Source organism: Heterodontus francisci, chromosome 25 (assembly GCF_036365525.1).
Source record: "Heterodontus francisci isolate sHetFra1 chromosome 25, sHetFra1.hap1, whole genome shotgun sequence".
Taxonomy (NCBI): domain Eukaryota; kingdom Metazoa; phylum Chordata; class Chondrichthyes; order Heterodontiformes; family Heterodontidae; genus Heterodontus; species Heterodontus francisci.
In genome coordinates this window covers 29,403,616-29,475,704 of record NC_090395.1, presented here as the reverse complement: position 1 = coordinate 29,475,704, position 72,089 = coordinate 29,403,616, and the positions used below count along the sequence as shown (strand labels likewise).

General features: G+C 43.5%; 1 protein-coding gene across 1 annotated transcript; it reads right to left on the bottom strand.

Annotated features, from left to right (window-relative positions):
- Nucleotides 1-28,758: 28,758 nt before the first annotated feature.
- Nucleotides 28,759-70,396, bottom strand: bcas2 (BCAS2 pre-mRNA processing factor). Its single transcript, XM_068057644.1, has 7 exons — nt 70,279-70,396; nt 61,794-61,886; nt 51,786-51,856; nt 50,101-50,262; nt 40,060-40,110; nt 37,343-37,423; nt 28,759-29,300 (listed from the first exon to the last, which is right to left on the bottom strand). The coding sequence occupies exons 1-7, from the start codon at nt 70,369-70,371 to the stop codon at nt 29,174-29,176; spliced, it is 678 nt and encodes a 225-aa protein (XP_067913745.1). The 5' UTR covers nt 70,372-70,396; the 3' UTR covers nt 28,759-29,173.
- Between the last annotated feature and the right edge of the window lie 1,693 nt (nt 70,397-72,089).

The following is a 72,089-nucleotide window of genomic DNA, read 5'->3' as shown; positions in this document are numbered from 1 at the left end:
TATAGTTACAGATTCCCAATTCCCTCACTATGATGACCACGAATACCCAACCCTAAGTCTCGACCATCCCCCCCCAACTATATACAGTGACTGTGACTGCACCTTCTGCCAGCCAGTACCCTGATGTGGACACACAGGACTCTGATGTAGACAGCAATCCTCCATCCCTTTAGGCCCTTCATGACTATCAGTTTACTGACAGGAACACATCAACCCACCACCCCTTGCAACCATACACAGCCAGCTTCATCATCAAAAACAGTCTGGACTCTGCCTTCTTTCCTCCCCTGCTCTTCCATGCATCCGATCACCCCACTCTGTCCTGCACCAGAACCCTCCCCTGCTCCTCCATGCACCCCCACCTCTCAAATCTTCCCCTCCATCCCCTGAGAAGAATCACCCTTGCCAGTGCCGAGCCTGGAGCCAAACATCCATTCCAATGTTGGCATTCCGGTGCTGATGAGTTCTAGAACATAAACCACTGACCTCAGACACAACTGCACAAAACCAACATGGTGTACGCCATGTTTGAACAAAAGTGAACTGGGTGGCACAGGAATATTGTTCGCTGCTAACTTAATCTGGCAGCTAGGACTTAATTCGAACTAAGTGTAGGGTAACGAGTATTCATGGTATGGAAATGAATGCAATCTGCTACCGTGCGGGGGGAATCCCGTACCACTGCAAACATGCCGCTGACTTAATTGCGATAAAAAAGCCCGCCGTTGAAAATACGAAAAACAACTCAAGCCTAATTAAATCACACCGCACGCCACCAAAGCTGCTCTTGCAGGGTGAGGGTCCGGATTGGTTTCCTCCACAGTGTCCTACATGGTTGAATAGTCTTCCAGGACTCACCATCCAGACTGACAACTTAATCACTGAGGTGAGGTAATGATGGGCCACTGGTGGCCTTGAAAACTGTCCACCAGCAAAAGCGAACTGCTTTCTGGTACAGATGAAGTGATAATGTGAAGTACTTTACAATTAATGTACTAAGCAAGAAGGCAAATTGTAGTTATATTCTCTATCTGCATTCAGACAATTGAAAAAAATCAAGGCACTTAAAAAATAAATCTTAATTCTACTGTTGAGAGAATATGAACATCCTATTTCCTTCTGCCTGGCTAAATTCGAGCACTGAAATTGGGATCCTGGCATCACTATCTATGGAGAAGACATTGGGAGTGGTCACTATTATACCAATCATGCAAGGATCCTGGAAGCTTGGCCTGGTATTATTTAAAGCATGTTCTTACAAATCTCAGGTTTGCTGTAGAGATTCCTTGGGGTTCAGCCACACTGGTCTCTTGCACTAGTGGATCCCAGACATAAACAGACCAGAACCATGTATTGCCCTGTTCTTCGACTCCCTACTTGCAGAGGAAGCCAGCAATTTGACCTCTGACTCTATCCTTGTCCAGGGGTTGGCCAATAAGGTAGCCTTCCCTGCTCCCCCCCATGCCACCCTCATTCCATCCCATCCCCCGACCTCGCCTGGTGAGACCCTAGAAACTGTCTCCTGCTGTTTGTAAATCGAGAATGTTCCAGTCCCTGATGTACTATTAACAATCCTCTTTTCCTCAAGCAATCTGGATAGATATCTCATTTGAATTCCAGCCAGCTTTGCCAGCACATGGCTGTCCTGTGAATTTAACCTTGAGCACAAACTTAAACTTAAAAGTAGCATTTTAATATGGTTCATACCAATAACTCACTAAAAATCCCCAAACAAGAAGGAATGGTTACAAAGGAAAGCATACCAATAATTTCACTTTACAAGCCAAATCAAAGATTATGTTCTTGTGCTGCCAAGTCTTAAAAGGTTTCTTCCACTTTATTATAGATTCTTGTGATTAAAAGGCAAATCAGACAGAACTAAATTTCCATGGACAATGTTACGAAGTGTAGATTCCCACATTGTCAGCATTGTTAATTTGCATCAATTTAGCCAGATTACAGTCATTGAGATATCAATGAAATATGTTTGTTCCACCAAATGCACAAAATTCATTTGGTAGGTGGCCACAAATGTTTGCACATACTTTCAGTTTAGACCTTATTTCTCATGGAGATTAAAACATTCTCCAGTGGCAGTGGAGTAGGAAAGCACTGGTCAGGCAAATCCCTGATGTGGAATCACAGAATCGGATGGGTTGGTAATGAGCCTTCATTGCTTTCCATTTCCCTCCTAGTGTTTGATAAGGTGTCTACCAAAACTCGTTTTCACAGCCACATCTCCTTCCTCAGTGACTGTCTTGGGCTCCAACTTATTCCACGTGGAATCCAATTGAAGTTCCATCCTTCATGTTCCAAATCCATCCAGGATTGTAGGTATCTCCGAGACATACAATATTTCGTGGACTGCTGTTCTTGCCGCACCCTGAGATCCACACTCAGTGCTATCCACCGGCACATGTACACATTCGACCTCTCTCTCCAGCAGCACCATATCACACTAGCTCAATGCTGTCCTGCTCTGCAGTTTCACTTCATCCTACATCTTATCTATTTCTTTAACAAAAACTTTTTCTCTTCCTTTCAAGTTTTAAAGAACACAAGCTCCAGCAGCTGATGGGGACTAACGCCCCTCCAGATCTTTCTTCTCTTTCACTTCCTTCTGACTCCATCCCTTCTCATCTCACCCCTTGCCGTGTATTCACAATACTCTCTGATCTTCCTATCTCTGACGCTGAATTATATGTACTTAGTGAAGGACTCAGTTTTATCCCCTTATGCCCCCAACTCAATGAATTTCACACTCGACATGACGTTAAGCTCTTTTCTGTCGCCTTTGCCTCCAGCTTCACTTCTTTGACCAGGAGTTCTCCCCACCCCCCCAACACCCCGACTGGCAGAGCCATTCACCCACCTCCAGTACTCTCCCGCCACCTGGACCCCTCCCTCTGGCCTCTTATCTGCTCTTGATCTTTTCATTGAGAACTGTCAGCATGACATTGGCCGTCTTAATTTCTCTGCCCCCACCTCACTCACTCCAACCTGTCTCCCTTGCTGCACTTGGTTCTCTCAGATCTAACCCTGACATTGTGAGCAAACCCACTGACAAGGGTGGTGCTGTTGTATTTGGGCATACCGACCTCTGCAGAGGCAAGCGCCAACTCTCAGACATTTCTTTCTACCTCCCCCTGGACCATGGCCCCACCACTGAACATTAAGCCACTGTCTCCAGGACTGTCACTGACTTCATGTCCTCTGGAGAGCTTCCCTCTCTACAGCTTCCCACCTCATAGTCCCACAATCCTGAACAGCGGCTTCTACCTCCTTCCCAAAATCCACAAGCAGGACTGTCCATGTAGACCCATCGGGCTGGACCTTGTGAAGGTAGCAGCCTCCCGGCGCTACGCTGAAAAGTCAGGGGGATCCACCTTGGCATTTTTGTGCCCCAACTCCCACCCCCCGCCCCCCACCCAACATGATGCTCTGTTCTTCTGGAGGCGAAGTTTCTAGTGCTGGGATCCCCGTTCCTTTAAAGACAGGGATCCTGCCTCCAAGAGCTGCTGGCCAATCACTGGGCCGGCAGGTCAGCCGTATCGGCAGTGTCACCAGGAGCCACTGCTGGTATTGCAGAAACCTTGGACCCAGGCCCAGAGCTGGAACCCTGGACCTCAGGTAAGTGAGGTTGGAGGTGAGTGGGGGTTGGGGCAGGTGGTCATAAAGCCCAAGGGTGGGGGGGGGGGGGGGGGGTTCTTGGGAGATGCATTGTTTCCTGGCTGGGGTCTTCCGTGGGCCACAGATTGCCCATGGAGGGCAGACCCTCCCACCACCAAGCTTGCCTGGAAGGCACCTCGTTTTACAAGGCGTTCTCCCCGCATAAAGGAGGCATCTCTCCCACCGCCCCCACTGCTGGTTCGATCCCAGTGGCTGTGGGAAGGGGCCCTTAAGTGGCTGTTAATAGGCCACTTAAGAGCCTCAATTGGCCTCTGGGCAGGAAGGCTATTGTTGGTCTATCCCACGCTGGCAAGATCGCTTGGCAACGGGGCAGCGATGGGCCCTCTGCCCCCCGCCACACATCTCAATTCTATGGGTCCCCTCACCTCCGACCTCGCCTCAGGCAGGTCCATAATATCCAGCCCATCATTTCAGCCTGTTCCTGCCCCACTGAACTTATTGCTTCCTATCTTGACTCTATTTATTTTCCCCTGGTCCAGTCTCTTCCCACCTACATTCATGACTCTTCTGACGCCCTATGTCATTTCAACAATTTCCAGTTTCCTGGCCCTAACCACCTCCTCTTCACTATGGATATCCAATCTCTCTACACCTCCATCCCCCAGCAGAACGCTTCTTCCTTGAACAGAGGCCCATCCAGTCCCCATCTACCACCATCCTCCTCTGCCCGGCTGGACTTGTTCTCACATTGATCAACTTCTCCTTTAATTCCACTCACTTCCTCCAAATAAAAGGTGTTGCTATGGGTACCCACATGGGTCCTAGTTATACCTGTCTTTTTGTGGGGTATGTCGAACATTCCTTGTTCCAGTCCTACTCAAGCCCACTCCCCCAACCCTTTTTCCAGTATATTGATGACTATATCAGTGTCGTTTCCTGCTCTTGCCTGGAACTGGAAAACTTCATCAACTTCGCTTCCAATTTCCACCCTTCTCTTACCTTCATACGGTCCATCTACAACTCTTCCTTCCCTTCCTCGACGTCTCTGTCTCTATCTCTGGGGATAGGCTGTCCATGAATATTCATTATAAGCCCACTGACTCCCAGTTACCTTAACTACACTTCCTCACACCTTGCCTCCCAGTTTCTTCGTTCTCCATCGCGTCTGTTCTGAGGATGCAACTTTCCACAACAGCACTTCTGATATGTCTTCCTTTTTCCTCAGTCGAGGATTCCCCGCCTATGGTTGGTAGGGCCGTCGACCATGTCCAACCCATTTCCCGCGCTTCTGCTCTCACCCCTTCCCTCCCTTCTAGAACCATGATAGAGTTCCTCTCGTCCTCACTTTCCACCCCACCAGCCTCCACATCCAAAGGATCATCCTCTGCCATTTCCGCCACCTCCAGCATGATGCCACCACCAAACACATCTTCCCTCCCCTCCTCTATCAGCACTACGAAAGGACCATTCCCTCTCCGATACCCTGGTCCACTCTTCCATCACTTCTGACACCTCGTCCCCTTCCCATGACATCTTCCAATGCAATTGCAGGAGGTGTAATACCTGCTCTATTACCTTCTCTCTCCTCACCATCCAAGGCCCCAAACACTCTTTCCAGGTGAAGCAATAATTTATTTGTACTTCTTTCAATTTAGTACACTGTATTTGCCGCTCATAATGTGGTCTCCTCTACACTGGGGAGACAAAACGCAGATTGGGTGACTGCTTTGCAGAACACCTCCGCTCAGTCCGCAGGCCTGACTCCGAGCTGCCGGTAGCTTGCCATTTTAATTGAGCACCTTGCTCTCACGCCCACATTTCTGTCTTCGGTCTGCTGCAGTGTTCCAGTGAACATCAACGCAAGCTCGAGGAGCAGCACCTCATCTTCTGATTAGGTAGTTTACAGCCCTCTGGACCCAACATTGAGTTAACAATTTCAGATTGCTTTTTTTTTTACCTTGTGCCGATCTGAAACTTGTTTTTCACGTTTTTGCTTTCGGACAGAGCTGTTCATTATTCTGCCATTAATACTTTCTCTGGACAAAGGCTTTGTCTTTCACTACAACTATTACCACTCCTTTTGCTTTTTATTCCATGAATCTTTGTCATTTAATCTCTCCCACCCTTCACCCTATCACAGATCTTCCCTTTAGTTCTTTCTCCCCCTCCCCCATTTCAACAGCATAAAACACATCACATTTCTACCTTCCTTCAGTTCTGAAGAAGTCATATCTGACTCGAAACCTCAACTCTGTTCTCTCTCCACAGATGCTGCCAGACCTGCTGAGTATTTTCAGCACTTTCTATTTTTATTTCAGATTTCCAGCATTCTCAGTATTTTGCTTTTATTATTATGGTAATGAGCCATTTGGACCAGCTCCCAAAGACTCAGTACATCATGTTCTTCCTTGCAGATATCAAAACGCTATCTCAAATAGCATTCCAGCACCCTAAAGTATGTTTATCCTTCAAGCCATTCCCTGCCTTTAATACAACATCATGTATTTATATTGCACTTTTAACTTAATAAATGCCCAAGGGGATGCGCAAGAGGCCAGAATTGAAGGAACACACAGATCTCTGAGGGTTGTGGGGCTGGAGAAGATTACTGATAAAGGGAGGGGTGAGGCCATGGAGGGATTTGAAAATGAGGATGAGAATTTTAAAATTGAGGCATTCCCAGACTGCTGGTCAATGTTGGTCAGCGGGCGGTGAGGAGGGCAGCAGTCTTGGCGATGGTTTGATATATGTTTGGAACTTCATTTCGGGGTTAAACAGGACACCAAGTTGCGGATGGTTTGGTTCAACCTCAGACAATTGCCAAGGAAAGCGATGGAGTCAGTAGCTAGGGAACGGAGTTTGTGGTGGAGACCAAAGCCAGTGGCTTCAGTCTTCCCAATATTTAGTTGAAGGAAATTTTTGCTCATCCAATACTGGATTTTGGACAAGCAGTGTGACAAATTAGAGACACTGATTAAGAGAGGGAATGGTCAGGGAGAGCTGATGTTGTCAGCGTACGTGTGGAACCTGGTGTGTTTTTGGATGGTGTCACTGAGAAGCAGCATGTAGATAAAATCTAGGACGGGGCCAAGGATAGATCCTTGGGGGACACCAGATGTAATGGTGCTGGAGCAGGAAGAGAAGCCATCGCAAGAGATTCTCTAGCTATGACTGGATATATAAGAATGGAACCAGGCAAATACAGTCCTACCCAACTGGACAATGGAGGATGGTGTGGTCAACCATGTCAATAAATGCACAGCAGAAGGCTTAAAATATTTATCAAACCTAAGATCAGTTGAGGGAACAAAATTTGTTTTGATTCTGCCTGGGTATTAATGGAGGATACAGCAACAAAGGGAACTTGAACCTTTCCAAGAAAATGTTCCATGCAGGGTACTCAATAGAAATTAATAAGCATCAGGAGATTGTTCCAGGACTTAACATCACCAAAATATTACATGGAAATAAGTTATTGGCTTATCCTTCTGCTGGTGGCAATCAGGTACCAGCCGCCCTCTTAAACAAATGGTCACTCTTTGTGTAGGAGCTGAGACGTGTTGGCAGGGCACTCATGCATGGAGAGCCCAATCTCACCACAAGTTGCTTGTCCTTTACAGTGTGGCGAGATAGTGAACTAAAAAAATGGAAAATAGGACTACTTTTTTACTCCACTTGGCCCAGGACACTGAGGATTAAAGAGCAATTACTTCCCACGACCTATAATCAACAGGCTTTAAAAGCACAAGTTTCATGTCATCTAACCACTACTTCCTGATTTTATTTCACCTGTTCTTTTCAACCAGGTAAGATACGTGGAAAAACGTTGACGTAAAAGATCCTACAGTGCTATTCGAAGAAGAGGAGAAAATTCTCCAAGTATCCTTTTTTGATTTGTTCATGGGACGTGAACATTTGTTGCCCATCCCTAGTTGCCCTTGAGAAAGTGGTGGTGAGCTGCCTTCTTGAACTGCTGCAGTCAATCTGGTGCGGCTACACCCACAGCGCTGTTAGGAAGGGAGTTCCAGGATTTTGACCAACAACAGTGAAGGAACGGCAATATATTTCCAAGTCAGGATGGTGTGTGACTTGGAGGGGAACTTGCAGGTGGTGGTGTTCCCATGCATCTGCTGGCCTTGTCCTTCTAGGTGGTAGAGGACATGGGTTTGGAAGGTACTGTCGAAGGAGGCTTGGCGAGTTGCTGCAGTGCATCTTGTAGATAGGACACACTGCTGCCACTGTGTGCCGTAGTGGAGGGAGTGAATGTTTAAGGTGATGAATGGGGTGCTATGTCCTGGATGGTGTTGAGCTTCTTGAGTGTTGTTGAAATTGCACTGATCCAGGCAAGTGGCGAGGGTTCCACCACACACCTAACTTATGCCTTACAGATGATGGACAGAATTTGATGAGCCAGGAGGTCAGTTACTCACTGAAGAATTCCTAGCCTCTGACCTGCTCTTGTTGCCACAATATTTTTATGGCTGGTCCAGTTCAGTTTCTGGTCAATGGTAACCCCCAGGATGTAGATGGTGGCAGATTCAGTGATGGTAAAGCCGTTGAATGTCAAGGCGAGATGGTTTGATTGTCTCTTGTTGGAGATGGTCATTGACTGGCACTTGAGTGGCATAAATGTTACTTGCCACTTATTAGCCTAATCCTGCATGTTGTCCAGGTCTTGCTGGACTGCTTAATTATCTGAGGCATTGCGAATGGTACAGAACACTGCAATCATCAGTGAACGTCCCCGTTTCAGACCTTATGTTTGAGGAAATGTCATTGATGAAGCAGCTGAAGATGGTTGGGCCTAGGGCACTGCCCTGAACCTGGTGCTATCCTGGCCAATAATGATCCCTCAACCAACACCTAAAATAAATGATCTGATCATTTAATTCATTGCTGTTTGTGACAGCTTGCTGTGCACAGATTGGTTGATGTGCTTCGTACATTACCAGAAAAATTGTACAGACAAACAGAAATAGAGCAGGAGTGGAGAACATTTAAAATGTGAGCAGTTAGATCCAGGAGAAACATATCCAATAAAAAGCAAGAACAATCTAGCCAATAATGAAACACCATGATGGATAAAGAAGTAAGGGCAAAATTAAAACTAAAGAAAACTAAGCGCATATACAACAAAGGAGAAGATGACAAAAGAAATATTAGGAAATAAGTTTTTAAAAAGTAAGACGAAGAGAAACGACAACATTAAATTCTCCAGGTATATTACAAAGAAATAATTAAAGTATTCTACAGACATATAAATAACAAAAGAAAAATTTATAGGGTTAGGGCCACTAAGGAATACAAATGATAAGCTCAGAAATATAAAATAGACATTTCCCCTGATATTTACCAGGGAGACTAATATGGTGGGCATGATATTAGCAGGAATCGAAACAGAAATAAAGACATTTAATAAAGAAAGGGGAGCGATAATTGATAAACTCATAAAGTCATGTGTCCGGATGCACTGCATCCTCACATATTAAAATAAATTAGGGAAGAGATAGCAGAGGCACTATTACATAGATATAAAAATTCATTAGAAAGGGGAATAGTGCCAGAGGACTGGAGGACAGCTAATGTGATTCCTATAGTTAAAAAGGGAGATAGAACAACTCCAGGGAACATCAGACCAATTAGCTTAACATCGGTAGTAGGAAAGATAATGGAATCCTTACTCAAAGATGAAATAGAAAAACATCTAGAAACTGAAAATATAATAAGGAATAGTCAACATGGATTCCAAAAGGGAAGGACATAGTTGATCAACCTTACTGAGTTCTTTGCAGAAGTGACAGAAAGGGTAGACAGGGGTCATGCAATAGATTGAAAATTTTAAAATTTATTTTATTCATTCATTTACAGGATGTGGGTATCGCTGGAAAGGCCAGCACTTATTGCCCATCCCTTATTGTTCTTGAGAAGGTGATGATGAGCCACCTTCTTGAATCGCTGCAGTCAGTGCTATTAGGTAGGGCGTTCCAGGATTTTGATCCAGCAACAATGAAGGCATGGTGATATGTTTCCAAGTCAGGAAAGCATTGACTTGGAGGGGAGCTTGCAGGTGGTGATGTTCCCATGTGCTTGCTGCCCTTTTCCTTTAGGTGTAGAGGTCACAGGTTTGGGACATGCTATCGTAGTAGCCTTGGCGAATTGCTGCAGTGAATCTTGTAGATGGTGCATACTGCAGTTACGGTGCACCTGTAGTGGAGGGAGTGAATGTTTAAAGTGGTGAATGGACTGCCAATCAAGCAGGCTGCTTTGTCCTGATGGCGTTGAGCTTCTTGAGTGTTGTTGAAAATGCACTCATTAGGTAAGTTGAGAGTATTCCATCACATTCCTGACTTGTGCCTTTTAAATGGTTGAAAGGCTTTGAGAAGTCAGGAGGTGACTCACTTGCCATAGAACACCCAGCCTCTGACCGGCTCTTGTAGCCACAGTATTTATGTGGCTGGTCCAGTTAAGTTTCTGGTCAATGGTTCCCCCAAGATGTTGATGGTGGGGCAATCTGATGATGGTAATGCCATAGAATGTCAATGGGAAGTAGTTAGACTTCCTGTTGTTTGAGATTGTCATTGCCTGGCACTTATGTGCTGAAAATGTTACTTACCACTTATCAGTCCAAACCTAAATCTTGTCCAGGTTTTGCTGCACACAGGCATAAACTTCTTCATTATCTGTGGAATTTCGAATGGTACTAAACACTGTGCAATCATCAGCGAACATCCCCACTTCTGACCTTATGTGGAAGGGTAAGTCATTGATGAAGCAGCTGAAGATGGTTGGGCCCAGGGCACTGCCCTGAGGAACTCCTGGAGTGTGTCCAATATCCTTGAGTTCCAAAAAGTAGAGTCATGACTAAGATCAGAATATGTGGAGTCAGAGGACAAGTAGCAGTATGTATAGCAAGCTGGCTGCAAAATAGAGTAGGGATTTTAAGGTTGTTAATTAGACTGTCAAAAAGTATGAAGTGTTGTTCCACATGGATTAGTGCTGGGACCACTGTTGTTCACCATTTACATAAACATTTCAATTCAGGAATCGGAAGCACAATTACAAAATTGCAGATGACTCCAAATTGGGGGATATAGTTAAACAGAGGAATACTGTAACAAAATACAGGAACACAATAATAATCTTGGAGAATGGGCATGTAATTGGTAAATGAACTTCTGTATAAATAAGTGTGACACCGGTGGTACATTTTAATGGGAAGGAAAGGACCACATACCCATTGGAAAATAGATATCTTTATTGGGTAGAGGAGCAAACGGATCTGAAAATAAAGATACACCAATCTCTAAAAGTAGTGATACAGGTTAATAAGGCTATTAAAAAAGCAAACTGGGGTTCATTTCTAGACAGACAGAACTGAAAAGAAGTTATGTGAAACTTGTACAGAACCTTGGTTGGACTATACTTGGAGTACTATGAACAGTTCTTGCCTCCATTTTATGAAAAGGATATAGATGCTCTGGAGAAGGTGAAAAAAACTTGATACCAGAACTGAGAGATTTTACCTGTCAGGTAAAATGAACATGCTTCGAGTCTTATCTTCAGAAAAGAAGAGACTGAGGGATGACCTGATGGAGTTTTGTAAGCTTTTGAAACAGTTTGATAGGGAACACCTGGAGAAAATGGTTCCACTTGCAGGGGAGACCAGAATTAGAGGTCATAATAGGAATAGAGAAATATAGGAACTGGAGTTGGTCATTCCGCCCCTTGAGCCTGTTTGGTCATTCAATGCGATAATGGCTGATCTGCAACCTAACTCCATATACCCACCTTTGCCCCATTTCTATAGCTTTTGGGTCTAAAGGGATCAAAGGGTATGGGGCGAAAGCAGGAACAGGTCACTGAGTTGGATGATCAGCCATGATCATAATGAATGGCGGAGCAGGCTCGAAGGGCCGAATGGCCTACTCCTGCTCCTATTTTCTATGTTTCTATCCTTTAACTTTGGTTAATAAAAATCTATCAATCTCAGAATTAAAATTAACAATTGAACCAGCATCCCAAATTTCAATCACCCTTTGTGTGTGTTGTATATTGTTGCAGCATTTCAGATGCTGGGTTGACCTTGATTTACAGAGATCTGAGTTGTTGCAAATCTAAACAGTAACTCATTTATTATATTTACATGGGCTATGTACACTTTCCATAAGCCTGTCTAGCTTCTGCTACTCATGATGCTTCTTGCTTCTCCCAAGCCTATTACATATGTGATCTCTTAATCATCATCACACGTGGGAGATGTTACTCTCACTGTCCCAACCATTAACCCTTTCAGACCCTTATACTACATCTCCCCTCAAGTCTTTGTCCATATATATTTATATATATGTATATACATTCATTTTTCTTCAAGTACTACCCCATCTCCCCCCAAGCCTCTGACATCACAGATTCAATTTGTCAGGAGGCTTCACGAATCTCCCTGATCGCGTCGGACTTAGAAGATCAGTAGTCTTTTTCTGAACTCTTGGTCATTGACTTGGATGGCCTTCATTGAGGTTTGTAGTATCCAGTTTTCTCTGAACTTCATGATCAACATCTGGTTCATCCACATATATGACTGATTGACATCTTTGGGGAGTAGGAATAAGGTTTTCCCTATTTCATCTTATAGTACCTTCTAGAGTAGGTACTAGATAAGATCTCTGATGATTTTCATCTCTCTGGATAATTACTACTTCTCTGCCTTGGTCTTGAATCCATACCTTTTGTCCTTCCATCAACTTGGACAGGTCTCTGGTATGATATCTCCAATTGTAATTCTGAGCTTGTTGTTTCCTGTAAGACTTCTCTCTGTCGTGAACTCTCTGATAATCTTGGACGTCTAGCCCTGGAAGTAGTTTTTTGGGTGATAGGAAGCTGAGTTTTGAGCTTCCTCCCCATCAACTCTGCTGATCCACATAGCACTGGAGTAGATCTGTAGGTTAGGAGGGCTGTTTGAAAATCTTTGTTCTTCTTCAACAACGCTTTAATTGTTCCAACTCCTCTTTCAGCTTCACCATTAGATTGAGGATATCTCGGGGAACTTGTGAGATGTACAAATCCACGTTTTCCCACAAATTGCATGAAGTATTCATTTGCAAATTGGCGTATTCAGATGCATTCCTTGTCTCGCTTCTGAGCATGACGAATTTCTTGCAACTTTTGTGAAGTTGCGATGCAGTGTACTCTGAGTACGACTTAATCTTGTAAACAAAGTTAACATGCTGTTGTGTAGGCCGGTCAACAGTAGCTCTGGATAAAGCATCTGCGGAAGTTTGCCTCTTGCCTTGTACATACACCATCTTGTGTGTGAATCTCATTAGCCTCCACCGGAATCTCTGAATACTCAGAAGCATTCTAGCCAGTTCTTTTTCATCCAGTAAGGAAACTAAGGGTTTGTGGTCTGTCTGTATGACAACTTTTAAGCCAATAATATAACCAGAGCTTTTTGCACGTGACTGCGAGAGCTTCTTTCTCTATGATGGCAGACCTCGTCTCAGTCTCAGACAATGCTCATGACGCATAATAAACTGGTCTGTGATATCCATCTGGCTGTTCTTGAAAAAGGACTGCCCCTATCCCTGTGGATGAGGTGTGTGCTGCAATTGTGGTTGGTAGTGAAGGGTTATAGTGCACTAAGATGTCTGGCGAAATCAGCATTTCCTTGATCCTTCGAAATGCCTGCTCTTGATGTGCATTCCAACACCATGCTTGATCTTTCTTTAACAGTTGTCTTAAGGGCTCAATAACTTGCGCTAGACTGGGAAAAAATTTTGCTAACTGATTAACAATTCCAAGAATCGTTGAAGATCTTGGACAGAAAGAAGAATTGGGAATTCACTAATGGCTCTCATCTTTTGCGGGTCTGCCATAATGCTCTGCTAGTAATAATGTGTCCTAAGAAACAAATAGACATTTTTGAGAATTTACACTTTTCATTAAGTGTCAGGCCTTCTTCTTGTAAATGATTCAAAACTGCTGTAACCCTCAGATCATGTTCTTCAATGGATTCCCCATGGACTAAGATATCCTCCTTAAGGCGTATTACTCCTTTAAGGCCCTGTAAAATGTTTGGCATAGTTCTTTGAAATATTTCTGGTGCTGACGTTATTCTGAATGATAAAGAATTAAAACAAAATCTTCCAAACGGAGTGATGAGGGTTATCAGTAATCTTGACATCCCATCCAATGGAACTTACCAAAAGCCATTATTCGCATTGAGTTTTGTGAACATAACTTGGCCAAACTTTCGTTTACTGAGTGCATTGGATGAACTTCCCTTGCAACAGCCTTATTAAGCTGAATTAGGTCAACACAAATGCGAAGAGTACCGTTTGGGTTAGGAACTGGAACCATTCCCGAACACCACTCTGTTGGTTTCGTGACAGGGGAAATGACTCTCATTCTGGTCATCTCTTCTAGCTGTATTTGGACTTGCTTCATTAATGGGTGTAGTATCTTCCTAGGCATAAAGATAAATACTGGTTTAGCATCTTCTCTCAATGTAATGCTATATTTGGTCTTCAGTCTTCCTAGACCTGAAAATTGTTTGGAAAGTCTGCTTGAAAGTGGTTCTTGGATTCTTGTTGCTTGATTTCATCCACTTTTTGATAAGATGAAGATCTAAACATGCTCCATTGCTCAAAAGAGAAAAGTCTTGATTCTGTATAACATACAGTGTTTCCAATATCTGCTTTCCCTTGTACTGGAGTGTTGCCTGTAGCTTTCCCTTGACTTTCATGTGTTGATAACCATGGTTCATTCTCTAACAAAACTGTCTCACTTGCTCCATTGTCCAATTTAAAATTGGTAATATGTTGACATCCTCTCTGGCTGCAGGAGAAGTGCCAGAGGACTGGAGGACAGCGAATGTGGTACCATTATTCAAGAAGGGTAGCAGGGATAAACCAGGTAATTCCAGGCCAGTGAATCTAACATCAGTGGTAGGAAACTATTGGAAAAAATTCTGAGGGACAGGATTACTCTCCACTTGGAGAGGCAGGGATGAATCAAGGATAGTCAGTCTGGCTTTGTCAGGGGGAGATCATGTCGAACAAATTTGATTTAATTTTGAGGTGACTAGGTGTGTAGATGAGGGTAAAGCAGTTGATGTAGTCTACATGGACTTCAGTAAGGCTTTTGATGAGATCCCGCATGGGAGATTGGTTAAGAAGGTAAGAGCCCATGGGATCCAGGGCAATTTGGCAAATTGGATCCAAAATTGGCTTAGTGTCAGGAGACAGAGGGTGATGGTCGAGCGTTGTTTTTGCGATTGGAAGGCTGTGACCAGTGGTGTACTGCAGGGATCGGTGCTGGGACTCTTGCTGTTTTTAGTGTACATTAATGATTTAGATGTGAATATAGGAGGTATGATCTGTAAGCTTGCAGATGACACAAAAATTAGTGGTGTCGTAAATAGTGAGGAGGAAAGCCTTAGATTACAGGATGACATAAATGGGCTGGTAAGATGGGCAGAGCAGTGGCAAATGGAATTTAATCCTGAGAAATATGAGGTAATGCATTTTGGGAGGGCTAATAAGGCAAGGGAATATACAATGGATGGTAGGACCATAGGAAGTACAGAGGGTCAGAGGGACCTTGGTGTACTTGTCCATAGATCACTAAAGGCAGCAGCACAGGTAGATAAGGTGGTTAGGAAGGCATATGGGATACTTGCAAACCTTAGCTGAGGCATAGAATGTAAGAGTCGGGAGGTTATGATGGAGATGTATAAAACACTAGTTAGGCCACAGCTGAAGATTCACCAGGAGGTTGCCTGGGCTGGAGCATTTCAGCTATGAAGAGAGATTGGATAAGCTCCGGTTTTTTTCCTTAGAGCAGAGAAGGCTGAGGGCGGACCTGATTGAGGTATACAAAATTATGAGGGGCATAGATAGGGTAGATAGGAGGAAACGTTTTCCCTTAGCTGATGTGTCAATAGCCAGGGGGCATTGATTTAAGGTAAGGGGCTGGAGGTTTAGAGGGGATTTGAGGAAATATTTTTTCACCAAGAGGGTGGTTGGAATCTGGAACGCACTGCCTGAAGGGGTGGTAGAGGCAGGAACCCTCACAATATTTAAGAAGTAAGAGCACTTGAAACGCCATAGCATACAAGGCTATGGGCCAAGTGCTGGAAAATGGGATTAGAATAGGCTTGATGGCCAGCGCAGACACGGTGAGCCGAAGGGCCCATTTCTGTACTCTATGACTCTATGACATAAATATCCACTGTCCTGAATGCATAATTAGGGTCATTGATCTCTCCAAGGAAATTTCCCGATTTATCCTTCAATGGAGTTTGTTCCAAATCATTGACAGCTCTCTATTTGAAGATTTTTTGTTTTGAATTTTTGAATGTAGAGGTCTTGCTTTGACACATTTTCCCAAAATGATCCACCTTCTTTATTTGCAGGACACTGTTCGCGCCTCTGGGTCTTTTTGGCACCACAGCACTAGCAGAGTTTCATGGCGTCTTGCAGCTTCTCCCCTCTTGTCAGGAGACTGTTTTTCTATCCTGGGCTTCAGGAACTGCATGGTCATTGGAGTTTTCCTGACCCAAGGTTTCTCTTCCCCTCTCAGGATTGTTCTGTTCTGCTTACCGACCTCAGTCTGTCTGACCATCAGTATTGCCTTCTCCATGGTGAGTTTTTCTTTAGATTGTAATAAAACTGATAAAGATTCATCACAATAGTCACAATGATGCGGTCTCTTATCAATTCTGTCTTCAGGTCTCCATACTCACATTCCTCAGCCAGTCTGTACAAGTCATTAATGAAAGCAACCACCGATACTCCCAGTTTCTGGACCCTTCCATGAAACTTGGCCCTAAGATCTTATTGCTTCTTAAGTTAAAATATTTATTGAAGGCTTGTAAAACGGCATCAAACTTATCAGAAGCCTCATTGATACCCTGCCTTGCGATCACATCATCAGCTATTGCACCTATTGAGTACAGCAAAGTGTTTACTTGTTCAGCTTCAGACTTGCTGTGCAACTGAGAAGCTATTCTGTATCTTAAAAATCTTCTCCTCCACAGAGACCAATTCTGAATCTGGTCAGGTCCTTCTAAATTCTCAAACCTTTCTGGTATCGTATATTTTGGATCCATATCCTTCCTAAACTCTGTAGGTTGTTTTCTTTCTTTTATAAATTTTCATTCTTGCAATGGAAGTGTTCTCACATTTTTCGGAGGTTTCCTGCTCTTCTCGGAGGTTTCCTGTGCTTCACCCTCGCAGACTCCTCGAGTCATGGTCGCCAACTTCGGATCCGCCCTTTGTGAGGATTCATTTTTTCATGGTGTTTCCTGCCCAGTGCGCCATTAGACAATGTTTCTACTCTTTTATAAAGTTGCTCACCCAATCCCCAGCCGTTGCTCAGTTCTGTGACTCAGTGTCTGCGATTGCTGAACCCAGATTTTTCTCACAGACCACCGTGCTTCTCTGGTGCAGCCTGAATGTCTGTGCAGCCAACTCACTGACTCTCCATACCTTTTCATCATCTATGGAGCAGCTCTGGAGATTTTCGCAGCCTCTGCACAAGATTTACAGTCTTTTGGCGTTACTGTACCAGGTTAGGCTTCTCAAAATCTTCTGGGTGTGTTCACTGCTGCCACCATATTGTATATTGTTGCTAGCATTTCTGATGCTAGGTTCATCTTGATTAACAGAGGTCTCAGAGTCATTGGAAACCTAAACAGTAATTCATTTATTGTATTTACATGGACTATGTACACTTTCCATAAGCCTGTCTAGCTTCTGCTACTCATGATGCTTCTTGCTTCTCCTAAGCCTATTACACATGTGATCTCTTATGGCATCATCACAATGGGAGGTGTTACTCTCACTGTCCCAACCATTAACCCTTTCAGACCCTTATGCTACAGTGTGTAGAAGTGTTTCCAATTTCACTCCTGAAAGGTCTGGCTCTAATTTTTAAACTATGCCCCTTGGTCCTAGATGTCCCAATCAGCTGAAATAGCTCCTCTCTGTTCCCCCAATATCTTGAAAACTCAAATCAAATTACTCCTTAAATTTCTAAATTCAGGGAGTACAATCTTAGTTTGTTTAATCTCTCCTCACAGTTTAACCCTTGGAGTTCAGGTATCATTCTGGTAAATCTATGCTGCACTTCCTCCAAAGCCAATATATCCTTCCTGTGGTTTGGTGCCCAGACTGATCACAGTTCTTTTTCTTCTTAGGCAGTCCCTTGTGACCAAGGATGACTAGTTTCCATGATAGCAATGCTGTGTCCGTGTGTTTATTTGACGTTGCTAGCCTATTCACCAATGTACCACTTAATGAAGCACAACATCTTTGTTGGGTTCCATGAGAAATGTGTCTTCAAAGGAATGACACCAAAATCCTACCTCTTGCATATTTCCGATATATCGATGACACGTTTGCTATATTTGAATCCGCAGCTGCAGATAATCATTTCCTTGCACGTCTTAAAGGGCACCATCCTGTGCTCAAATTCACCTTTGAAATGGAGCAGTCAAATGAGCTCCCTTTCCTTGACGTACTAGTTGAGAAATCTGCTAAGGGGTTCTCTATTACAGTCTATCGCAAGCCTACCTTCACTGGTCAAAACACGTAGTGGGATTCTTACAGTTTCACATGCTATAAGATTGGCCTTATCGGCAACCTCATAAATAGGGCCCAAGCCATTTGCTCACCCTGCAAGCTTGATACTGAAATAGGCCAAATCAAAGACATCCTGCATGACAATGGCTACCCTGGTCAGATCATTTCTCGCTGCATATCACGCAAACTTATGAACAGGCCTAAGACCGTCATTTTCAGCACTGAAAAGTGCCCAGTCTACCTCAGATTACCTGAAGGGTAATGTATCCCAAAAATTTGAGCAACAGGTGAAGCTAGCTGTTTCACGCTGCTTCTATGCAGTAGCAACACAGGTGGTATTCGCCACTAACAGGATGCTGCTGTCAAGCCAAAATAACGTTCTGCCTCTCACACAAATGAGTAATGTGATATATGAATTTCAATGCCAGTTTGATGCTAGCTATATTGACCGTACTTCCCAAAGACTGGCGGATCGTATCAAACAACATGTCCCTTCCGCTGTTTGCAACGGGCAAGGTACAGACCCTACCCAACCAGCCCGTGCTTGTTGAACTCAAAACACAGTGTCTAACGTTAGATGTGATTCCGCATTTGGATAACATTTGCTAAATAATCCACAGTGTGCTAAGTGTTATGATCCTGTAGTTTTTTTCCCCCTACGAATATGTGGTGTGCCTTTGAGGCTGGCAAAGAATCAGTACTGCTTTAAGAACCAGCAAGCCTCAGGAGTTGGAGAAAGTGCATTTTTGGTTGCCATTGGATACAGCCATTCGGAGACTGCGATTCAAAGAGTGCATTCTCATTACCTTGGATACAGCCACTTGGACTGAGCATCAAGTGATACATTTGTTACAATTCAATTTTGAACTGACTTTTTAGTTGAAGACAGTCTGTTCTAACAGAACACAGAGAGACAGCTGGTGTTAGCACCTGAAAGAAGAGCTCTCAGCCATTTAAACTGAAGGAAGAGAATTTAGTCTGTTTAATTATTATTATCTCAAAATTCTAAAAAAATAGCTGAAACAGAGATCTGTGATAATTTAAACTGAAGGAGGGGAAGTTAGACTGTGACAATCTTTTATCCCTCAAAAATTCTAAAGCCAAATTGATTAATTTAAAAAGAGTTTGCAAGTCGTTAATTGTTGAAATTTGCTGGAGAAGGAAAGCATCACTTACTGCTAGAATTAGTACTATGGACTATTCTACTGTTGAAGAACTTTTTTTCCCCATTGGACGACTGTGAGGACTTCAATCAACCTTGGACTTTTTTTTATCTATGGCAGGGGCGTAAATTTGCAAGGACTCTATTTTTTTTCTATTTGAAATGTTGTATATATCTTCATGGTGTTTAAGAATTTAGTTTTTTTCTGATTAAACAGTTAATTTGTTGATTTAAAGACACCTGGTTTGGTTAGCCTCATTCGGGGGTTAATATGTGGTACAATTTGGCTGAGTCTTTCTTTAATTTGGAAAGTTTAAAATGATATGTTAGGTGATCTGTGGAGGGATGGGATTGAATTAACAGTGCGTTTCTTCCACCACAATCAGAATCGTATATTTTGACTGGGGGCTTTGACTGGAGAAGTTGGACGTAACATAAGAACTACGCTGACAACCAATTTAAGGTTGTCAGTCGGGCTCGCAGTGTGGCACATTTTCGCATACTGAAAGCTACATATATTCATACATAGGGCCCTGTTCTTTGCAGACAGAAAGAACATGTACACACATTGTTCCTGTTTCAGCTAAACAAAATAAGCGACAGACATTCGCTGGCTCATTCCTCAGGGCAATGCCTTTACCAATCAGAGTCAGGCTGCCTGGTGTAAATTTCAAACAAAGCTTGGCAGTTAACTGTCAGTCACCATAAACTGATGCATACTCCATGACAATGCCTCCACCAATCAGAGTCCACTTGCCAACCATTCAGCACTCTCTTCTCAGACAATATAAATTTGTTGCTTCCCTTACATTGGTAGTCTTGCAAATTGTTCGGATGAGTGCAAGATGAAAGGCTTCGACAAAATGTTCCATTTTCAGCAAAAGTCAAGTTCTGTACTACCAAACGACTATTTGTGTTTCTTTTTTCTTCACTTTTCTATTCCCCATAAAGTCTCCACTGCCTGCTTACCTCCCATTATTTCCTGACTTATCATGGAACTGATCATTTAATCACTAAGGCTACCTCTCCCCCTTTACCATTTTCCTATCTTTCCTTTAGACCTTATAACCTGGGATATTTAGTTCCCAGTCTTAACTGCCTTGCAGCCATGTCTCTGTAATGGCTACCATGTCATACCCTCCAAGTTGAATTTGTGCTAGCAATTGATTCAATTTGTTTCTTATTCTTTCCCCCCGATCTGAACTCCCATTCTCACCAAATTCCAAACTTTTACATTCTGTTTATGATGCACTCCATTTATATAAAGATAAGAAAGTCACTAATAAATCCAACAGGGAATTCAGGACCAGCATTTTTAACCAGAGAGTGGTTAGAATATGGAACTCGCTTCCACAATGGGTACTTGAGGTGACTAGCATAGATGCATTTAAGGGCAATTTAGATAAACACACAAGGAAGAAAGGAATACAAGGATATGCTGATGGGTTGGATGAAGTATGGTGGAAGGAGGTTTGTGTGGAGTATAAACACTGGCCTGTTTCTGTGCTGTAAGTACACTTTGTATTTAGTGCTTTGCAATTAAAAGTCATTCCATGTTTGAATCCCTCCAATCAGGTTTCCACACCTGCCACAGTACAAAAGCAGCTTTTATCAGAATCACAAATGGCATTCTAAGTGACTGTAACTGTGGTAAGCTATCCCTCTTCATCCTTCCTGAACCATCTGCAGCATTTGACAGTTCCATTCCAATTTTATCGCACCACCACTCTTGACCACTCCACTGCATGTCAAACTCCATTCACTGACCACCATTTCTCTTCGTCTCTCTGGAACTGTCTTGAAGCTGAACCAGACTGGTCACAACCTTGGTGTTGTTTGACCCCAATATGATTCTTACAAGTAAGGCAGATGAATTGAGGGTGTTGGATTAACACATGGGAAATATGATATCATTGATATCACAGAGACATGGTTGAGGGAAGGGCAGGACCGGCAGCTCAATATTCCAGGGTATAGAATCTTCAGGCGTGACAGGGGAGGGGTAAAAGAGGAGGTGGCATTGCACTGTTGATCAAGGAGTCAATTACTGCAGTAAGGAGGGATGACATCTTAGAAGGTTCCTCAAATAAGGCCATTTGGGTTGAACTTAAAAACAAAAAGGGGGCAATCACTTGGCTGGGATGTACTACAGGCCTCCAAACAGTCAGGGAGAGATAGAGGAGCAGATATGTAGGCAAATCTCAGAGAGGTGTAATAATAATAGGGTAATAATAGTAGGGGATTTCAACGTCCCCAAAATCATCTGGGATAGTCTTTGTGCAAAAGGCTTAAAAGGGGCGGATTCTTGAAGTGCATCCAGGAGAGCTTTTTGAGCCAGCACGTAGAAAGTCCTGCAAGAGAAGGGGCGGTACTGGACCTAATCCTAGGGAATGAAGCCGGACAAGTGGTAGAAGTGCCAGTGGGGGAGCATTTCAGGGATGGTGACCATAACTCTGTAAGATTTAAGGTGGTTATGGCAAAGGACAAAGATGGGCCAGAAATAAAGGTACTGAATTGGGGGAAGGCTGATTTTAAGATGATAAAACAGGAGCAGCTACTTGTAGGAAAGTCTACATCAGACCAGTGGGAGTCATTCAAAAAGGAAATAGTGAGAGTTCGGGGCCAACATGTTCCTGTGAAGCTGAAGGGTAGGACTAACAAGTCCAGGGAACCCTGGATGTCAAGGGATATAGAGGATTGGATAAAGAAAAAAAAAGGAGGCTTATGGCAGATTCGGAGTGCTGAAAACAGCCGAGGCCCTAGAGGAATATAGAAAGTGTAAGGGGGTACTTAAAAAAGTAATTAGGAGAGCGAAGAGGGGACATGAACAAACACTGGTGGGCAAGATAAAGGAAAATCCCAAGGCGTTTTATAAGTATATTAAGGGCAGGAGGATAACCAGGGAAAGAGTAGGGCCCATTAGGGACCAGAGTGGCAATGTGTGTGTGGAGCCAGAGAAAATAGATGAGGTTTTAAATGATTACTTTTCAGCTGTGTTCACTAAGGAGAAGGACGATGTAGGTGTAGAGATCAGGGAGGGGGATTGTGATATACTTGAACAAATTAGCATTGAAAGGGAGGAAGTATTAGCTGTTTTAGTAGGCTTAAAAGTGGATAAAACCCCAAGCCCAGATGGGATGTATCCCAGGTTGTTATGTGAGGCAAGGCAAGAGATAGCAGGGGCTCCGACAAAAAATTTTCAAATCCTTTCTGGCCACAGGAGAGTTACCAGAGGACTGGAGGACAGCGAATGTGGTACCATTATTCAAGAAGGGTAGCAGGGATAAGCCAGATACTTACAGGCCAGTGAGTCTAACACCAGTGGTAGGAAAACTATTGGAAAAAATTCTGAGGGACTGGATTAACCTCCGCTTGGAGAAGCAGGGATTAATCAGGGATAGTCAGCATGGCTTTGTCAGGGGGAGATTGTGTCTCACAAACGTGTTTGAATTTTTTTCGAGGAGGTGACTAGATGTGTAGATGAGGGTAAAGCAGTTGATGTAGTCTACATGGACTTCAGTAAGGCTTTTGATAAGGTCTCGCATGGGAGATTGGTTAAGAAGGTAAGAGCCCATTGGATCCAGGGCAATTTGGCAAATTGGATCCAAAATTGGCTTAGTGGCTGGAGGCAGAGGGTGATGGTCAAGGGTTGTTTTTGCGATTGGAAGGCTGTGACCAGTGGTGTACCGCAGGGATCGGTGCTGGGACTCTTGCTATTTGTAGTGTACATTAATGGTTTAGATGTGAATATAGGAGGTATGATCTGTAAGTTCGCAGATGACACGAAAATTGGTGGTGTCGTAAATAGTGAGGAGGAAAGCCTTAGATTACAGGACGATATAGATGGGCTGGTAAGATGGGTGGAGCAGTGGCAAATGGAATTTAATCCTGAGAAGTGTGAGGTGATGCATGTTGGGAGAACTAATAAGGTAAGGGAATATACAATGGATGGTAGGACTCCAGGAAGTACAGAGCGTCAGAGGAACCTTGATGTACTTGTCCATAGATCACTGAAGGCAGCAGCACAGGTAGATAAGGTGGCTGGGAAGGCATACTTGCCTTAATTAGTCGAGACATAGAATATAAGAGCAGGGAGGTTATGATGGAGCTGTATAAAATGCCAGTTAGGCCACAGCTGGAGTACTGTGTACAGTTCTGTTCACCACATTATAGGAAGGATGTGATTGCACTGGAGAGGTGCAGAGGAGATTCACCAGGATGTTGCCTGGGCTGGAGCATTTCAGCTATGAAGAGAGACTGGATAGGCTGGTGTTGTTTTCCTTAGAGCAGAGAAGGCTGAGGGGCATTGATAGGTTAGATAAGAAGAAACATTTTCCCTTAGTGGAGAGATCAATAACCAGGGGGTGTAGATTTAAGGTAAGGGGCAGGAGGTTTAGAGGGGATTTTTTCACCCAGAAGGTGGTTGGAATCTGGAACACACTACCTGAAGGGGTGGTAGAGGCAGGAACCCTGACAACATTTAAAAAGTATTTAGATGTGCACTTGAAACGCCATAGCATACAAGGCTATGTGCCAAGTGTTGGAAAATGGAATTAGGATAGGTGCTTGATGGCCGGCACAGACACGATGGGCCAAAGGGCCTGTTTCTGTGCTGTATAGCTCTATGAGCTTCCAATCATATATCCATGTAGGTAGGTGAACCCGCACCTCCACTCTTATACCCTTAACTATAAAATCTGACCTGACCCCATCTGGTTGGGGAAAAGCGGTCAAGGCTCACAACTCAGTACACTCGGTATTCTTTTAGGTTTACTGAACCACCAATAACTTACAAGCATCAGTACCCTGCTCCCTTCAAGTTCAATCAATACAAACATCAGTACCCTGCTCCCTTCAAGTTCAATCAATACAAACATCAGTACCCTGCTCTCTTCAAGTTAAATCAATACTCACAAACACTGTCCCTTTATTTCCAAACTCCTCTTCTTCTTAGGCAGTCCCTCGGGAACGAGGATGACTTTCTTTCACTCAAGGTTTGTGGATCCTTAGGTGACTGAATAGTCCAATTGTGGATCTGCACACTCAGCCACAGGCAGGGCAGGTGGTGTTTGGGGAGGCAAGTGAATGGGATGCTCGAAATTCCGATGCTCCTTCCGTTGTTTGCACTTGGTCACTGCCTGGGCATGTCGACATTGTTCAAACTGGCTGGCACCTTCACGGATGCTTCTTCTCCATTTTGGGCAGTCTGGGGCAAGAGATTCCCATGAATCAGTGGAGATGTCACATTTTTTCAGGAAGACTTTAAGGACAGCCTTGTGGCGTTTCCTCTGCTCTCCTGGTAGCCGCTTGCGTGACGGAGCTCGGAGTAGAAAGCTTGTTTTGGGAGTTTTGTGCCAGGCATGCAGACGATGTGGCCCACCCAGCTTAACTGACTAGCCATGACCAGTGTCTTGATACAGGGGATGTTGGCCTAAGAGAGGAGACTGATATTGGAGCACCTGTCCTGCCAGTGAATTTGCAGGATCTTGTGGAGGCACCAGTGGTGATATCTCTCCAGGACTTTGAGATGCCTGCTGTACAGCTCCGCATACAGGAGGGCAGGTAACACTATGGCCCTGTAGACCATGAGTTTAGTGCCTGGTTTGAGGTCTTTATCATCAAACACTCTTTTCCTCAGATGACCGAAGGCTGTGCTGGCACACTGGGGGCAATGTTGAGTTTCACCGTCGATGTCTGCCCTTGCTGCGAGGAGACTGCCAAGGTATGGGAAGTGATCGACATTGTTCAGCGGTTCATCGTGGATCTGGATAGTTTGAGGCGGGGAGTGGCAGCGTTGCAGGAACAGGCTGGCAGAAAGCCTTTGTCTTCCGGATGTTTATCTTAAGGCCCATTCTGTCATACGCTTCCATGAATGCATCGCTGACGGTTCCAAACTACACTCTCACCGTCAATCACTGAGGAGTATGTTCCCATCTGTGCAGATGATCAAGCCTGCCTGTGGTTATCCCTGCAAGTTCCTGCTCTTGTCCCTAACCACATTTCTTAAAATGGCACTCATAACAATGGTTGACGCAAATCCCTCCTGCTTTGCATTATAACTTCTTAAACATTACAATTCCACATCCTGGGTTCATGAATAGCACATTAATTAATATATGAAGGCGTTTTGATGGGGAAGATTCTGGCTTATCGGCATCATCAGACTGGTGAATGCCTTTCGCCTTAATGAAACAGGTTTTTATGATTAGCATTTCCAAGGAATGTGGGCATCCACCCAGACATACTGGAACTCTCAGCCCATTAGCTTGCAAGTGGTATTTAGCTTGGCTAAAGGAATTCAATGGCTGAGATAAGTCACTTAAATCTGGATAGGCGCATACTATTGTGTGGTCTGATTGCATCAGCTATCTCTTGAATAGTATATTTATGAAGTCACTCCATTGTGTCTGTGCCTCTGTACAATTTCATTTCAGCTCCCAGTTTGCTTTAAGAGTTCAGTTAAAAGTCCCGTTGGTGCTCAGGATACAAAACTTGGCCCATTTCTGGCAATTATCAATTTACAAACTGCCTTCGCAACTGCCTGATCTTCAAATGTTGGCTCCCTTTAAGTAGAATGTGTTCTTGCTGGAGAACTGCCCTGTTTAACCTCTGTTACATCACCCAACTCCAACCCTGTCTCAGCTCATCTGCTACTGAAACCTTCATCCATGCCTTTGTTACTCTAGCCTCAACTATTCCAATACTGTCCTGGCTGGCCTTTCATCTTCCACCCGACATAAGCTTGCACTCATCCAAATCTGCTACCCCAATCATACTGAATCTCGTTCACCCACCACCCCTGTGCTTACTTGTGATGGAATATAAGTATAAAAGGCTTAAGTAGAATTTAGAAATAGTCAAAATATTATACCTTTTAGAATTAAAGATTGAATAAATGGTCAGGTTTTAAAAACTCATTGACATTCCCCTTTAAGAGGTAGAGTTAAAAAATTTCAAGGTGCCTGTTACGAACCAGAAACAAGTTGGGAAATCCATTTGTGTCTCTGTTGTCAGGGGCTTGGAAGATAAACACACACATTGAAATATCCTGTCAGTAAGAGATAGCAATAAACTTAATTGGTCTGTGCAGACAGGTCGGCTCCGGAGGTTGCTTTGGGGTGCCATGGAAAGGGCAATTATAGATAATTAAACAATAAATGGAAAGGACTCATAGGAACAAGAGGTTAAGAAAACACAATTATAAACATTTTGACCAAATAAATGCTCACAACTTCAAAAGCAAAGGAATTCCAGTAAAACATTAAGTGGAGACAGTAATTAAAGATATGGATTTTAAAAGGAAGATAAACACACAGGAAGGTCACATCTAAATGCTAAATGTCAGATGACACTTCAGAAACAGTATAAACATGAGAGATTTTGAAGCAATGATTAGAAGTGTTGAATCCTCAAACAATGCTTCTCAACTAAGGGGAATTTAAGATAAAAAGTTTACTTTAAATTTTGATGGCTAGTCTAAGATATTTTTGCTGTAACATTAGCAAGGTTAGACTTTTGGATTCTGTTAGAAGAAAGTTTGTGTTTTAGATCTCAATATTTAATACTGTGATATACTTATCCACTTGGAAATGTATTGTATGTTAAATTCTTTAATAAATCGTCTCATGTAGCATTCTGTATACCAACTACAAAGAACCTCCCCTCAGTGTCTATAAATGGAGAGATAATATTGAAGAGAGTTCCCAGACCCTTATAATATCTGGGATATTTATGATTTTGCCATAATTAAAAATAGGCTATTCGAAAAATGGTAATATTCCGTTGGTTTCTTCGAGGGAAAACTAGTATAATGCTTTGCACCCAACTAAGTGTCTAAGAATTTGTCTCGTTTGAACATGATTAATGGAGATTCAAAAGGGATGTACTCCTGATTTGGTTTAGTCCCTATAAGGGGTTCAAGTCATAAATCACTTCATACTGGATCCCGGACCGATAACACCTCAATTTTAAAATCCTCATCCTCAAATCCGTCTAAGCTCCTCCAGCACTACAACTCAGATCTCTGCACTCCTCCAATCTTGAATTTTGTGCATCCCTAATTTTAATTGCTCCGCCATTGGCAGCTATGCATTCAGCTGCCTTGGCCCCAAGCTCTGGAGTTCCCTCCCTAAAAGTTCTACCTCACTCCACCTTTAAGATGCTTTTTGAAGCGTTCCTTTTTGACCCTTTTAGTCTTGGCTCGGCATCTCCTTCTATGGCTCCTTGTCAATTTTTTAATTGACTCCTCTAATGAAGTGTCTTAGGATGTTTTGCTACTTCATAGATGCTACATAAATGCAAGTTGCTGTCCGGAAGTACTTCATTGGTTGTAAAAGCTCTTTGGGGCAAGCCTTTACTCTTTTCAACTTTGGTGCTGCTTTACATTCTATGGGCCTGTTTTCCTTGATTTTTCAATTCAGAAGTTGTTGACGGATTGATCCTTTCACACATTTTAAGTAATGAGCTGCAGAGTTCTCCAACTTTGCCATCACAGTAAAAGTGCTAGTAAGTAGAAATAGGAAACATTCTACAAAGAATGCAGATAACTGACAACCACATTACTTAAATGCAAACAATTTGTTTAGACACAATCTATAATCTACAAGCAGCTGCTGCAAGTATTTTAAAGGGTTTACAAAGAAGTGGCCTTGACTGAAGACAGAGCACAGATAGGGCTGGAACAAACAGTTGTTTTAGCTTGGGCAATAAACAATTTACTCCATAGGGAAAAACTATTCCTAACATAAATAGTCTGGTAAAGAGCCTCCTACGCAGATCACCCTGACTCTAGTAGTTTTACTTCAAGGAGAGAATGCTCAGATGGTCCCAAGGGATCCAACTTGTCAAGAGTCTGTATTCACTGCAGAAAGCTTATCGCGGCTCACCACAGGGACAGGATGTTACAGAAGAGACCATGGTGCAGTTCCAATTTGGTCAAAGACATTGATAAGTGACGAGCTGCATTTCAAAGCACTAACAATTACTAGAAATTTACTCAGCTGGTCCAGCTGTATTCATTATGGGCTCATCAATATGGAATAGACCCCCACAAACATATAGAGCAAACTTCTGGTCTGTCAGAATGATTGGTTAATTGGACCTTATCTAGTCCCATTTGCACAGTGATCCTTGGAGATCAAGGGTTTCTTAAGTTCAATTCCAGTAAATGATGGGTGCTTGATGTGCTTGTGGGAAAAAGACAATCCTTTCTGAGATTGCTGATGATGCTTCCTAAAGGCATGTGTGCAGCGCAAGGTGAAAGGATCACACAGGCTCTCTGAAAAATTGATCAAAGGACATCCACGACTTTTCCCAGATGAATAGGCAACCTAACTAGTACAAAGAATGCTAATGAACGTCCAGACAGGAAAACAAATACCCAGCAAAAGTAACTCTTTAGCATTTAATTTGTAAATATGCAACTATAAAAGTGTAATATAAACCCTGTTAAGACTTTGCTACAGATAATTAATTAATCCTGAGAAATAGATTGGTTTGAAAACCTCAATTGATATCTTGGCTAAAAAAGGAAGAATTCTAGTTGCCAAATGTACATAATATTGGATAGTTAACTAATGTGTGGGGGAAAGGGACCAGTCCAAATAAAATTGGTCTGAACCACTTGGGACCATACAGTACTGTTCTACTCAATACAAAGAATACATTAAATACAACATCGACATTTTCTTAAACAGAAATCTGCCTGCATCTTTACTGCAACTAGTGTACAAACAGGAGTGCAAGTCCACTTTGAAGACAGCGTGCTCTGAACAAAAAGAGGGTAGTTTCTTCTCCACACTCAGAAGTCCTGTCGAATGTTTTCTTTGTTCTCATCCCCTTGCGCTTGTTTCATCTTGTTTATTTCACTCTCGAGCTGGACAATTGCTCTCTCGATCTCATAGTTCTTGCTAACTAATGCGACCCAGCTGAAACAGAACAAAGTGAAAGGAGCTGTTAATTGCCCATCAAGTGGCTGAAATTAGAGCATTTATTGTTATCGCTGGATTTATGACTGGCTGCCTATTTGCTTATAGACAACTCAAATTATGCTGCTTAGAAAAGTTATCAGCAGCATACTGCACTAGCTGGGTACTTGTCTCCTGATAACAATGCCCAACATCTGAATCCAGTCTCCCAGCATGTGCAAAACAAAATGACCAAGTTCAAGTAATTTTCAAAAAATATATATTCTTAAGTGTCAACAACTCTCACGTATAATAACTAGGAGCAGGGGTAGGTCATACAGCCCCTTGAGCCTGCTCCGCCATTTAATATCGCAGCTGATCTACCTTAACTCCATCTATCCGCCTGATCCATATATCCCTAGGTGTCCTAAAAGTCCAAAAATCTATTGCTCAGCCTTGAATATACTCAGACTGAACATCCACAGCACTCTGGGTATAGAATTCCAAAGATTCACTATCCTCGGAGTGAAGAAATTTCTCATCTCAGTCCTAAATGGCCGACACCTTATCCTGAGACTATGCTGTGCTCGTACTAGATACCCCATCCCGGGGCAAGTGCTTCTCAGCCCTCTAAGAATTTTATAATGTACCAATGAGATTACCTCTCATTTTTCTAAAGTCTAGAGTATAGGCCCATTCTAATCAATATCTCCTCATAGGACAATCCTCTCATCCCAGGAATCAATCTAGTGACCTTCTCTGCACTCCCGCCCCCACTCCAAGACAAGTATATCCTTCTGTAGGCAAGACGACCAAAACTGTACACAGTTTTGTACTCCACATGTGGTCTCACCGAAGACCTGCACAATTGCAGCAAGACCTTCCTACTCTTATACTCCAACCTACTTGCATAAAATGTCAACATACCATTTGCCTTCCAACTGCTTTCTGCACCTGCACGTTTACTGTTTCTTATGCAAGGACAACCAAATCCCTCCAAACACCAACATTTAATAGCTTTGCACCATTTAAAAGATATTTTGTTTTCCTATTCTTCCTATCTATGTGAAGCTCACATCCCCCACATTATATTCCATTTGCCACCTTCTAGCTCACTTGCTTAATCTGTCTACATCTTTTTACAGACTCTGTCCTCCTCACAACTTACTTTCCCACTGATCTTTGTATCAGGATTTAAAAATACAACCCTTAAGTAATGAGTAAAATTTGATAGCTTTGAATGAATTGTGCATCAACTATAAAGTCAGACTCAAATAACCAAGAGATTTAGACCAGAAAGGTTGAGTAGACTGCCACTGCTTACTGACACGTCTGTCACACGAACAGCAGCTACTCACCCCAAAGGGTGATTGCAGGGTGACTGGTGCCCATGGAATTGTATCGCAACATAAAATCTTATGAAGATTAAGGACGGTGGGCAGGTTCCTGAGGCTGCAGGCCCAATAAGAGGGCCCACAGCTTTGGAAGGCCGGCAGCCTCACTCAGGGAGGCGGGCAGTGATCAGGACAAAAAGGAATGCGAGGACACCTCAAAACAGAGGTGCCCTCGGAAGCATCCAAAAAATTTCAAAAATGAAGAGAGACAAAGCTGGTAGACCCAAAGTGGAGTGGAATTGTTTGGGCTGCAGGTGCAGCCTTTCCTACCCGCGGCCTTATCATTGCGGTCAGCCACCCGGCCTGCCGTCAGGAGGCTGCCACTGAGGAGCTGCGGGGCTCAGCACTCAGTGGGAATGCACTCTGATGCTGGGAAGATCCCAGCAGCATTCTCCCCTCATTAGGCCTTTAATTGATCAATAATGTCTGTCCGCTGGTGCAGGGCGGGCAGCCTCTGTTGTTCACCCCACCTCTGACAGATCCCCACGTCAGGGCAAATTTGTCGAACTGCTGACCCTATGCTCTAATCTGCAAGCTTGCTTCAAACCCACCATCGTGGGACTGGGAAGATTCCTCCCATAGTGTTGCTTTACAGAAAAAGGACTCTGCTTCTTCATTAGAAAACAGCATTTCATTGTTTTTCAATCAGCGTCCTATGCAATTGCATGCATGAAGGGCAAAAAGCAGATCAATAAAAGTTATTTAGTTGAGGGGTCTAGAATGATTAAACTTTGAACTGCAACAATAAAGTCGAAGCTGAAAAGACAGATGGATCCAGTATAAAATCAGGACCTTGGAGTCACTTTGTAGTGCCTTGAAATTAGCTTTGATATATACTCCTTAAATTAAAATAGTGATGACAGGTAGTGCTTGCTGAAGTCTGTAAAACTACTGATATTCAACACACAGTTCAGAAATGCTTATAACAAAGGAATTATTTTTCACATGGACAGTAAACTCAGAAGCATCTGGAGAGCAGTTTAACCTACTTTTACATTTCACGACAACTGCACTACTGGCAGCGGCTTCTGATGGTCAGTTCATGCAAAACTCATTGCAACCTAAAGTAATCTTGCCGGGATTAGCTAAAGTAAATGTTCAGGAAGATCCAGCACCAAGTCATAGTTAAGAACATCGCACCAACCTTTTCTTAGTACAATTTAAAGCAACCAGAGCATGTGACTTTTCCTGTATCCCTTTTGCATAAAACAATTTCTCTCACTGTCTCCCCCCCACACAGTTCCTTTTATTTTGCCCTCCCCACTCCTCACAGTTCATTTTGATCTAACTACCCTTCCCTCTTCTATTTCCTTTTCCACCTAGCCTGGATGCATTTAATTTCTGATGACCTTTCAATTAATCAACATCTTGTGTGCAATTTACAGCAGCTGTGCTAACACTTCCATCCTAGCTCGGAGTGCAAATGGACCTTGAGCTGTTCTGAGTTACCATTCCACACTGGCAAGTGAATCATCCAATTGATCTATGTGTGAGCTTTTTCACCTGAGTGCTATTGGTTATAATTCTGCATTAATACATTTCTAACATTAATAAAAGGAGGTACACGCTTGAAAAACTTCCTTCAAGTTTTTCATTTTGCCACTTTATAACAATAGCACAATACTGTAGCTTCACCATTAAACCGATCACTTACCCTGCTCTTTACAAATGTCTCAAGCATTTTTGTTAAAACATAACTCTCAAGGACGTCCGACTAACATTTTACAGAGTACTTCAATGTTAACGCTGTACGTCAGATAGTTACAGATGAAGGAGACCTCTCTTCATTTGTACATTGAGCATTTGCTCCATCACATGTTTTCAAGTGGGGCTGAAGGAGGTTATGTCTTTGGAGACTGCTGAGATGCACAGCATGTATCCTTGGGAGACCACATGCAAATATCAATTCAGTGGTTCCATTAATCTCATATTACTGATAACAGATCAGAGTGAAACTGCACAGAAGGAGGCCACCATACCCATCATCTATCTGAAAAAAGCTATCCAATTAGACCTAATTCCTCACTCTCTCTCATATCCAATTCCCCTTTGAAGTTACGACTTAATTTGCTTCCACTACCCTTTTAGGCAATGAATGCAAGATCATAACAGGCTACATTAAAAAAACCCTAATCCTTCTCTGATTCTTTTGCAAATTATCCTAAATATGTGTCCTCTAGTTAGTGAGCCTCCTACCACTATAATGTTTCTCCTTATCCTTACAACACCTCTTAAGAAACAAAGGCAACAAGAAAAAAATATTTACATCACGAGTGGTTTAGGATCTGGAATGCACTGCCTGAAATTGTGGTGGGGGCAGATTCAATCTTGGCTTTCAAAAGGGAATGGGATAATTATCTGGAGAAAAAAATCTGCAGGCCTTTGGGAAAAGGCAGGACAGTGGGACTAGGTGAGTTGCTCTTGCAGAGAGCTGACACAGGCACTACAGGCCGAATGGCCTCCTTCAGTGCTGTAACCATTCTATGATTCCAAGTCTCTCCTTAACCTTCTATGCTCCAAGGTGTTTCTCTGGTCTCATCACATAACTTTATCCAACAAGAAAGCAGTACCAAAACTAGTCCTTTTTTAACCTTCAGGTCTATGACGTCTCAGGCAGCTGCCAGTAATAAAGATGGCACTGCTCAATTTGGCACAGAAGACTCTTCCCCCCTATAGCCGCTTATCTTCGAACCCCCCACCCCAGTCACTGCTCATCTCCCACTCGCCACTGGGGCCCCCTGCTTGTCTGCTCTGACATTTGCCACTGGCCCCCTACCCCCGCTCACTGCTCCCTTGCTACTCACACCACCCCCCCCCCACCCCCATTTGCCGCTACCGCTGCTTACTCTCTCTTCCCGTTGTGACATCAGTACGTGGTGACTTCAGGATGTGCATGCGCAGATTAATGCTGGCAGGACAACATGAGCCATCAGGAGCGTTAGGCCACGCGAGCTATTGACATGTTGGTGACCCCTGGTCTACCAAATTCAGCAAATGAGAAGTACAAATGCAAAATAGGACAGCGGAGCCTGTGCATCGAGAAGCAGATTGCTCAGGAACACAGATGGCCCTAGGGTCAGAGGTTGAACACACTGATTTGACTCTTGAATGGATGCAACATTTTTGCTTCCATTATATGCAGAAGACCATTTCAAAATGTTAACCACTGAAAGAGATTCTTCCTGACATCTATGCTAAATTTTCCCAACACTGACTGACTCATGCTCTAGTATCCTGGCACTTTACTTGTGCCACTTAATACTTTATATACATCGACAGGCACCGACCACTCCCTGGTGTGCAGCAAGGTTAGACTCAGACCAAAGAAGTTGCATCATTCCAAGCAGAAGGGCCGCCCGCGCATCAACACGAGCAGAATTTCTCACCCACAGCTGTTACAAAAATTTCTAAATTCACTTGTAACAGCCCTTCAAAACACTCCCACAGGGGATGCTGAGACCAAGTGGGCCCACATCAGAGACGCCATCTATGAGTCAAATTTGACCACCTACGGCAAAAGTGCGAAGAGAAATGCAGACTGGTTTCAATCTCATAATGAAGAGCTGGAACCTGTCATAGCCGCTAAGCGCATTGCACTTTTGAACTACAAGAAAGCCCCCAGCGATTTAACATCCGCAGCACTTAAAGCAGCCAGAAGTACTGCACAAAGAACAGCTAGGCGTTGCGCAAATGACTACTGGCAACACCTATGCAGTCATATTCAGCTGGCCTCAGACACCGGAAACATCAGAGGAATGTATGATGGCATGAAGAGAGCTCTTGGGCCAACCATCAAGAAGATCACCCCCCTCAAATCTAAATCGGGGGACATAATCACTGACCAACGCAAACAGATGGACCGCTGGGTTGAGCACTACCTAGAACTGTACTCCAGGGAGAATGCTGTCACTGAGACTGCCCTCAATGCAGCCCAGCCTCTACCAGTCATGGATGAGCTGGACATACAGCCAACCAAATCGGAACTCAGTGATGCCATTGATTCCCTAGCCAGCGGAAAAGCCCCTGGGAAGGACAGCATTACCCCTGAAATAATCAAGAGTGCCAAGCCTGCTATACTCTCAGCACTACATGAACTGCTATGCCTGTGCTGGGACGAGGGAGCAGTACCCCAGGACATGCGCGATGCCAACATCATCACCCTCTATAAAAACAAAGGTGACCGCGGTGACTGCAACAACTACCGTGGAATCTCCCTGCTCAGCATAGTGGGGAAAGTCTTTGCTCGAGTCGCTCTGAACAGGCTCCAGAAGCTGGCCGAGCGCGTCTACCCTGAGGCACAGTGTGGCTTTCGTGCAGAGAGATCGACTATTGACATGCTGTTCTCCCTTCGTCAGATACAGGAGAAATGCCGTGAACAACAGATGCCCCTCTACATTGCTTTCATTGATCTCACCAAAGCCTTTGACCTCGTCAGCAGACGTGGTCTCTTCAGACTACTAGAAAAGATCGGATGTCCACCAAAGCTACTAAGTATCATCACCTCATTCCATGACAATATGAAAGGCACAATCCAACATGGTGGCTCCTCATCAGAGCCCTTTCCTATCCTGAGTGGTGTGAAACAGGGCTGTGTTCTCGCACCCACACTTTTTGGGATTTTCTTCTCCCTGCTGCTTTCACATGCGTTCAAATCCTCTGAAGAAGGAATTTTCCTCCACACAAGATCAGGGGGCAGGTTGTTCAACCTTGCCCGTCTAAGAGCGAAGTCCAAAGTACGGAAAGTCCTCATCAGAGAACTCCTCTTTGCTGACGATGCTGCTTTAACATCTCACACTGAAGAATGCCTGCAGAGTCTCATCGACAGGTTTGCGTCTGCCTGCAATGAATTTGGCCTAACCATCAGCCTCAAGAAAACGAACATCATGGGGCAGGATGTCAGAAATGCTCCATCCATCAATATTGGCGACCACGCTCTGGAAGTGGTTCAAGAGTTCACCTACCTAGGCTCAACTATCACCAGTAACCTGTCTCTAGATGCAGAAATCAACAAGCGCATGGGTAAGGCTTCCACTGCTATGTCCAGACTGGCCAAGAGAGTGTGGGAAAATGGCGCACTGACACGGAACACAAAAGTCCGAGTGTATCAGGCCTGTGTCCTCAGTACCTTGCTCTACGGCAGCGAGGCCTGGACAACGTATGCCAGCCAAGAGCGACGTCTCAATTCATTCCATCTTCGCTGCCTTCGGAGAATACTTGGCATCAGGTGGCAGGACTATATCTCCAACACAGAAGTCCTTGAAGCGGCCAACACCCCCAGCTTATACACACTACTGAGTCAGCGGCGCTTGAGATGGCTTGGCCATGTGAGCCGCATGGAAGATGGCAGGATCCCCAAAGACACATTGTACAGCGAGCTCGCCACTGGTATCAGACCCACCGGCCGTCCATGTCTCCGTTATAAAGACGTCCGCAAACGCGACATGAAATCGTGTGACATTGATCACAAGTCGTGGGAGTCAGTTGTCAGCATTCGCCAGAGCTGGCGGGCAGCCATAAAGACAGGGCTAAATTGCGGCGAGTCGAAGAGACTTAGTAGTTGGCAGGAAAAAAGACAGAGGCGCAAGGGGAGAGCCAACTGTGCAACAGCCCCAACAAACAAATTTCTCTGCAGCACCTGTGGAAGAGCCTGTCACTCCAGAATTGGCCTTTATAGCCACTCCAGGCGCTGCTTCACAAACCACTGACCACCTCCAGGCGCGTATCCATTGTCTCTCGAGATAAGGAGGCCCAAAAGAAAAAAAAGAAAGAAAGAACAGGCACTATGTCTTAGCGTATTAGCGGGGCAATAGCCCCGACAAACAAATTTCTCTGCAGCACCTGTGTAAGAGTCTGTCACTCTAGAATTGGCCTTTATAGCCACTCCAGGCGCTGCTTCACAAACCACTGACCACCTCCAGGCACATATCCATTGTCTCGAGATAAGGAGGCCAAAGAAGAATTTGAATCTAACTAAAATAAACTGATGCTCTGATGTAAAACTTTAAGCATGTTTTGATAAGATTATTGGAAATGTTCTATATCTGCAGACTGAAAGAATACTCCAGGAAAAATCTCCATATAATACAAACTTTCAAAATGTTTTTTTTTCCAAAACCAAATGACCAGTCCTCATCAGGTGCCAGCCTCTCAATCTGGGCTACTGTCTTCTCGATGGTTACCATCCTATGGCACAGAAGCCAAGGATGCTATGGCCCCAGATGGAGACACCAAAAATCTTGCAGTGAATGTCAAAAAAAAAAAAAATGCCTTCTCACATAGGTGATTCCTGCAGGTATGGTTCCATAGACAACAGCCAACCCCCCTTACAAAGGAAGAAAATTTGAAGTGATTTGGCTGTATAGATCAATTTTTAGATTTCAGATACTATATAGAAATCCATCCTTCACCTCTGTTAATGCTACAATATCCATTGCTATTTGAAGAGAGGATGTACACACAGAATTGTGTGACTTTTGTTATTAAACTACGCTAGTCATCCACAAATCTAAAGGGGGATCAGACTTATGTTGTTGGTGGCTGGTCTGGCACGGTGAACAGAAAAACAAATTTGTGTTCATATATTAAAGGTTCAATAAGCTAGCAAATCCAATCCTCATCACCCCTTCAACAATTACAGCAATTTCCGCAATCCAATGTTATTTCACTCACTTGGATTCCATTTCTCGTAGTTTACTGCCAGCAGCAAGTTGGTCATTTTTCCTCAGCCAGTTCATGTCTTGAATCTGTTTTCTGAATCAAACAGAATGGCACATTATATGTACACAATTAGGAAGTTTATAATGTGAAGGAAAAAAAACACATGTTCCTCAGGGAAGGGAGGAGAATTAGAGGGTTTTCATTCCTGATGACTATTCGGTGACTCCTATTAGGAAGTGGACGAAGGGCAGGGACACCTTCCAAAGGTAAGCAGCCTGCTGACCCTCACAGTGGCCACATGAGTGAGATATGGAGACCACCTGGGACACTATACACCAGTAAAGTCAGTATTTTCAGTACAGGAGGAGAGGTGAAAAATCATGTACATGGGTGAAGGATTAAGCTTAAACATAAGGATTGACATTTTTAACTGTTTTTTTCCCTTAGCCATTATTTTAAGATAGATCACCAATTCATATCATTTAATTACAAAAGGCTTTTTCATCACAACAGCTGATCTGATACCAGGAACTTAGAGGCTTCTTCAGGAAAACTGTCAACACAACTGCATGGGTTCCTGACTCGGTAGTGTACTGACATGGAGGGAGGGGAACAATTGGCCTTTCAGAGAAGGCGCTTCCCTACTGTGATGTGATACAACTCAGAACTCAATCAATCATTCTTATCTCCAAATAACTACAGGGGAGTATCTGGCTACGCTTGGAATTCACTCTTTAATGGGTGATTGGAGGGAGGTTTGGAACATTTCAACCAGGTCCATATCAGCAACACCAGGCAACGGTTTATTTACAGGTTAACACCATGGTGAATTTAAGGACATACTTTTTACACATGTGCAAAAGAAACCCAGTTGAAAAACACAACTATTACAAGTATTGCCATGCATTTCAGAGCACAAATTCAAAACTAAATGCAGAACACAATGCAATACAGGTGGGTTTGCAAAAATGATTAAAATACACTTTGGTGCCATCTTCCACAGCTCAAATCTTATCTGTGACTTCTTTACAACTCTCCTTCAAGTTATTCTGTCAGTACTGAACAATGAACACAATTTCATACTTAAGTGTAAAATTATTGGTATATACAATGAAGCAACTGCAGCAATGTCAGAGATCAAGACTTAAACATTGAATTCATGTTGACCCTTAAGGTTAAGCATTTTTATAATCATTTATAGAGTCCTAGAGTCATAGAGAGATACAGCACTGAAACAGGCCCTTTGGCCCACTGAGTCTGTGCCAACCGTCAACCACCCATTTTATACTAATCCTACATTAATCCCATATTCCCTACCACATCCCAATCTTCCCTCAATTCTCCTACCACCAACCTACACTAGGGGCAATTTACAATGGCCAATTTACCCATCAACCTGCAAGTCTTTGGCTGTGGGAGGAAACTAGAGCACCCGACGGAAACCCACATGGTCACAGGGAGAACTTGCAAACTCCGCACAGGCAGTACCCAGAACTGAACCCGGGTCGCTGGAGCTGTGAGGCTGCAGTGCTAACCACTGCGCTACTGTGTCGTCCAAGAAACAGATGATATAATTTCATGCAATGTATCCATGTTGAGAATCAGGCATCATTCCAGAAAACCTCACCCACCAAAATGTGCTAGGGTCAGCTGTGACTCAATTGGTAGCATTCTCACCTCTAAGTCAGAAGGTTGTGGGTTCAAGTCCCATTCCAGGACTTGAGCACAACAGTCAAGGTTGGCCCTCCAGTGCAGCACAGCTCCAGCGACCTGGGTTCAGTTCTGGGTACTGCCTGTGCGGAGTTTGCAAGTTCTCCGTGACCGCGTGGGTTTCCACCGGGAGCTCCAGTTTCCTCCCACAGCCAAAGACTTGCAAGTTGATAGGTAAATTGGCCATTGTAAATTGCCCCTAGTGTAGGTAGGTGGTAGGAGAATGGTGGGGATGTGGTAGGGAATATGGGATTAACATAGGATTAGTATAAATGGGTTGTTGTTGGTCGGCACAGACTCGGTGGGCCGAAGGGCCTGTTTCAGTGCTGTACTTCTATACTGTTCTCTACAGTAAGTGGTAAGGTTCTGGAATGCGGAGCCTGAGAGCGTTGTGTACACAAATTCAATCGCGGCTTCCAAAATGAAATCGGATAATTATCTGAAGAAAATAATTTGCAGGTCTATGGAGAATGGGTGAGGTGCGAGAATGGGAGTAGCCAAATTGTTTTTGTAGAGAGCTGGCGCAGACACAACAGGCCGAATGGTTACAGCCTCGAAGGAGGCCATTCTATGATTCTATGTACTTCATTGGCTGTAAAGTGCTTTAGGACGTCCCGAGGTTGTGAAAGGCGATATAGAAATGCAAGTCAGTCTGTCTTTCTTTGTGAGCATTTTGTAACAGCTTTATTACAAATCATAGAATCTCAGAATGGTGTTTAAAAAGTGAGGAGTCCATACCTAGTGCTAGTAATTTAATGCAGTATGATATCCTATAGACAATCCTGCCATTGTCTAAAATTACATACTTGGAGCCAGAGAATCAAAAATTTGGGTTAAAAAGTGCCAGAGATAGTTGAATGTGTTTGCACTTGAGACAGCAGATCACTTACCCTATCCATAACACCCGTCATCTCCTTTAATGCACAAATGAAGACCAACAGTTGTAGGGGTGTGCATGAGAGGTAACTACGCATACACATACACAAAAACAAAAATAAACCATAACTCAAAATTCTCACCTCAGTCTCTGAAGTTCCTTCTGAGCATTTTCAATCATCTGTACCAGATTGCTAACAGTGAGGGAGGGAAGGGGAAAATGAAATGTAAATTCTTGGCAAATAATTGTTTTGATTATTAACTAATTTGTACTGTAATGAAAGAACAGAAATTTCCTCTATTAAATATTTGGAATACCGAAGCCATTGTCTTTGCTCCCACCACAAATACTGTTCCTTAGCCATGACTCTAACCCTCTCTCGCCAACTCTCCGAGGCTGAACCAGACCATTCGCAACCAATGCTCCCTGTAAATTTATTTTCTGAATGCACGGGCAATTTCTTTAAGTAAGCAGCCTCTTTAAATTATCATGCATGCATGGCCACAAAAAACATTTAAAGAGGCTGACTTGTATGTGGCCAGCACGAGGACTTTTGGGTTGCGTACAATGGTGCAGCTTAGAGGAAACACTGTTCACGACCGTCACTTTTTATTTGACCTGGAGTGGAGTTTCCGACTCTATATCCTCTCCATCGCCAAGACCGCCTTCTTCCATCTCTGTAGCATCTGCCATCTCCCCCTCTGCTTCAGCTCATCTGAAAACCTCATCCACACCACTACTATTCCAATGCTCCACTAGCAGTCTCCATTTGCATCTACTAAACTTGAGCTCACCCAAAACTCTTCTGTCTATATCCAAATTTGCACCAAGTACTATTTACTCGCTGACCTTCATTGGCTCCTGTTCTGGCAACATGCTAATTTTAAAATCCACATCCTTGTTTGTCAATTTCTCCATGGCCTTGTCCCCTCATTATCTCGGTAACACTCTTGAGTTCGTCAACCCTCTAAGGTCTCTGCACTCCAATTCTGATCTCTTGTACAATCCGGATTTTAACCACTCTACCATTGCCTTCAGCTGCCTAGTCCCTAACCTATGGAATTCCCTCCCTAAAATATTCCATCCGTCTCTCCTCCTTTAAGAAGTTCCTCAAATCCTATTTCTTTGACCAGACTTTAGGTCAGCTGCCCCTTATGTGGCTTGGGGCAAATTTTGTTTGCAAATGCTTCTATCAAGTGGCTTGGGATGCTTTACTATGTTCAAGACACTACATGAATGCAAGTTGTTGTTGCACTTTTCAATACTATACTTTGCTTGTATTACTCCCCTTTTAAATGATACTAAGTATTTTGAATCCTTATTGAGGCAAAATTCAAATTGTACAGAGCTCTTGGAATGGTAAAGTTCTGCATTTAGAATTTTCTAGTTGATGTGGAAACTACAAGAAAAAAAAAAGGCACTATCAAGATCGGCTGCGATGTATGCCATGAATAAATAACCAAACACTCTATCCAGATACATACAATAAATTACCATTTGTTACCAAGAGCCACAAAACATTTGTAATTGTCAGTGTCATAGAAATGGAATGGGAAAACGGATAAGTTTATGATATATAAAAAAAAAGAGTGCCTTTGTCCTTGAATCCAACACTGAAGTACTGTTTCTAAGATCTGATTCATCCACTAGCTAAAGAAAATGCTTAGGCAAAATTATTGTAAATAACATATCAAAGAAATAACTTTTAAAAGACACAAAGATTACTAACAAGTTTTTAAAAAAGACTGATGTACTTCAAAGCGTTCACAAAAGAAATAACTTGATTTGAGACTCCTTCCGTTTGTTACTTTTCAAATGTATCCCAAAAACGAATGGGTTCCTCAGAATTGAAAACTCAATCTAAATTTAACAAACTATGGGTCTTTTCAAACTACTGTACCCTATGCAGTTCTAAATTGAAAAGATAATTCAAGGAGTTGGACAGATTCAATATAGAGGAGCTGTCTCATTCAATATTTAGTGCAGACAATTCCCATTTATTTTGCACCACGAGCATTCCACAAAGCATGGCTTACAACTTCAACAAAAGTTTCTTTTTAGAGTTTTCATGCTCTGTTCTGATTGATGGATTACTAGTGCTTACCCTCCACTTGAGCAGTCATCCTAATCCCATATGCCTGCCCTGCTCTTAACATGACATCCGATTACATTAAGACAAGTAATACGAGAGTGTCTCAGTAACTGAGGGAGGCAAGTCTTGAGCCTGGGTGTGCGAGTGACCCAGGTTAATCCAACACTCCAAAGACAGTTTAGATGGAGCTTTACTCCAGCTAACCCTTGCTGTACCTTTTCAGAGTGTTCGATGGGACAGTGTAGACATGGAGAAGTTATTCCTTCGAGTGCATATCCAAGTGTTTTTTAAAATGCGATGAGGGTTTTTGCATCTACCACCTTTTCAAGCAATGAGTTCCAGACCGCCATCACTCTCTGGGCGAAAAAATTACTCCAACTCCCCTCCAATCCTTCCACCAATTACATTAAATCCATGCTCCGAGATTTTTGATCAACAAGGGAGTTGTGGGTTATTGGGGGGGGGGGGGGGGGGAGATGCACAGACGAGAAAGTGGAGTTGAGGCCTCAGTCAGATCAGCCATCTTATCGAATGGCAGAGCAGGCTCAAGGGATCGAATGGCCTACTCCTGCTCTTAATTCTTGTGCTCCCTGGCTATTGACTTCTCTGCTAAGGGAAATAGATCCTGCCTGTCCACTCTATCTAGGCCCCTCAATTTTATACACTCTCCAGTCCCGACAACATCTTCTGTGAATCTCCTTTGTTCTCTATCTAGTGCAATCACATTCATTCTGTATTGTGGTGAGCGGAACTGTACACAGTATGCTAACTGCGGCCTAACTAGTGTTTTATGTCTGCAGAGACTCATCAACAGGTTTGCGGCTGCCTGCACCGAATTTGGCCTAACCATCAGCCTCAAGAAAACGAACATCATGGGACAGGACTTCACAAATGCCCCATCCATAAATATCGGCGACCACACTCTGGAAGTGGTTCAAGAGTTCACCTACCTAGGCTCAACTATCACCAGTAACCTGTCTCTAGATGCAGAAATCAACAAGCGCATGGGCAAGGCTTCCACTGCTATGTCCAGACTGGCCAAGAGTGTGTGGGAAAATGGCGCACTGACACAGAACACAAAAGTCCGAGTGTATCAAGCCTGTGTCCTCAGTACCTTGCTCTATGGCAGCGAGGCCTGGACAACGTATGTCAGCCAAGAGCAATGTCTCAATTCATTCCATCTTCGCTGCCTCCGGAGGATCCTTGGCATCAGGTGGCAGGACCATATCTCCAACACAGAAGTCCTCGAGGCGGCCAACATCCCCAGCATATACACCCTACTAAGCCAGTGGCGTCTGAGATGGCTTGGCCATGTGAGCCGCATGGAAGATGGCAGGATCCCCAAGGACACATTGTACAGCGAGCTCGTCACTGGTATCAGACCACCGGCCGTCCTTGTCTCTGCTTTAAAGACGTCTGCAAACGCGACACGAAGTCCTGTGACATTGATCACAAGTCGTGGGAGTCAGTTGCCAGCGATCGCCAGAGCTGGCGGGCAACCATAAAGGCGGGGCTAAAGCGTGGCAAGTCGAAGAGACTTAGCAGTTGGCAGGAAAAAAAGTCAGAAGCGCAAGGAGAGAGCCAACTGCTTAACAGCCCGGTCAACCAATTTTATCTGCAGCACCTGTGGAAGAGTCTGCCACTCTAGAATTGGCCTTTATAGCCACACCAGGCTCTGCTTCACAAACCACTGACCACCTCCAGGCGCTTACCCATTGTCGCTCGAGACAAGGAGGCCAAAGAAGATGATACAGTTTTAGCATAACCTCCCTGCTTATATTCTACACAACAAATAAAATAACCCGCATGCCTTCTTAACCACCTTATCGATCTGCCCTGTTACCCTCAGAAATCAGTGGACATTCACTCTAAGGTCCCTCTGTTCAGAGAGATAATATTAGATAAAGAAAGAGAGAGAGACTGTTAGGTTAAAATGAAAGGGCAAATGTAAAATATAATCTTAATTTGATGCAATCCTTCACTTCTGAAATACAAGAGATAGCTATGGAGTGTGAAACATCAATGGAGAGGGAGAAATATAGGAGAGTAACAGAGGAGTGATCGGCATGGAGAGAGAAGTCAACAGCTATTCCTGCTGGTCTCTCTCCATCTCTATATTTCCTTCTCTTTTACTCTCAATCTCTATTTCCCCTCGCTGCATAAACAAAAGCAAAATACTGCAGATGCTGGAAATCTGAAATAAAACAGAAACTGATGGAAATACTCAGCAGGTCTGGCAGCACGTGTGGAGAGAGAAGCAGACGTTTTAGGCCTGTGGCCAACAAGTGTTATCCCTTCTCTACATGTCTATCTCTCCCTTTCTCTCTATCTCCCTCTGTACCCTCTCTGTCCCAAACTGACCCTCTTGCTCTCCAGGTGGGGAAAGGGAGAAAGAGACAGACAGGGTGTCGCAGATAGTGAGAGATGAGGAAGAGTGAGTGGCATAGATAGGTGGAGCTTTACTCTGCATCTAACCCATGCTGTACCGGAATATGTCATTTGAATCTAGTTTCTTACCCCGAAAAATGCTAACAATTGTATTGGGAAATGTGTCAAAGTTGTTTCCATTCAGACATTCCTGCATTATGGAAATGCGAGTCATCTTTGCAGGAGATCGGGGTGTTTGAATGAACTCACAGGTTTTGGTCAATTGAATAAGGCCAGAATTAGATTATGGCCTTTTCAGATATGCCAGATTGAAGGTACTGAAGGTGTCCTATCCAGGTTTGCCAATGGCCCAAGAATAGGCAGCATTATAAGCAGTGTAGCTGAAAGCATAAAATTACAAAGAGATACGTGAATGGGCAAGACTGTGGTAGATGGATTTCAGGAGTTAAAAAACACTTCTACATGCAAAACGTAGCATTAGTTCTGTGCGCGTGTGTTTCTATGCCCATTTCTCTCTCCTCGGACTCCACATACAGTTAGCCATTTTAAAATTTTCATTTTCTCACAAAGCCCTGGAAAGTAAGGAAAACTTCCTTACTCTTGTACTCCAAACCCCTTGCAATAAAGGCCAACATACCATTTACCTTTCTCATTGCTGGCTGCACCAGCATGCTAATTCTCTGATTTGTGTACAAGGACACCCAAATCCCTCTGAACACCAACATTTAATAGCTTTCCACAAATTAAAAAAAATTCTGTTTCTCTATTCTTCCTACCAAAGTGAATCACATTTTTCCACATTATATGCCACATTCTTGCCCACAAGCTTAATCTGTCCACATCCCGTTGTGGATGACCTAGAAGTGGAAGAAATTGGGATGGACAATGTCAGCCAATGGCCCTGCAAAGCCGAGCGCAGCGCCTCAAAAGTATGACACAGACCCTGTTCTGTGATAAATAATGCACATTTACAAGAGTCTTAAATTTAAAAGGGACTGCACACAGGAAATTAAAAAAAATCTGGCTGTGCAATTAAATTTTCAAGGGAACATTAGAGCCAGCTGTGGCTCAGTGGGCAGTAATCTTGCCTTTAAGTCATAAAATCGTGGGTTCAGGTCATAGCACAAAATCTAGGCTGAAGCTACCTTTGGCCTCTTTGTGTCCTCCTCACAGCTTACTTTCCCACCTAACTTTGTATTGTCAGCAAACCTGGATACATTAAACTTGTTCACTTCATCCAAGTCATTGATATAGACTGAAAATTTCTGCAGCTCTAGCAATGGCCGTTGCAGCACCGCACAAGTACCAGCCTGCCAACCTGAAACTGACTTACTTATTCTTACTCGGTTTTCTGTCCATTAACCAGTCCTCTATCCACACCAATATATTAACTCCAACCCCACGAGCCCTTATCTTAGGTAACAACCTTTCATATGGCACCTTATTGAATGCTTTTTCAAAATCCAACTATCCTTCTGACGTCCTCTCTGCTTTAAAACTTTTAACTCTTGCCTTTGTTAGGAATATCACTGCACTTTAAACACTGATCCCACACTCTTCTCCCAAAACACATTCACTAAACCCACAACACAGGACTGGGCAAAGAATGTGGACTTTTACTGATGTCAGTGTATATTGTCTTTTGAAGATGGAGAAGGAACCCCCTCCCCCTGCTTCTAAAGTGTCACAAGCTTTCCTGATGCCTTCTATCTCTTACTATCTCTCTACGCTTTATCTCTGTTACCCTGCCTCGTTCCCCTTCTCTATCACTCTCTCTCATGCCACGTTGGCCATAATTAGTGGTCTACTTAAAATCAGGGAGAAGTTGAACACTTTACATGCCTGTCACAGCAAAATTTGCAGGTACTTCGAAGCTGTATTCATACAATATAGACAAAGATTATAGAAAAGCAAAATACTGCAGATGCTGGAAATCTGAAATGAAAACAAGAAATGCTGGAAATACTCAGCAGGTCTGGATGCATCTGTGGAGAGAGAAGCAGAGTTAACGTTTCAGGTCAGTGACCCTCCATCAGAATATTATATGATGGGATGCTGCAGACCTTGTTACACTCATTGCAACATCAAGGTACAAGGCGTGCAATAAGATGTTTTAATATCGACTTGTATAACTTGTCACCCCACAGGGGCAAACTTCGCTGGGTCACCATTCTCACCAAACACTAAAGCATTCCACAAAGCAAGGCTCACAAATTCAACACAAGTTTCCCTTCTCGAGCCTCACTGGTCTGTTCTGATTTTCTGATGGGTGACATCAGCCTAGATTTTGTATTATGACCTGAACCCACAATCCTATGACTCAAAAGGCAAGATTACTGCCCACTGAGCCACAGCTGGCTCCAATGTTACCTTGAAAATGTAATTGTTGTGCACAGCCAGATTTTTTTTTCCTGTATGCAGGCCCTTTAAATTTAAGAATCTTTTAAATGTGCGTTATTTCGCACAGAATGGTCTGTGGTCGTACTTTCAAGGCTGCTGCGCTCAGCTCTGCAGGGGCATTGGCTAACACTCTCCATCCCAATCTCTTCCACTTCTTCTAGATAATCCATATTGCCGTCAGTATACCCGTGGGGTGGCCAGAGTGACTACCGAGACAAATGATGGGTGAATATCAGACCACTTACTCTGTCCTAAAAGCTTGTTGGGTTTTCAAGCAACCAGGTTAGAGATTGATGTTCCATCACACTCATAATTTGAGCATTGAAGATACTGGCAAGGCTTTAAGGTGTCAGGAAGTGAGCCATGGATCCAGCCTGGTACTGTAGGGGCCATGTGTGTGTCTCAGTGTCAGCTCCTCACAACTACAACAAACAGTGGGTAAAAGTCAACAATTGATTCCTGTCAAAGTCGGTTTGATAGAGTAAATTTCATTCCTCCGTCTCTCTATCCTCACCCATCCACTCTCCGCATCTCCCCCACTCTCCATCCCTATTCATCCACCCTCTCCCCCACACCCCCCCCCCCCCCAAAACTCTGCGTCCCTCCGAGTCATCTCCCCCTTGCAGGCTCCCCCCACTCTCATTCACGGACCCTGCCACCACCACCCCCCCCGGCCCCGCCCCCCAACACTCAGTCCCTCCGCCTCATTCCTGGACCCCCCACTCCCCGTCCCTCCACCTTCGGCAGTATTAAGCTCTCAGCATCTGACACAAGCTTCCTTTTTCTTGCCTTATCCTACCCTGTATGGTCCTTGACAGTCACCCATTTTCTTTGTGGGAACGTATTTGTTCTGAACACTCCATAACTCTCTTTCACCAAACCATTAACATACCATTTGCCTTTGCTCCATGACCTTCTGGTCAGTTATTATCTGTGACCTTGTCCCAACACCTCTTTTGTTGTCTCTTGCCCTACCCCCACTTTACTTGCTTAAAACCCATTACATTTCTGGCTCTGCCAGTTCTGATGAAGGGTTACTGACCTGAAACGTTAACTCTGCTTCTCTCTCCACAGATGCTGCCAGACCTGAGCATTTCCAGCATTTCTTGTTTTTACTCCACAACTCTCACTGCCCTGACACAGATTTACCTTCAAGTAGCTGCTCCCAATCCACTTTTGCTAAATTGCATCTCAGTACAATTAGCCTTTCCCCAGTTGAGAACTTTTACTCCGGTTTATCTTGATCTTTTCCATTAGCTACTCTAAATTTAAACGATGATCACTACCACTAATGCTCTCCCACCTTCTGCCTGTCCAGCTTCATTCCCTAAAACTAAGTCCAGAACTGGTCCATCTCTTGTTGGCCTTGCCACATTTTGAAGGTGCAGACGGGATTCCCCCACCCCTTTTCAAACCTTTAATCGTCCTTTTTGGGAACAGATTTAAGGTTGTGGGCAAGAGATACAGGGGGATGAGAGTAAGATTTTTGTTTTAACAATAAACGCAGCACGTGGCAATGACCTGAAACATACTGTCTAGGAGGGTGGCAGACGCAGAGATGATCAATCGTTACACGCGCACGCACGCAATCACTAGCCTGGGGCACTGATATCACCAATTACAATGACACTGCTGCTATCCTACATGAGGTCGGCTAACTCAGTATTCACAGAGAATTGAATCAGAGTCCTTCCTGGTCAATACAGCACTACTTTGCATATGACAGCAATTTTAACAGGTGAGCTATCAGGGAAGCAACACACATCATGCATTCAAATCAGGATGGCATTCAGGGGTACTGCAATCCTATGCTTGAAGGAAGTTGCGGGACAGTGTCCTAGGCCCAGCTGCTTCAATGACCTTCCCTCCATCATAAGGTCAGAAGTGGGGATGTTTGCTGACGATTGCAATGTTCTGTTCCATTTACAAATCCTCAGATAATGAAGTAGTCCATGCCCACATATAGCAAGACCTGGACAATATCCAGCTTGGGCTGATAATTGGCAAGTAACATTTATCATTCACACTGCACAAGTGCCAGCTAATAACCATCTCCAATGAGTGTGTTGTATCACCTCCCCATGACATGGAATAGCATTACCAATGTCGAATGCGCCAGCATCAACATTCTGGGGTTCACCGTTGACCAGAAACTTAGCTGGACCAGGCACAATTACTATGGTTACAAGAGCATGTCAGACGCTGGTATTCTGCAGTGAGTGGCTTGTCTCCCAACTCCCCAGAACCTTTCCACCATCTAAACTTTCTCCACTTTCCTACAGCTCGAACAAGAAGCTCAACACCATCCAGGACAAGGCTTTCTGCTTGACTGGCACCCCATCTGCTACCTTAAGCATTCTGTACCTCCACCACTGGCACATGTAACATTTACATGATGCACCGTAGCAGCTTGCTAAAGGTTCGACAGCATCCCCCAAACTCTCAATCTCTACCATCTGAAGGGCAGCAAGTGCATGGTAATACCATCACCTGCAAGTCACATCCCATCTGACTTGGAACTATATCGCCGTTTGTTCTGCAGTGGGTCAAGGCAACAGCGCACCATCACTTTCTCGAGAGCAATTAGGAAGGGACAATAAATGCCAGGCTTGCCAGGAATGCCCAAATCCTGAAAGCAAATATAAAAAACACCTTTTCTAATACGAGCGGTTATGAATTATATAAAATGATTAGATACCAAGTGAGGTGATCTTTAAGGTAAATCCAACCCATAAAGCCATACAGACCAGATTGGAATTCTGAACTGCACTGAGTGAGCTAATGCCATCCAGGTTTCAGGAATACAACAGTATCATCCTTGGGATTCAGTAGGGGATTGGGGGATGGGTGTGTGGGGAAGAGGGGAGAAAAGCAAAATCAGGTTCTGAGTGTGATCACAGTATGCGGACTGCTGCTGAAAGAGCACATGCATGGTTATTGGGCAAGGAGGGGGCTGGATCTGATTGCTACATCTTCCAATGTCAAATATCTTGCTGACACTCAATGTGCAGGCTCAACCATACAAATGGCCATTTCAGAGAGATACTGGAGAGAAGCAATGGAACTGAACACAAAGAAATGAGTGCCCTTAGAATGGGATGGAAAGGACGAGAAAATAAGTTATCACAAGGGAAGTGAACAGATATTGAAAAAGAAAAAAATCTGCGTGGCCAAGAGAAAAGAGAAAACGAGGGGTCAAATTAGATAGCTCTTTCAAATGGCCTCCAATATATGATTTTACAATAGGTATTACTGTGTTACACCAACTTCCAGCAAAAGCTATTTGCAATCAAACTCACGTACTCGTTATAGACTTTCCATGCATTTGACCCATGCTGTGACATCAGCTCCAGGTTTTCAATTCTCACCGCCTGATGTTCTAACTGTGCCATGGAGTTATTCACAGACTCCTGCCATGCAGTGATGTCATTCTTCTGTCCTGAGGATGGGGCAGGCAGCTCATACCTGGAAAACAGAAAATCACAGGAATGAACAGTTAGAAGAGGATTTTTTCTGCTTCCTTTCCCCATTTTCTTCCTCATCTCTTGAAAATGCAGGTTGTTATCCCTGATGCACTTCAATGTGATGCTCCAGCTGTTTTCACCCAAGTGGCCTTTCATCCTGGGGTGCATTCATACTTACAGCAAACTTGTGGTGTGAATCAATTTTGGCGAAGTTCCAAGACTAAATTTGGGCAATGTAAATCCGCCATCAAGGTCTGACCCGAGACGGAGTAAGACTCGCTCCTTCAGAAAGGCGCATTCTCCATCACACCACTGTCGAGGAGCAGAGCTGACTCCAGATTCAGGTTGCATTTATATAACAAATGCAGTGCTGGTGCAGAGTACTGGCTTGTCTGTTCAACAGCAGAGGGTATCAATACACCACACACGCAAACACACACAAGGAGAGTTCATGGGATAATTAGAAATGGGAACCATGGCTGATTCTTGGGACTTCCAGCACAATGCAATATGCAAAACAGGATCCAGCAAAAGCGGGCTGCATTGGAAGGTACTACATCAAACAGGATCTAAACTATTGCTGCTCCTACAATTTTATATTATCCAATTCCTTATAGATTTGAAAACTGTAGATCAAACAACTGTCACTTTTGAGATCTAGATGAAATTAAGTGTTGAACATTGGACTACAACTCAGTCTGTTTGTTCACAGACCCAACCGTTAAGCCTTTATAAATCACTGGTTAGGCCTCAGCTGGGATAATGTCCAATTCTTGGCATCCCACTTTAGGAAGGACGTCAAGGTCTTGGACAGTGCACAGTGGAGATTTACTAGAATGGTACCAGTGATGAAGGACTTCAGTTATGTGGAGAGACTATAAAAGCTAGGATTGTTCTCCTTAGAGTACAACAAGGAGAAGAGGAGATTTAATAGAGCTGTTTAAAATCATGAAAATCTTTGATACAGTAAATGAATAGAAGCTGCTTTCATTGTCAGTAACTAGATTTAAAGTAACTGGCAAAAGAGCCAGAGAGGTGAGATGAGTTTTTTTTTTAAATAAATGCAGTGATCCGGATTATGATAATTATCTGGAGTGCACTGCCTGAAAGGGTGGCTGAAGCCAATTCAATAGTAACTTTCATAATAGGGAATTGGATATATACTTGAAGCAGAAAAAATTGCAGGGCTGTGGGGATAGAGCTGGGGAGTGCAACTAATTAGATAGCTCTTTCAAAGAATCAGTGCTGGCAGTGGCCGAATGGTCTCCTTCTGTGCTTAACATTCTGTCAATCTATCCAAACATTCACATCACTGTGACCAGATAGCACAAAGTACAGGTTCTACTGATTCATCTAATCAGCTTCCAATCTCAAGGAAATGAATTTCAGCAAACCATTCCCAAATGCAAGTTACTGATGTTACATATCATGCATTAAAAACTGCTTTTTTTTTAGAAAAAAGCCTGTTTCTCACACACCCATTGTTTTTCAGTTTACATTTTTGTACCAAACCTGCGACCTCACCTTTTCATACTGAGCAGTTCCATTGGCTGGCGAGCTGCCAGTCGCTCAAACTCATTCCTCATAATCTCTGTCTATAAAAGAAGTTAAGTAAAAACCCATTAGCTTCTATAAACATAGATAATTGTTGCACTTCTAGCATTTTCCTGTGTTGCAGCAATGAATCACACATTATTAAAAAAGGTAGAATGGACCCATTACATACATCCAATAGAGCAGTTACAGTGCGACACCACGCTACTATATCATATCTAGGGCCCTACCAAATTCATGGCCATGAAAAATGCATCACAGACCATAAAATATCAGGTTCTCTGTGAAATCGGCCATTTTGCAAACTTCACGTATTTTATTCACTGACAAGGCTCACCTCGCTGATTGCTGGTCAGGTTATGAACTCCGCACGTTTTAGTGATTGACACAAGTACAACTCGCTGATTCATAGGAGGAGGATGGGCTTCAGGTGCAGTTTTGAGAGACGCAGTCTCAAGTAGTAGCAGACAAGTGAGAATGCCAAAGTGACCAAATCAAAAAACGGCAACAACTATTACTGCAGCACATCGAGTGAAAGAATTTGGAAGCCAAATTCTGCATGCCAATGGTGGATTACTGTTTTGTACAAGCTGCAATGTTTCATTGGATCACACATGGCAGGCAATGGTTCAGTGCCATTTAGGAGACCGAAAGCCATCACAGCAGAGAACATTGAATGTTGAACTGCTGGAAAACGAACACACAAATACAAGCAACGATTTAATCTCTTTTTAAGTCGACAGAAAGCTCAGAAAAATGGTCAATTGGTTACAATGGAACTTGTGAATGCTTTTGCAAGCGCAAACATACCACTGGAAAAACTTGATCACCCAAAGCTGCAGGTATTCATTCAACTTAGTGTGAAAAATGGTGGTTGCTTGCCAAGTGCAAATAAACTATGACAGGACTACCTACTGAAGGTTTTTGCTACACATTGTGAGGAGATGAAGCCTCAGATTAATGCAGATGAGTCTTTTGCAATTATTTGTGACAAGTTCACCGATGAGCAACACAACTACATGCTACATATTTTGCTTGATTTTATGTCTGGTAAGGCTGAGGATCTGCAGTCAGAAAGCTAACAGGACTCGCAGACTGCAACCAATTAAAAGCTGTTAATTACACCAGTTTCCCAAGCGATAATCAAAACCATTTCAAAATACACAGCGAATTTCAACAACGTGCCTATTTTCTTTAGTGACAAGGCAACTTGCATGACAAAATCTTTCAGATGTGTGCTCTAACGTGTAACATGGGCAGCATTAGGCATTACATGTAATGTACATATCTTCTCAGTGAGCTGCGGAAAAGTGAGTTTGGTAAAGTCGACAAACTGGTCAGCTACAATAAAGAGATCTTAAAACACTGCCCGAGCTGCAAGCTTCGATACTGGCATCACATTGCAAATGCGGCTGAAATTGGGGAACAAACATCAGCCTTCCTTCAGAGTCAGTAATTACACATTGGAATTCTTGGTTTCGAGCAGTACAGAATCATGCAGATCACCTGAAATACTACTCAGATTTCGTCTCAGAAGAGCTCACACTGGCACCGAAAACACAGGTTTTAACAGACATTGCAACCCTTCAAAACAATGCTCAGCTTAAATGAGGTGGTTAAGTTTGTTGCCAAAAATGCTGCTGACTGTGGAGATGGTTTGAATCTCGATACATCACAAACCACAAAGTTTACAGTAATGGATGGACTGTTCTGGGCAGAAGCATAGTAAAACGAACACCACTCTGATGATGCCGTATGAAATGCTTGCACTCAACAGGTCACACCACACTGCACTATGATAATTAACCACAGCATTACTGTGGGATCATATGTATGCCACAAGGTTACTACACATCAAGTTAAATAAATGTACAACCACAAAGTCTTGCAGGGGGAGAAATCTACCTATTGTTAAAATGGCTATGTCCTGTTACTAGTCAGCATTCCTTGTGAAGATTTCAGCATCAAAATGTGCCTATGTCTGGTTATACTTGCCTAGTCTCATTCGCCATAGGCTTTTGCCATTAATCTGATATGGTGACACTAGAATTGCCCTTTTCTACCCCTTTTCCTATCCTGAGTGGCGTGAAACAGGGCTGCGTTCTTGCACCTACACGGTTTGGGATCTTCTTCTCCCTGCTGCTCTCACATGCGTTCAAGTCTTCAGAAGAAGGAATTTTCCTCCACACAAGATCAGGTGGCAGTTTGTTCAACCTTGCCGGTCTAAGAGCGAAGACCAAAGTACGGAAAGTCCTCATCAGGGAACTCCTCTTTGCTGACGATGCTGCATTAACATCTCACACTGAACAGTGTCTGCAGAGACTCTGACAGGATTGCAGCTGCCTGCAACAAATTTGGCCTAACCATCAGCCTCAAGAAAATGAACATCACGGGACAGAACGTCAGAAATGCTCCATCTATCAAAAATTGGCAACCACGCTCTGCAAGTGTTTCAAGAGTTCACCTACCTAGGCTCAACTATTACCAGTAACCTGTCTCTCGATGCAGAAATCAACAAGCGCATGGGAAAGGCTTCCACTGCTATGTCCAGAGGGAGAGAGAGAGACACAGAGGGAGAGAGAGAGACACAGAGGGAGAGAGAGAGACACAGAGGGAGAGAGAGAGACACAGAGGGAGAGAGAGAGACACAGAGGGAGAGAGAGAGACACAGAGGGAGAGAGAGAGACACAGAGGGAGAGAGAGACACACAGAGGGAGAGAGAGACACACAGAGGGAGAGAGAGACACACAGAGGGAGAGGGAAAATGGCGCACTGACACGGAACACAAAAGTCCGAGCATATCAAGCCTGTGTCCTCAGTACCTTGCTCTACGGCAGCGAGGCCTGGACAACGTATGTCACCAAGAGTGACGTCTCAATTCATTCCATCTTCGCTGCCTCCAGAGAATCCTTGGCATCAGGCTGCAGGACCGTATCTCCAACACAGAAGTCCTTGAGGTGGCCAACATCCCCAGCATATACACTCTACTGAGCCAGCGGCGCTCGAGATGGCTTGGCAATGTGAGCCGCATGGAAGATGGCAGGATCCCCAAGGACACATTGTACAGCGAGCTCGTCACTGGTATCATACCCACCAGCCGTCCATGTCTCTGCTTTAAAGAAGTCTGCAAATGCGACATGAAGTCCTGTGACATTGATCACAAGTCGTGGGAGTCAGTTGCCAGTGATCACCAGAGCTGGCAGGCAGCCATAAAGGCGGGGGCTAAACAGTGGTGAGTCAAAGAGACTTAGCAGTTTGCAGGAAAGACAGAAGCGCAAGGGGAAAGCCAACTGTGTAACAGCCCCGACAACCAATTTTATCTGCAGAACCTGTGAAAGAGTCTGTCACTCTCGAATTGGCCTTCAGAACCACTCCAGGTGTTGCTGCACAAACCACTGACCACCTCTAGGTGCTTACCCACTGTCTCTCGAGACAAGGAGGCCAAAGAAGAGAATTGCCCTGCAATTACAGATGGCGTAAATATTTATATGGTGTCAGAACCCTTCAAAAGGAAAATTACAAACTGATCTAGATGGAAGAACGGCCTTATCCTTGGCAGATGACATTTAATGCAGGGCTAATGCCAAGCAAGTGCATTCCATGCAATAGTAATTTATGGTGTTGCAGCTAACCTCAATAGTAGCAATCTGCAAAGCACAGCCATAGGTATTAAGATCCAAGCAGCAAGCAACGTCAGGAGACTAGCACACCACAGCAATTTCGTGCCCCAAACGCCACACGCTTCAGGCAGCGAGCAGCATCAGACTCCAGGCAAGGCAGGCAGCAAGCAGCTTGAGGTCCCACACATTTCAGGCTCCAGGCAAAACAAGGCAATTTTTATCTCTTCCAGAAGGAAAAGCAACATAAAACACCAAAGTAGTAACTAACCACCAGAGTATGAAGTCTTTTATTTTTACCAGCAAAGGACAACTATAATTACAATTGCAGGACACTAGATAACAGAGGATCTTCAAGCTAATTATAGTGCCACTTTGTGTGCTGTACCATCATCAGCATCGTCATATGATTTGCACCTTCCTCAGCCATACTGTACAATCACAATAGCATTCTTAACTCTGTAGCCTGCCTGTCTGACAATGACTACACCAAATTACACATTGCAGAGAACTTGCATTACTCTACAGCAGACAGGTTCAAATTATACATCACAAACAAACTGTTGTGTATGGCTCACCTCCAATGGGAATAAAAAATGTACTTGTGTTGCAAATAAACACAGTCTATTACTTTACTGTTCGTTGGAGCTTGCTGTGCACAAATTGGCCGTCGCGTTTCCTGCATTAACAGTGACTACATTTCGAAAGCACTTTATTAGCTGTAAAGCTCTTTGGGACGTCCTGAGGTCATGACAGACATGATATGGACTTCAGGCGCTTTCATTTATAGTACACAAGTCTCAAAAGGTCCACTACTAATACTATAATGAAAGCAGAGTTTTAGCCAATTTAAAACAAGGAACACCAACGTCCTTGTATAAAACCTGGCTATGCCCCATCTAGAATATGGTGTCTAGTTATGATCCCGTCACATGGTGGGAGACATAGAAGCCCTTGAGCAAGTTCAGAAGAGGGCCACCAGACTAATATCTAGTTTAAAAAACACTTAGGTTCAGGGAGCTGTGTCTTTTTAGTCTAGAAATGGATAGACTTCAGGGTAGACCCAATTCGAAATATTCAAAAATGAAAGGACTAGATTGTGTCCATGTGGTGAGATTGTTTGAATTAGGTAAGTTGAGAACAAGGGGACATGCATGTAAATTATGCAAGCACAGAACTAGATTAGATGTCAGGTGGTTTTTAATTTCACTGGTCAATGATATTTGGAAGAAGTTACCAGCTCATGCAGTGAGTGCAGACTCACTGCAAACATTCAAAAGGGAGCTGGGCGAGTTCTTGAAGGAGGCTAACACTGCTGCATACAAAAATAGTTGTGATGTTGATTTTTTTTGTCTGAATTGGCTAGGCTTTTAATATTTAAAGTTTGTTCTTGGGCCTCTCCAGTTCATCACACGGCTGATGGGAGGTGGGAAGAATGAGTTGCCTAGTTGCAATGAGCTGATCTTTCATATGAACATTCTTAAGTGAACTCCTGCTTTGGTCCCACCTGTTTGTGTTTTTTTTTAAAAAACAGTTCAGTGGCACTTCTGCCCAAAAGATAAATCTTATTTTGCCAGTGGCCTGCTCCAAGTTATGCCTCAACTCTCGATGTTTCCCAACAGTGTGATTCCTGCTGCAATTCCTCACCCAACTGCTTCTCTGCCATGACTCTTCACAATACTGGCCCCTACTTGCCTCGAAGGATGTTTCTTTACTCTCCCTTTGTCAACAGCGAGTGGCCCACATGGGTCAGCCAGCAGTTCTGTTTGCCTTTCCAGATCCCCTTCCTTAACCCTAATGTTCTGAACAGACGTTACTACTTCATTCTTAGAGTTGTATTTCACCTCCATGGTTCTTTGAAGTTCATGCTAACATTAGGGATTCTCATTAAAAAATTTTTGCCAACACAACAGTAGCTTTCAGCATGGAGCTGCTGTGGTTGAAGGGTGTTTGCCAGTGCTCAGCACAAGTGGGTGCTCAGGAGAGCTGATGTTTTGAGCTATTGTTGTAGATAGCCCAGAGCACTGAAGTCAGGCCAGGTTTAGTGCCCTGCTGTTAGATATTACAGCGATTGTTATCCTAAACAGTAAACAATAGTTAGTGATCATTAGGTAGCAAGTAACTACAGACACAACCATTAGATATTTACAGTGTTTGAACAATCAGAGAATGCAATTATTAGACTGAACAACAATGATCCTCCAGGTAATTATTTACATTTTTAAAGTTTTCATTTGCATTTTCTCTCTTTCAGGTTCACATTTTAGTGTTGGATTCCCCAGATGATTATCCACTTGTCACATTCTACAGCCTGTTATTGCCCACATGCTGGTCCAAGCGCCTTGTTTCCTCCTACCTATTTTTCTGGTCTGCTGCTAGGCCATCATTATGTACCATTATGTTGCTTTTTGGAGACTCCTGGGCCCCTTTCCCACCACGTATCCCAGGCAGCTATTTATGTCAGGAAAATAGCACCGACCATTTGCCACAGTTGTCAATTATAAAAGATGCTGCTTATAACATATTAAGTACACTGATTATTTTGAGCAGTTCAAGCAGATTTCACATGGTTAAAGTGCTATTACTGTCACTAAGTTTCAAACTCTCCCATGGTCTAGAGAACTCATACCACCATTGCAAGCCCTTCTTGCCGAGCCAGACATCTTCCTGCTCATTTTTAAAACATAAAACATCCCCCCTCCCCCTCCCCAGACCATGATTTAGCGGAGGGATCAATAACCGGGGGCAGAGATTTAAGGTAAGGGGCAGGAGGCTTAGAGGGGATTTGAGGAAAAAAAATTTCACCCAGAGGGTGGTTGGAATCTGGGACACTCTACCTGAAGGGGTGGTAGAGGCAAGAACCCTCAACATTTTAGTATTTAGATATGCACTTGAAACGCCATAGCATACAAGGCTACAGGCCAAGTGCTGGAAAATGGGATTAGAATAGATAGGTGCTTGATGGCCGGCACAGACACGATGGGCCAAAGGGCCTGTTTCTGTGCAGTATAACTCTATGACTGACAGGGCCTTTGACCACGTCCATCCTATTTCCCACACTTCTGCTCCCTTCCCGAACTATGATATAGTTCCCCTCATCCTCATTCACTGCCCCATTAGCCTCCATATTCAAGGCATCGTCCTGTCATTTCCACCACCTCCAGCATGGCGCCACCAAACACATCTTCCCCCCTTCTCCCCTTTCAGGATTCCATAGGGGCCATTACCTCTGCAATACCCTGGTCCACACCTCAGTAACTCCCAATACCCCCTCCCTTTCCGACAGCACCTTTCCATCCAAGTGCAGAAAATACAAATCCTGCCCTTTTACCTCCTCCCTTCTCACCATCCAAGGCCGCAAACACTCCTTCCAGGTGAAACAGCAATTTACTTGTACTTCTTGCAATTTAGTATACTGTATTTGTAGCTCACTATGTCCTCGACTCTAGACTGGGTGACCACTTTACAGAACACCTCTGTTCAGTCCGCAGGCGTGACCCCGAGCTCCCAGTTGCCTGCCATTCTCATTCTCCACCTTGCTCCCACTGGCCTTTCTATCCTCAGCCTCCTGCAGTTTTCCAATGAAGCTCAACACAAGCTCGAAGAACAGCATCTCATCTTTTGACTGGGCATTTTGCAGCCTTCCAGACTCAACATTGAGTTCAATAATTTTAAGATCATAACCTCTGCCTCATTTGTTTCTTTCTCTTTGCTGGCTTTGGTTTCTTTTTCCTGCTTTCAGATGGCAGCTGTTCAGCATTCTGCCATTCATACCTTCTCTAGACATCTTTTGTTAGTCATATTACCACTCCCTTTGGCTTTGCACCATAAACCCTTTGTCATTTAATCGCTCCTGCATTCCAACCTACCACAGACCTTCCCTTTTGTTCTTTTTCCCACCCTTTACTAGCTTAAAATTACATTTGTAACTTCTACTAAATCACTAACCTGAAATGTTAACACTCTCTCCACAGATGCTGCCAAAGCTGCTGAGCATTTCTAGCATTTTCTGCTTTTAGTTCAGATTTTCAGCACCTGCAGTATTTTGCTTTTTTAAAAAATAAACATGACAGTCTGACCACCCTACAGCCACAGAGACTTCAAAGTCCTCATCAGCAATTTCCATAAGCAAGTTCCCATTTGGATCATGTACCAGTTATCATTTAGGTATTGTGCAATGGCACTGTAAAATGTATGCAAAGTGAAAGGTTAAGACCGAAGGATGAAGGTTACCTTGGTGCATTTTAAAAATTGAAATGTTTTAAATTTTAAAAATTAAATAATGCTACCACATTATAACAGCCAATGTAGTTTTGTTGATTACACCCAGTATATGCAATGGGGACTGCACTTTTATTTAGGCACTTTGAATCAGAACCTCCAACAGTTTTTAAAGCTGTTGGAAAAGTTTGCTTTCCCTCTCCCACCTCCCAGTTAGTCGACTGGACTTAAGGACACTAGCTCAGGCTCCCAAACTTTATTTATTGCAGACCCACTTCCAGATCTATCAGCTGCCTACCTACCCTTACTAGAATACAGGTTCAATATTTTATACAATTTAATGCCCAAGCATTGTACAATATGTACAAACTATAATGCACAATGGCTCAACAGTACTACTCACCATTAATCTGATGGATGAGGTTGTCTGTTTGAGCATCGGTGCATAACACTTGGAGTGATGGGGGGATAGTTTGAGGTGCAGGTTATTTTCTACCCATTGCCTCTGCATGTCCACCAGTCAGTCTCTACTCCTTTAAAGGTTTTTGCTTTGGCCAGGTTTTGGTCACCTCCTACTAATCTCTCCCGCCATGGCTTGCGTTCCTTTCCCTGTCAATTTCTATTTGTGAAACCCCTTGAGAGGTTTTTCTTTATGTTAGAAGGTGCTACATGAATCAAACTTTTGTTTGAATTTGGGATTCAGGTTATTACACACAAATGAATTGAACGTTTTTTCCTTCCAAGACAATGCCCCTTTAACGGTTGGTATCATTGTGCATACGTTTATACAAGTTGTATATGATATATTTGATTAACGAAGTGTAGAGCGCGATTCTGTGATAGAGTTAGAATTTTTCTAAAAACGGATGAAAACTCAATTTCTTACCTAAGTTAGTGAAGTTTTTAGTAGAGTCTCCCGCCCACATGGTGCCAGGTAAGGTCCAGCCTCACCAGTTCCTTCGTGCCGATCAACGCCAGCATCCCAGAGGAACCAGGCTCCTCTTGGGATGTAGAAACTTCCTGTGGGGATAGACTATGTGCTCCTCCCTCCCTGGAGTAGCCAACTCGGAGATTTCTCTGAGCCCATGGTCAGTAATTGAGATCAGCAGGCTGGAGCAGTTGACACCCACATGGCTTCTCCAGACCCTACAAGGCTAACTCCAGCCAGGAGACTCACATTCTCAGCAAAGTGCAGGCAGTCGGCAGCTTGTCTCGTTTCTCCAGGCAAAAGGCCAGGCAAGCATGGGTGATAGGCTCTTCCTCCCGGATGGTACATTGCTCCAGGTAACCCTGTTAGTTCCAAGTAGTTTGGAAGAGGAGTCCTCCATGGAGACCTCCTACTCACACTAGGAAACTCAAAGAGCGGTCAAGGATTCGCTGACAATCAATAGCACCCTGGGGCAAACCGCCAGCCTGTCCTTGGGCCACGTGGCATGCCCTTGCATTTAAAGAAAAATTCAACAGGCAGAGCAAACATCCACTGGGAAGCATCCTAACTTTTTATTTCTTTCAACAATGAAAAAAAAAATTTTTTTAAAGGAAAAAAAATGGTTCATTGCCTGCATTAGATCTTAAAGGCATCATTAGACACTTCTCCCACATACCCCATCCCCTGCCTGCCAGAGATGTCTCCCATATCCCCAGGGGTATGGGTACCAGTCTGGAAATCCCTGTTATACTTCACCTTCACTTCCCTGAACAACTCCATGGGAGATTATTCGTTTGTCTCCCAAACTTCCATCCCTCACAATCCTGTCTTGGATCCACTACCTCTGTAGGTGATGGAGGAAGGAACTTTAAAATGGGTCAATAGATAAATGCACTATCCAGTCCAATACGGATCCATACTGACCAAAAAGGCCCCAGTTCAGTACTTACCAAGTGTGTTTGAACAGGAATAACCTTAGAAATGGCGTCCTTCACAATAAATATAGCCTGCAGCATTCACACATAATGAATGCCACTGGATGAAATATGAGAATGCTGCTGGCAGATTTCTGTTTGCATTCCTACACCTTTATTTTTGTGCACTTAACATCTGCACAATATTCTCTGACTGCATGCTTTCTAATCACATGAAAAGGCAATTTAAAAATGACAAATCCCAGACACTGAGTGAACAAAAGTTGTGCAGACTCACTTCAAATGCAGAGTAGTCAGGTGTAGGCAAATAGCTCAGGTAATTTTTTGTGGGTCGGTAACGTCTGGTCTCTTCCTCCACCAGCGCAGCTGCCTAGAAGACAAGGAAAGAATGTAAGGAGAACCTTGGATGGCAGATGGAGTATAATGTGGGAAAATGTGAGGTTATCCACCCAAGTGGAAAGAATAGAAAAGCAAATTATTTAAATTGAAAGAGACTACAGAATGCCACAGTACAGAGGGATCTGGGTGTCCTTGTCACGGAACTGTATTTATTATCTCCTCTGTTTGCAACAGTGTGCCTTTAAGACAGAGAAGTTTTATATTTGAGAAGTGTGCCACAGCTGCACTTATTATCCAGAAAATAGGTGTGAGGAGGTCACATGGTATAATGTTTCAATTTAACTGTGTGCAAAAACCAGTGAAAAACAGTTTTGAAAGATATCAGCGAAGCATGCTTACTGGAAGAAAGAGCTGTCTATTTCTCTCAGCAGATATTCTACAATGAGCTACAGCCCCTGTTAATTGCCCAAGAAGGAAAAAACCCTTTGAAGAGACCATTTGTATTGCCGGAGGTAGCAAAATTCCTTTTCTTTACTTCCAATGCAAGAAGTCTTTGTTTCAAGACTGAATCTCTCTTGACTGCATTGTCTAGAATTCATAGTAAAGTTTCGACTGAGAGACTGTCGGTTTTTATACCCATTGCCATACTCCTTGTTTAAAGAACTATTTGACGCCTGCTGCAACCGAAGTGCTTTGAATGCCTATCTATTGAAGTATAAAAGTATTGAAGTCTTGCTACAACTGTACCGGGCACTGGTGAGACCGCACCGAGAGTACAGAGTACAATTTTGGTCTCCTTATATACAGAGGGATATACTTGCATTGGAGGCAGTTCAGAGAACGTTCACTAAGTTGCTTGTTGGGTTGAAGGGGTTGCCTTATGAGGCAAGGTTGAGCCTGTACTCATTGGAGTTTAGAATAATGAGGGATGTGAGGGAGTTTGACAGGGTAGATGCCAGAGAGGATATTTCCCCTCATGGGGGAATCTAGAACTAGGGGGTACAGTTTTAGAATTAGGGATCGCCCATTTAAGACGGAAATGAGGAGGAATTTCTTCTCTCAGAGAGTTGTTAATCTTTGGAATTTTCTACCCCAGGAAGCAGTGGGTGCTGGGTCACTAAACGTCTTAAAGGCCGAGTTAGACAGATTGTGATCAACAGGGGAGTCAAGAGTTACTGGTGGGGAAGGGGGTTCAGGCATTGAATGACGGTGCAGACTCAAGGGGCTAAATGGCCTACAGCTGTACCTATTTATGTTCTTATTAGAAGGCCCTCCATTAATCCATGCAGCAGCATCTTTAACCACCAGGTCAGAATGGCATTGCAGGCACCAGGAACATAAGGAAGGCAGCAGTTCCGTTAATGGCTTAGTGCACTGACTACAATAAAGGAGCTATACAAGTCAGGAAGGTAATAGGCTCTAGGCCTATGCTGAGTTAGCTAATCTCAGCACCCTCAGGGGGGAAGAGAGTGTTAAAATAAAAATTAAAAGAAAATAGGATTCCACTCCAGATCACTATCTGGAGACAACTGCTACATTTGGCTGTACCCTGGTTTGTGCTGATCTGGGATCTGGTGACGGTTAACTACGCTACAATTAGCCACGGTGCTTCTGGGCTCAGAAGGTCAGTGTGAAAAGAAAAAGCTATTGGTGAATGGCCTACAGCCAAAAAGTGAACCCATCTTTTCTCTTTACAGATGTTGATAGACTAGGATAAAGAGGAGCTCAGCTATTAAAACAGAACAAAAGTGGACAAGCAGTCGTTCCTCTGATCGACTAAGGGCACTACCACTACATCGAGCTTTTCTAATCACAGCCATTCTGAGCAAGACTGATGATTTATGGCCACTTACTGATAGTTCTATGCTGTTAGCTGGGTTGTGAATGTTCTAAATTCATTTCAAGAAGGATCCAAACTGTTACCAAGTTACCTGTTCTGATGAAAGGTCACAGACCTGAAATGTTAACTTTGTTTCTCTCTCCGCAGATGTTGCCAGGCCTGCTGAGTATTTCCAGCACCTATTTTTGTTACCAAGGGAGCTTTGATTTACTGGTTTTGGCTAGATTCATCAAGGCAACATTAAAATGAGTAGGTCATTTGATCCATCAAGCCTGCTCTACCACTTAATAAGATCGATCCATCGATTTCAGTCTTGAAGATACACAGTGACTGAGCATCCACAGCCCTCTGGGATCGAAAATTCCAAAGATTCATAACCTTGAATGATGAAATTTTTCCACATCTCAGCCCGAAATAGCCAATCCTTTTACCTCAGTCTATGCCCCCTAGTTCTAGACTCTCCAAAGGAATCAATGTCTCAGAGGGCTTGACAGGGTAGATGCTGAAAGTTTTATACATTTCAAAGAGATCAACTCTCAGTTCACAAAACACCAGAGAATATAGGCCTATTCTACTCAGTCAGATGGAGTGTACAGAGGCCCTAATCATTTAGAAAGCATGAACTTCTGCTGTCATGCATACCAAATTCAAAGACTTGAAAAGGTGAGAAACAAAGGGAAACACAACTTAATTTGGGTTTAGTTTGTATAGAATGAACAGTGCAATTACATTTAGAGTCAGATGTTATAACATTTATGATTCTGAGCATTACAATTGCAGATTAGATTATGCTTAGTTATTCCATTTTATGTTGGAAATTATTGTGCTTGAAATGACATTATTATTTCTTTTGCAGTTGATGTGCATTCCATTCCTAACTCAATCTTATTACAGGCCTGATTGCACTGGAGTCAGATAGAATTCATCTTAAAAACCTGACCACAGCAAACAGAAAGTGGTCCCTCAATTGTAAAACACTTTTAACACACATGACTAATGTGAGGAGTGTCAAATGAAGTTTTTTTTTTTAAAACTACATATGCAAAGTTGTATTTATATGGCAGCATTGGCAACACTTAGGATTTAATTAATGATTGTGATTTTGCAATAACTTTTTTTATTCCTGTGAATTGCACGCAATAAATCAATGATGCAAAATCAATTAAAGAAATGGTGAATGCTGATAATTCTGCTATTGCTGAGATCACTCTTGCTATTCTCTAGTTTCTATAATTTCTCATTCACCTAATCTGAAGATAAACTGTCAAAACAAGGTTTACACCCCTTGTATTTAAAGGGACCTGCTGATTCATTCCTCGTAGTGCAGGCAACTTAGTTCTATTTGCACTTAAATTTATTAGCTGGTTTGTTCCATTTCAATTTTGTAGATTTTAAGGTTTAGCCAGAGCTGCTCTTCACTCTCGTGACACTTGGTGGATAAATATTCCACTAATCTGTCTATGCCCGCCAATGTTCTCTTGAATTTTCAGCTTGCCATATTACTTGATTTGGTATTGTTAGTAAACTTGGATAATGTCTCATACAGATGTCCAAATCATTTACACAAATAGAAAAGAAACCCCAGCACAAATCCCTACAATACACCAGTCCTCACATCACACCAACCCAAAAAACATTACCTTATACTCTTTGTTTCCTGAAAGAGAAGACAAAGAAAATCAAGAAACTTTGATCAGATGATACCAAGTCTGTGTTTTAAAGAAAGGGCAGACTGTGGCAGTGAAGGCGTTCCAGGTTTCAATCAAGCAAAAGAACAAATTAGAGCTGGAGACCGGAAGATGAGTCTCAGTTTCGACACAATAAGGATACTGGGAGAAGGAAGCATGTGCAGGGTAGAGCATTTGAAGTTTAAGGACAATACAGGATAATTCAAAGGACCACTGCTGAGAGAAGTAGAAAAATACAAATGAAATAGTAGCACTGGGGAAGTTGGAAGATATAAGTAAAGAGATCACCTGTCTGCCATGAACAAAAAAAAGCCACCCTACATATGGGAGCAACATTCAAGTCCTGGATAATCAGATTTATAGAAATTAAAAGTTACTAAGCTTTAGGGAGACAGACTTTTTTTTTGAATAAAAAGGAGCTGAGCAACTTAAATTTAAAACTGACGCAATTGTGAGTTGAAGACTGTCAACTGTTGGAAAAGGGCATAAGGATGCAGATACGAAAGGTAAAATATGGTCGATGACCAAATTTGAGACACATTGAGAAAACACAAGATATTTAGTACTCTAATGTAGGAGGCTAAGATTTAGTGATTGAATTATTACAATGCGAGAGGATGAAAAATGCATGCACTGATGCCTTGTGCTCTTAAGGAAGCATATGAATATAAAGTGGGCTGATTAACAAAATACTGCTGTTAAGCAATGAATGTCACATGAGGAATGGAGCATTAGACAGAAAAAAGCCTGAATAAATCAGTGTTTCTAGAAAGTCGGAGAATGAGCGATCAACTGCAGCAGTCAGACTGACTGGAGGGGAATAAGGATGGCCAAGAACTCCGTTTTGCTAGAGATACACATGATGCTAATGGTTAACAAGGCATTATAGCTGACCCATGGAAATACTCATCTGAAAAGGTTTATGGTACTGGCAGAAAAGATTTAAATTCATATTTGGGAGAGCTTCATAGTTGAATTTCTCATTTTTAAAGGAGACTAATGGCACCACAAAGTTCCATTCCATGTTTCAAATACATGTGCAAAGCTCCATTTTGTACCTACTAGTTGGCAATCACAATCGCTTATTTCAGTGTGAAGTTAAGAGAAATATAAACAGAAAATGCCGGAAACACTCAGAAGCAGGTCAGGCAGCATCTGTAGAGGGAGAAACAAAGCTAACATTTCAGGTTGAAGGATCATTGGCCTAAAATATAAACTTTTTTTTCCCTCTCTCCACAGAAGTTGCCTGCCCTGCTTAGTTATTCCAGCAGCTTCAGTTTTTATTCCAGATTTCCAGCATCTGCATTATTTTACTTTGGTCATTTTTTAATTCATTCATGGGATGTGGGCGTCACTGGCTAGGCCAGCATTTATTGCCCATCCCTAATTGCCCTCGAGAAGGTGGTGGTGAGCTGCCTTCTTGAACCACTGCAATCCATGTGGGGTAGGTAAACCACAGTGCTGTTGGGAAGGGAATTCCAGGACTTTGACCCAGCAACAGTTAAAGAACGACAATATAGTTCCAAGACAGGATGGTGTGTGGCTTGGAGGGAAACTTACAGATGGCGGTGTTCCCATGCATTTGCTGCCCTTGTCCTTCTAGGTGGTAGAGGTCACAGGTTTGGAAGGTGCTATCCAAGGTGCCTTAGTGCATTGCTGCAGTGCATCTTGTAGATGGTACACACTGCTACCACTGTGCATCTGTGACGGAGGGAGTAAATGTTTGTGCATGGGGTGCCAAACAAGCAGGCTTTGTCCTGGATGGTGTCAAGCTTCTTGAGTACTGTTGGAGCTGCACCGTTCCAGGCAAGTCGAGAGAACTCCATCACACTCCTGACTTGTGCCTGTAGATAGTGGACAGGCTTTGGGGAGCCAGGTGGTGAGTTACTCGCCACAGGATTTCTAGCCTCTGACCTGCTCTTGTACCCATGGTATTTACATGACTACTGCAGTTCAGTTTATGGTCAATGGTAACCCCCAGGATGTTGATAGCGGGGGATTCAGCGATGGCAATGCCATTGAATGTCAAAGGGAGTGGGTCACTGTCTGGCACTTGGCTGCGTGAATGTTATTTGCCACTTATCAGCCCAAGCCTGGATATTGACCTAATGATTGAAGGAAGGTCATTGATGAAGCAACTGAAGATGGTTGGGCTGAGGACACTACCCTGAGGAACTCCTGCAGTGATATCCTACAACTGAGATGATTGAACTCCAACAACCACAACCATCTTCCTTTGCACTAGGTACAACTCCAACCAGCAGAGTTTTCCCCTGATTCCCATTGACTCCAGTTTTGCTAGGGCTCCTCATTAAGAGTTCTTCCCAAGTATCCCTTTATCTTCTTCTGTTCTCTTCTCTCAACCCATACAACCCATTCCTATAGGATGGTCTCAACCATCCATTACCGTGCAACTCCTGCTCAGTCCTCGACTACAGCAAAGCCACCCCCCAACGGAATCTGCAGCGCACTGCCTGAAGGGGTGGTAGAGGCAGGAACCATCACAACATTTAAGAAGTATTTAGATGAGCACTTGAAATGCTGTAGCATACAAGGCTACAGGCCAAGTGCCGGAAAATGGGATTAGAATAGATAGGTGCTTGATGGCCGGCATGGAAATGATGGGCTGAAGGGCCTGTTTCAGTGCTGTATGGCTATGACTCTACACTGCTCCATCCACACACATTCCTCTCCATTCCCTCTCCTTATTTCCTCCTTGCCCATGTCCCACCATTCCTTAATCACACTGTCCCCTACTCACTCTGCCCCATCCTTGCCTACCTTCTCCCTCTTTACTTCCCTCCCTTGCTCTCACCATCTGAGCCTGCTGTTACAATCTTCTTCTTCTTTGGCCTCCTTGTCTCAGCAGACAATGGGTAAGCGCCTGGAGGTGGTCAGTGGTTTGTGGAGCAGCGCCTGGAGTGGCTATAAAGTTCAATACTAGAGTGACAGACTCTTCCACAGGTGCTGCAGAAAAAATTGGTTGTCGGGGCTGTAATACAGTTGGCTTCTGTCGCTTGCGCTTCTGTCTTTTTTCCTGCCAACTGCTAAGTCTCTTCGACTCGCCACATCTACAGTACCGAAAAAAAGCTATTCAGCCCAATTTTCTTATGCTGGTATTTAAACTCTGCAGAAGTCTCCTCCCACTCTAAATACATCTGGTCATCCAATCTTGGTACATCTGTATCCTCTTCTTCATGTATCAAGCACCTCCTCCACTGCTTCAAGGCTATCTGCTTTGATCACTCCATGTCCATCAAAACAGGAATATGCCATGCATGCCTGTTCAATTCATCATGGTGGATACGCACCTCAACTCCATTTGCCCACCACTGATCCATATCCCTTGATTTTCATCTTCAGGATTATGCCTTCTTCTGGAGTCCTCCACCAGAGGAAAGAGACTTTAAAAAAATCATTTTTGGGATGGGAGCATCACTGGCAAGGCCAGCAATTATTGCCCATCTCTAATTGTCCTTGAGAAGGTGGTGATAAGCCATTTTCTTGAACCGCTACAGTCCACGTGGTGGTGTAGGTACACCCGCAGTGCTATTTGAGAGGCAGTTCCAGGATTTTGGCCCAATGACAGTGAAGGAGCAGTGATATAGTTCCAAGTCAGGATGGTGTGTGGCTTGGAAGGGAACTTGCAGGTGGTGGTGTTCCCATGCGTCTGCTGCCCTTGTCCTTATAGGTGGTAGATGGGTTTGGAAGGAGCTGTCAAATGAGCCTTGGCAATTTGCTGCAGTGTATTTTGTAGATGGTACACACTGCTGCCACTGTGCACCAGTGGTGGGTGGAGTGAATTTTTAAGGTGGTGGATGGGTGCCGATCAAGCAGGTTGCTTTGTCCTGGATGGTGTTGAGCTTCTACAGTGCTGTTGGAGCTGCACTCATCCAGGCAGGTGCAGACTATTCTATCACACCCCTAATGAATCCCTTCATCAATCACCTCTGAATCTTCTACACTTAATGGAACACAGGGCATTTATTTGCAACCTGGCCTCAGTATTATTCTGCAAATTGGCACTGCACCTCTTGCAAAGCCTATATTTCCTTCCTAAGGTGTCCAGAACGGATCAGACACATCTTTTGTTTCTTTACTTGTCCCATTACCACTCCCTTTGGCCTTACACCATGAAACCTTTTGTCATTTGATCTCTCCAGCCGAAAGCCTGGCCACCCAACCTGAACCTGACCAAACCTGACATGTGTCGGGTTCGGGCCAGGTCTGTATTTGGCATCCAGCATTCGGGCTCGGGTCGGGCTGGACTGTACTGTTTTGTTCCATATTGTTTTTGTTTTAGACTATGATCTTTTTCTGTTTCAAAAATATGTTTGTTATTTTCAGGTCAGGCATTTAAAAAAATTAAAGGACTTGGGCCCGGGTCGGGTTCGAGTTGGCTGTTGTTGGGTTGTGCCCGGGTCGGGTATTAATTTTATACCCAAGCCAGGCTTTACTCCAGCCCTCCACCCTATCACAGATCTTCCCTTTTGCTCTTCATCCCCCACACTCACCCCTTTCAATTGCTGAAAAACCTATTACATTTCTAACTTTTCCTAGTTAGAATGAAAGGTCACGAACCTGAAACATTAACTCCTTCTCTCTCCACAAATGCTGCCTGACCTGCTAAGTATTTCCAATATTTTCTGTTTTTACTGCAGATAGGTCTGATCAAAACTCTGCACAACTGAAACAAAGAATTACAAACCTCTGGAGATAAAAGCCAACATTGCATTACTGTCTGTACCTACTGTCACTGCCTCTCTCTTACAATCATTACATTTATGGGTCCAGTTACAGAGCTAACCCTGCGCCCCCTCTCTTACTACATTGTACACCTCCCTCCCAACAGAGAGACCTCCTCCCTTCACTAGCAGGCCCGCTCCGACACTCACCGCCTCTCGAACACCCAGCGCATCATAACCCTGATCGAAGTACGGCAACGCGTCCACTACCACATCGCCGGCCACAGCCAATGGACCCGCCATCTTAACCACCACTCACCTAACTGCGCCTGCGCGCACCTCAAAACAGCATCGACTGCGCACGCGCAGACTGCAGGCCCCGCCCCCTACAATGGAATGGTACTGCGCCTGCGCACAGGCTTTGGAGCATGCGCATATGGTGAGCGCAGAACCTTCAATGTCAGTCATTTGGATGTTGCACGTGCTCACCTGAGTTTGTAATAAGCTAAGTCACATAAGCCAACCCATAATGCGAGGAAAAGCTGACCAACAGCTCCCAAAAAGCGGACAGCTCTGAATAAAGATCTGTCACATGAAAATAATTTTATATAATGGTACAGCACAGAAGGAGGCCATCAAGTTTGCACAAGGACTTGCAATTATATAGCACCTTATACGACTTCAGGACGTCCCAAAGTGCTAAACAGCCAATGATGTAGTTATGAAGTGTAATGAAGGAAACCCAGCAGCGAATTGCACAGCATGATCCCACAAACAGCAATGTGACAATAACCAGATAATCTTTTTAGCGATGTTGGTTGAGGGACACCAGGGAGAGCTCACTTGAAATAGTGCAATGGGATTTTTAAAGTCCACCTGAAAGGCAGTTTAACCTCTCATCCAAAAGATGGCACTTCCAACAATACAGCACTCCTTCAGTACTGTAGTAAAGTGTCAGCCTAGATTTTGGGAAGTCTCTGGAATGGGCCTTTAAGCCACAACCTGACTAAGACATGAGAATGCTACCAAACGATTTACGGCTAACATCTAAGACAAGAGCGGTCAATTTTAATATAATCCACCCTGTATGAAACTATATAATCCACTCTGTATGAAACTATCAGCACCGGATTTAAGATATTAACAGGAAAAGACAGGCTAAATAAAGATAAACTATTTCCACTGGTTGGAGATTCTAAAACTAGGGGGCATAGTCTAAAAATTAGGACCAGACCGTTCAGGAGAGATGTTAGGAAGCACTTCTTCACGCAAAGGGTGGTAGAGGTTTGGAACTCTCTCCCACAAACAGCAGTTGAAGCTAGAACAGTTGTTAATTTTAAATCTGAGATAGATTTTTGTTAAGCAAAGATATTAAGGGATATGGGCCAAAGGCAGGTATATGGAGTTAGGCTGCAGATCAGCCATGATCTCATTGAATGGTGGGACAGGCTCGAGGGGCTGAATGGTCTACTCCTGTTCCTATGCTCCTGTGGATTGGTTGCCCATTTTAGAATCCACATAATTTTACTTACCAATCAGTAGAATCAGGCGAGATGTTAAAATGGATGGCCAATCCGATCCCGTCAGTTTCCCACCAGTCAGGTTACATTAAAGTGACCTCCTAGGAGTTAGATTGAGAGTACAATGGCACACGGGCCTGGCATAACCTAAGCTGTTGGTATATTACTTTGTTAAAATTGGTTCTTGAGATGAAGGGAATATTAAGGGGCCATAACCTTAAATTAAAATTAGAGCTAGGCCTTTCAGGGGTGATGTCAGTGTTACGGCCAAGTCATAGTCATACAGTCATACAGCACAGAAACAGGCCCTTCAGCCCATCGTGTCCATGCTGGCCATTAAGCACCTATCTATTCTAATCCCATTTTCCAGCACTTGGCCCGAGCCTTTTATGCAATGGCACTTCAAGTGCTCATCTGAATACTTCTTAAATGTTATGAAGGTCCTGCCTCTACCACCCCTTCAGGCAGTGTGTTCCAGATTCCAACCACCCTCTGGGTGAA

Excerpts from the sequence above, each read along its gene's own strand:
- bcas2 (XM_068057644.1), bottom strand. The coding sequence starts at position 70,371 with ATGGCGGGTCCATTGGCTGTGGCCGGCGATGTGGTAGTGGACGCGTTG. Across the intron at positions 51,857-61,793 it reads CTGACTACTCTGCATTTGAA|ACAGAGATTATGAGGAATGA; the intron begins GTGAGTCTGCAC and ends CTTCTTTTATAG. Across the intron at positions 29,301-37,342 it reads CTACGAGAAATGGAATCCAA|CTGGGTCGCATTAGTTAGCA; the intron begins GTGAGTGAAATA and ends GTTCTGTTTCAG.